Here is a 72,089-nt window from a genome sequence, read left to right as displayed (position 1 = left end):
ATTGAGGATTGAGAGGGTGAAGTTATATCTCAATGTAATTACACAGTATCAAAGAAATGCGGGAGCATAGAATTTCTTAATGGCTCTAATAATGCTATCTGAACAATAACATGTAAGTGAAATCGGTAATTTTTCCAAAGACACAACTGTGGTTCTGGATCATGTGAAGGTGTGGTGAGGAGAAAAACTTTACACAAAGCCAAGTTCATTAATCATGATGTTGGGACAAGGGCAGAGTTGTGCAGGAAATTTCATAAAACTATGGAGCAACTTATCTAAAAGTCCTTCAGATGAATTTTAGATGTAATGTGATATTGTGGAAAAAACACTGGCCCAAAACTGGAAGATGAACTCTTTCAGCTACTAATTAGCTAGATAGACCTGCAGTGTCTTTGGACCTCATTTTTTTCTTACCTGTGAAATAGGATTTAGAAATTCTACTTTCCATCCAAAAATAATGTCACTGTGTGAAATAATTATTGTCTCCTGGTTTCCTACATATAACTGGGAAGTATATTTGCCCATATTGAAAACTCTATTTGGGATATATTTTAGATTTTTCTTCCCTTAAAGATCCATTGTGACATATCATATAAAGTAAAACTGATCTTCAGCTCAATATAAAAATGTAAGATAAAACTATTTTCCACTCTTAGTGCTATGGGATAGGGGGAGACCATGCAGTGAACCAATGAATTTCTGACAAGATAGATGTGGTGTCATATCACTTACTGAAAACAATTATTCTTTGGTGCCACAATTTCTAAAGGCCAGAAAATTACTGAACAATTAAAATAGGAAGAAGGCACAGTTATAATATTCATGGCAATGAGGGGTAGTATTTTTTTCATAAAAGAAAATATCCAATAATTTTATCAAAACCACCATGAGTTCTGTTCATTTCAGGTCATGTATTGGTCGCCTTTTATACACCACACGACATGCCAGGCTTTGGAAACACAACAGTGATTTTACAGTCAAATAAAGAGGAAGACATCCAGTTACACAAGGTGCTTTGACTGTGTGTATTTATCTTTTCTCTCCATCAGAGCACCTCTAAAATGGACAAAGGAAATGTGATTGAAGGCAATAATGGATGACAGATTTGAATACATTTTACGGGAAGAAGTCAGATGGAGGAGGGGCACCTGCATGGCTCAGCTGGTTGAGCCTCCCCCTCTTGGTTTCAGCTCAGGTCAAGATTTCAGGCTCTGAGTTCCAGCCCCATCTCGGGCTCTGTGCTGAGCATGGAGTCGGCTTGAGATTCTCTCTCCCCCTCTCCATTGGCCCCTCCCCCCTCTAAAGTAAATAAAATAACTCTTTAAAAAAAAAGAAGTCAGACAGAGGAGATATAAGTGACTACATACAGAAGGCAAGCTGTAGGTGGCTGCAGAGGGCACACTAGTGAGAAGCAGCAATGTTCCAGATGTGACCCCAGGCATGGGGGAGGTCAGGGGTGACTTCCAAGGATAAAAACAGGAAGATTCAGATAAAGTCAACATAGTAGTGAGCCAAACTCCTCTAAGCGCAGAACCTGCTGAAATCCACAGGTAATACTTTGCATGCGTACAATTATACCACAGGGAGGGAAAGTATTATCCTTTGATTTCCCAAAAACAGGCTTCCCGGACTGACAGCACACATCTGATGACCTGAAGGTGAAGTGACCAGCCCACAAGGTTGATCACCATGCTGAGTTTCAATCAGCTTTCCAGGAGTCTTTTTCTTATATAGGCATAGACAGTCCCAGACCATCAGGCTTTTGAACAAGCTTCTATAATAAAAGAGAGAAGCGAGACCAAACAAATGAAAAAACCAAACAAGTTTTGTGAAAAAAAGATCGTTCAGGAAACAGACCAAAATCTTAAAAAAAAATTAATTAGTAACTTCAGATAAGCAAAGATATTATATCCCTGAAATCAGAGTAAAAAGGGGATAATTAGAGAACAAAAAGAGAAATATCAAAATTTTAAAGGATAAAAAATTTAGAAGAAGAATTCAAGAGTTTTAATATATTGGAAAGACAGAACTCAGGGAAGTGTATGGGAGTAAAATTTAACAGAGATAAATCCTCAACTACAAAAAAGAAATGCAGGAGAAACTATCTTCATTTTGTAAATGAAGAAATGTCAGCATATGCACATTTTTAAAATTTTTAAATAATATTTTATTTATTTATTTATTTATTTATTTGACACAGAGTGAGAGAGAGAGAGCGCACAAGTGGGGGCAATGGCAGGCAGGGGAGAAGCAGGCTCCCTGCTGAGCAAGGAGCCGGATGTGGGGCTCAATCCCAGGACCCTGAGATCATGACCTGAGCCAAAGGCAGATGCTTAATCGAAGCCACCCAGGCGCCCCAGCATATGCACATTATTTAGAACAAGCAAAAAAGCTGAATACGTTGCCTCTGGGTAACAAACCTCAAGATTAGGAAGAATGGAGAAGGAAACTACTATTAGTATTTTTATATATCAAACATTTAGTGCTTTAAAAACATACTTGCGTTATTTAACAAAATAAGCAAGCTTTTTAAAATGTATCAATATATTTAGCATAAATTGATTCAAAAATTGCAGAACATACATTGAAAAAAAAGAACAGAAGAGCATTCTAAGGATCTGGAAATTTCTGTAGTGGTAGAAGAACAATTATTGAAAAAAGAGAGTGAGAGTACAATTTATGTTCTAGTTTCTGTATTCCTCTGTTACGATGGAAGCAGGCATTCCTTCCATTTGCACCAACATTTAACTCTGATGTGAAATGTTCGCCACCCAAACTTCATCATTAATGTCTCTAACAGACAAAATGACATACCCCTTTCAGATTTCTTCTAGCTTCTGCACTATTACAGCCAACTGTCTACTGGACATCTTTGCTTGGATGTCACCAAGGAACCTCAGAATCATCATGTCCAAAACTGAACTCCTGATATTCACCGCCCCCATCCAAGTCTTCCTCAAACATTTGTCTTCCTAGTGGATGGCACCTCCCACCACACTGCGGAGCCAGCCAGAACCTGGAGGACTCTCTTGGTCAACTCATTCTCCCTTTCTCCCCATAACCTGTCACCAAGACCAGTTGATTTTCCCTTTAAATATCTCTTCAATGGATCTATCGTTCCTACGTATGCTAGCCCTGCCTTGTTTCAAGCATGGCCAAATACAAAAACTAAGTATTTTATTTAATGTAAAAACATTGACTAGAACAAGGGTAATGGAGAAGGAGGGTGATTAGTTCATTTGGAAGTTAGAAGAAACTTGGACTCATCATCGAGGAGAGGATACCACATTTTATACTAAGTCAGAAGCAAGTATGTGTTTTGGAAGCATTTCTTACATACATTCTTCAGATTGTCTTCAGGACCTTCTGCAATGTGTTTCCTCAACTACTGTTTCATGTTATTGAAATGTTTATAATATACTGGAAGTTACTGTACTAAAACAAGGGAGTCATATAATCAAATATATATTTTTGATGGTGATAGTGATGATGGAAAATAGAATAGAATACCAATTTCTGAAATGTTATATTTATTTAGCTCATAACTCTATAGGTAGAAGGAAATTAGCTTTCAAAAGTAAATCTTGTCATTCCCCAATTTTTTGAAGGTGGGAGACTCTCTCTGCAATAGAGAAATTCAATGCTCCCAGGCTGAATTGCCAGAATATCTCATTTTCATGGAAATTTTTAAGTCTCCAAAGAAAGGTTTCCAACATAGTCCAATCAGTACACTCTCAAGTAGTTCTACTTTCCCAAAATTAAAATATAGCAGAACAGAAGAACAAAAGTTCTTGAGAAGCTTGTCACTTTCACTGACTATCTTCTCTTGCATGCAATCTACTCCCCAAGAACTGAAAAGCAGAATTCATAGTAGTGGCAGGATGAAAAGACAGCTCAAAGGAGGGGGAAAAAATCAATGGGAAAAAAATCAATGTGAAAGTTGTAAAAGCTATACCAATTAGCTCTCTAATATATGGCCTTTTGAAGTGCCAAAGAGCATTTTTAAGTGCTACTTTTTATTTTTATTTGAATAGACTCACTGCTAATGGTACGGAAGCAATCATGTGAAACCAAAAAGACTAAACCCTAAAAAGAGCCTTCAGAAGCTAAAGGAGTATTTATAGTCTATACGATGGGTCCTTTATATTCACACCCAGTTTTTCTTGCTTCCTGTGAATTACCTTTCAATATATGTTGACATATGACTCTCAGAGTGTGTTTTAATCTTTTGAATAGGGCAAAAGAACAAAATAGATACCATAATTTGTAACTTTTCCTGATATGTTGGAATACATTCACATTCTCATACATTCACATTCTCTTACTCAAACATTATCACTAAGGCGTTTGAATTCCCAAAAAGAGTACCTTGGGTACATAGAAATAATAAGAATGGATACTTTCTCATTATCATTATTTAATCCCATTGGGTTCTCTGATTTCTGATGAAGACTATAATGAAAATATTGAAGAAGATAGTGTTCCTTACTCACTGTAAAGCACTTATTTCCCCAATTAAACCCTTACAAAGATGAGAATAAGATGAAAAAAAAAGAAAAGAAAAAATGTCCTTGGGATAATAAATCATGCTCAGTTTTTAAGTAACAACAGCATTTATTTATACAGTTCTTATCATAACCCAATACCGTTCTAAGTGTTTGTTAGCTCATCAGTTCCCCTAATCTTCACAACTACCCTGTGAAGCAGGAGTATCATTATGATCCCCATTTATGGATGAGAAAACAGAGCCACAGAGAGAGTAAATAATTTGCCCAGACAGAGTCACCTGAGTAAGTGACAGAGTGGTAATTACTCCCAAGATGCTTGGTGCTGTGCTCTTAAACACTTAAATGCTTTTCAGTAAAACATCCTTTGGTGGCTAAAAGTTGTAGGGCTTTATTTAGGGTAGAAGCATAAAACAGCAATGCTGACAGCAACTTGGTTCAAAAGTCTTTGGATTCTAGATCACTAAATTGGAAATAATAGAAATGATCAAAATCCAAAAATCCTCTGTGCTATTGATCCCTGTATCACAGAAGTGACAGGCAGAGAACAAGCATTAACTATCTGTTGCAGAATTAATTAAATAGGGAAGCCCTGCTAGCCTCTCATAAATATAATGAAGGATATCTTATCCAACTCTCTTCTACTGTGTCTGAGACTGAGTAGTAGTACAGCTTACCTAGAAGGAAATATACGTAATTATATATTTCATAAAGTGGTTAGACCTAGAGAAGACTGTTAGCTAACAGCCATGATTACCAATGGTAGCCTTATCTTTTTTTTTTCCTTAAAAGTGGATGTTCGCTATCTGTTTTAGAGATACTCTTTATAGTGTTAAGAAGATAAATTTTTCTTGTTTATTAAAGAATTTTATTATGAAAGGATGATTCCTTTTATCGTTACCTCTCAGCATTTATTGAAATAAATCACTTGACTCTAAATTTATCCTTGTTATGATAATAAAATAATAATTAATAGTAATGTATTTCTCAATGTTAAGTAATCCTTGCATTCTTAATAAACTCTCCTGTGTAAGGCTATCTTAGTCTGATGGATTCCATTTGCTAGTATTTTATTTAGGGTATCTGCATCTATGGTAATATTTTTCTTTGCTCAATAACAATATGAATAGCACCAGAATAATTTTTCTTTGACGACAGAACTTTTATCTAAGACAACCCTTGATTAGTGTGCTTTGGGAGTAGTTGTTTGATCGTCAGTCATAGTTATGGCTCTATTTCATTTCTTAATGTCCTTGAAAAAACAGTGGTAATTCATACTTTCATAAAATTTTTCTATTTTTTTCTGCATTTTGAGATATATAAGTGTTTTACAGCAGTGTTCCCTCCATTTAAAAAATCTTCCTCCAATTCCTTGAATATAATGCATTTTCTTTGACTTTACTTTGGCATTTCCTATCATGTACTTCCCTTTTTTAGACATGTTAGGGTTTTGGATTTTTTTTTTTAAAGACTTCATTTATTTGTCATTTTAGAGAGAGAGAGATAGAGAAGGTGAGCGTGGGGAGGGGTAGAGGAAAAGAGAGAATCCCAATAATGAATGTGGAGCCTGATGCAGGCCTCCAACTAACAACCCTGGGATCATGACCTGAGCCAAAATTAAGAATTGGACGCTTAACTGACTGAGCCATCCAGGTGTCCCTAGGGTTTGGGATATTTTAACGACCATTTTAGAGCACCAGCTCTTGTTTCATTTATCAATGTTACTTCTTAATTTTCCTTTCTAATTTCTGCTCATTATTATCCATATATTCTGCTTTCCTTTTTAAAAAAAATTTCTTAATTCTTAAATGCATTATTTAGTTTCATAAATCATTTCAATAATAGAAGCTTTTAAAGATTTAAATTTCCCTTTGAGGACAGCTAGATAATATCACAACTTCTGACATTTTATTATATTACATTATATTATATTATCTTACATTATATTACATTATATTATATTACATTTAACATTTTCTTAGTTTATGTTTATTTTGACAAAATAATTTTTAAAAGAGCATAATTAATTTTCTCAAGTGTTTAGATTTTAGAAGCGATCCTTTTGCTTTTAATTTCTACTATTGTTAAGTTGTGGTTAGAGAATGTGGCCTTTTAAATTTCTGTGTTAGAGAATGAGTTGAAGTTGTACTCTGCATACCTATTTGTATGTGTGGATGTATATAGTGTATCATCATAGATTTTTATAGGTTACCAACAAACAGTTCATATACTTCATTTTTATGATAAATATATATATACACACACATATATGTGTATTTATAATCACATATATGTGTATATATAATCATATATCATCTTGATGACATTATCTAGATCCTTTATACCTATTAACACTTTCTGAATATGAGAATACCTTAGGTGGTGGGTCCTCTTCTGTAGAAGACATATAAAATGTACATGTAAAATATTACATACAAATTAAAGAGTTCCTGGCCCCTCTGAAAGAAAACCATGGATTCCTTTATGTTCACTAACCATTATTAAGAACCTCTGCTCTGTAACTTAATTATTTACATGATATCTCCTTGAAGCAATAAAATGCAGAAAAAAATTTATTAAAATTTCCTATTATGATACAGAGTTATCAGACCCTTTTTGTACTTCTACTAATCGGGGCTTATATCCATGGATACCAGATTGGGCATTGCACAAAGACTGGTATATTGTGCCTTCTCTAGCATTAGAACCTGATATCAATATACAATACCCCTCTCATTCTGTTTAGAATTATCTTATATCCATTCATTTGTGTTAATTTTATTTTGCTCATTTTTTCTAATTTAATGAATTTAAATAGTGTTTTACTTGAGTTTGTTGGAAATTTTATGTATAATCATAGTGTGGAAATTTATCTGCTCATTTCCAATATGCAAGTCTGATTTCTGTATTTTTATCTCATTGCATTGAATTATGTTTATGTAATATTAAATAATGATAAAACTAGGTATCTCTTTAATTGTTCTGATTTTAATGGACTTATTATTTACTGTAAGTTTAATGGTAATTTGAAATAGGTTATTCTGCTAAAATTATTAGTATACATTTAGAGTAGTTAATTAGCTTCTCCTATCAATTTTTCTTTACTTTCCTCTCTCTCTCTCATTAATTCTCAACTCTGACTGCATTACTGTAGTTTGACTTTCAATTTATAGAAAAAGGAGCTCTTATCTTTCTCCCCCTCTGCCTCCTTTCCTCAAACATCCAACCACTACTGCTACCAACTGGAAACAAAACCAATTCAATGCACTTCCATTATCAGCAATTTCTGCTGCCCTCAATTCTACATGAATCATGGTACATCGATACATTACTCAGAAACAACACTGCAGTTGACATTATTGATATTACATATGAATGAGGGAGCGATTTGATTGAGAGCACGGGGTTGTGTTTGATAACCCACAAAACTCTTCCTGATGCAGCACATGAGAAAACAATAGAGTGTCTGGATAGTTCCCAAAGATCCTGAATAATTTTCCCTGCCTAGCAAAATAGCCTTTTGTTTACCCTGTTCTTAATAAACTCTTCTGTATGAAAGGCACATCGAGTTGGGGAACGCACAAAGCAGATAATGAAATCGCCAGGTGTTTGAGTTTGAAGGCTGTTCATTATGTTATTGCTTGTTTTGAATGTAGTCGTCTATGTTTTAAATGTTTATGATAAAATTATCATTTAGAAGACATAACTTTGAGAAAAACTAATTTCTTCAGGCATATATTGAGGTTGGCCTTATATTAACAATGTGGAATATGACCAGTGTTACTTTTAAGAGTATGGCTTACATCCTTTCCGGATAAAGGAATAACACCCAGCATGGCATTTGTTGTAAAAGGGTAATTATTAGGTTATAAGCTTTTTGTTGGTAAAGACTTAAGGAGTGTAATTTTTTTTTCATCATAATGCTTTTCATTTTGTAGAAAATCAATTTGTAATTACTGACTTATTTCTCCTCCTTTTGCTTAATAGTAATGTATTTTAGAGGCAATAACTTATTTTTAACCACTCTTTAGCTTATCTTTGGTGTTCTGGAATTTTTTGGTGTCCTTATACAGGTCAGCAATAAAATGTAAAGGAATATTGCCTTGTAAACTGAAATGCTTACAGAGTTAATGTTGAGTTCATTGTTATTTAGTTACTTGAAAGCATGTGGCCTATGATAACACCTTTTTATTTTTTGAATGACTGGTGTATTTGTCTCAGAGAACAAAATATCCTGAGAAGATTCCTGCACCACCTCCCCAATTGATTCCTTCTGAGATGGAAAGCCAAGGTTCCTTACAGAGTAGGCAAAAGAGCAGCCAACCCACTGAGCACTGAGGGTTTTAAAAGCAGGATGCAAACAGGTATTTGAGCTGCATTACTCTAAAATTTATAAGCTATGGGAAAGAATCGATGAGAATTTAGGGTTTTATTTTAAATTTTTTCCAGCTTAGGTTGTAATGGACTCTGAACATGTCCTATAATAGCTTGTCCTGCTGTTCCACAAGGTGTCTGAACATTGATATTATGGGTAAAAGGAATGTTTATAATGATATCACAGCATGTGAAGACACTCTATCCAAGTACATACAAGTGGGTCCAAGTTTTAAGAGTTAACATTTGAGGAAAATATTTCCCAATATTCTCCAATTGTCTATCACCCTCATAAATTCTGTCCCCTTTTGTATTTTTCAGGTTAGTCCCTTGCAATATGTAAAGGAAAAGAAGCAGGAATTGCAGAGATGAAGTTTATTTACTTTTAATATTGTCTTTAAGTAAGCTCTACATCCAATGTGGGGCTCGAACTCAAGACCCTGAGATCAAGAGTCACATGCTTTACCGACTAAGCCATCCAGGCACCCCCAGAGATGAAGTTTAAATCCAGGCCTGTTTGATGCTAAGCCTGTGATTTCTCTAATGCTTCATGCTATATAGAGAAATTATAACTATATTCCATTTATTAATCCGAACAGTGCTTTTTTTTTCTCCAGGAATTTTTATTTTTACTAGAGTCTTTTTTTTTTTAAACTGGGATTGATAAAAATATTTTCCCTCTCCTTTCTTTCTGCCACTGTCTAGACTCTGATGAACACAGGAATTAACATAAAGTTATCCACCAAGTGTCAGAAAAGAGTGTAAACAGCACAAAACTCTGAGTGCCTGCCAGTCAACTCTCAAGAGGCAGGTCTCCATTTGGCCATACTCCAGGTTATCTCTGGTGATTGTTTCCTCCATCCTCTGGTAGTAGCAGGTAATGAATGAACCAGTTTACCCCATTACTCTCTAGACAAGTATTGAAATATCAAAATTAAAGTCTTCATCAATACTATTTTTTCATAAAAATTAATCCTTACCATTATTATTACAACTATAATGCACTGAGTGCCTGTTGGAGGCCAACACTTCACAACACTCATAAAAATACAATCAGAAGTGTTTTTTTTTTTTAATCCCCAGTTTATGGATGAGGGACCTGAAGCCCAGAGAGGTCAAAGCACTGTGCCATCACATACCACCAGTTCATGTTTCAACATGAATTCAAATCCAGATCTGCCTGTTGTCACAACATACACACTTGTCGCTTTACCCTGCTGCCTCTCAACCAAATAAATAAAGAGCAGGCACGAGGCATTGGGGAGGAAGCTAAGAATTCACGCAACCATCTAATCATACAAATAATTGGCAGTTGCACTTCATGGTATCTCATATGTATAATCTCATTTAATTCACGAATTCTAGAAAAGCTGAGGCCAAGACTGTAAGGAGGGAGAATGCAGAAAGACAGAGTGAAAGGAAAGCGCCTGTTTTGTATGGAATCACTAAGGGAAAGAAAGGTCACATTGCCAGCTGGTGCTATGCTGTCTGTCATCAGGTTTTATAATACGGTGTAAACACTGGGGTCTGTGACACTGAACAAGGAGGGAATAGCTTATTACCTCCCAAAATAGCACAAATGCCAAGCAACTTTAACTGGCTTAGCCTCAGGAAATTTCTCCATTCTCCAAGAATGTAAGGTCACATTAAATTATTTAGAGACGTAAGGCTTGAGTGTATCAAAAAACCTCGGTGCATTATTTTGATGATGGTTGAGTGAGGACTTGCTGTGCTCTTGAGTTCAGATTTCCTAAAGAGGCCTAATATTAAATCAGTTGTTGAATTATGAAAAAATAAACACACATCTTATTAAAGGAAAACTGAACTATACATGTATTAGTGAAAAACCTACTTGGCATATTCCTCTGAATTTAAAATAAAGAAGCTGTCTCCCAGGCAAAGGTTGTCATTCCGTAGGGAAGACTTGAAATGAAATTATAAATCCCCAAACAGAGATTTTATTAGAGTGGAAAACCTGACAAAATCCTAACCACAGAAGCAGAATAGAAAAGGCTATGATGAACACCAGCTCTGTAAGATTCTTAAACAATTAGGACAACAGAGAGAAGAAAACATTAATTAATAATTTTATGTGTACTCATTGAGTTCTCACCAAAATGGTTATATTTTCCTTTTGTAAAATTAATTTTGATAATTCTCCTTGAGAAGCTGTTTGTTAAAAAAAGAAAAGAAAGAAAACTCTGAAGGAAGTTTCTAACTTGGGAAAACTTTTCTATCTTACATAATGCCTGTTTTTCAGAAAAGAAAAAAAAAAATCTCCCAAACTTGGACTTCAAAAAACCTGTGATACTTCCTTCAAAAAAGGGAGGAAGAGGTTGTTTATGCAATATCCACATCCTCACTTCTATTACCCATATGCCTCCTACCTAAGCTGATCGCAGTTCATTTGGTAGGGCAATGCTTGCTGTTCAATCTTCAACAGTGGGATCCTATGTTGGAATAAAGTTGTGTCTAGAGACCTGATATATAAATCAGGTGCAAGGTCAGCCAGGTAGTTGAGGACCGGAAGTTGTGCATAGGGAGCAAAGCCCACTTCAGATGGCTTCTCCTCCACACTCAGGAGTCACTAAGTCTCAAAGGAAACCATGAGAAGAATGCCCCCAACCATATTCTTAACCGATTTGACCTGTTCGGATTCTGTTCCACTCCCTTCTCTGTGGTTACATGCCTGTTCATGTTTCTAAACTCCTGCCACATGTTTATCTTCATGAATAATAACAGATAATCACCCTGATAAGCAAGAAGTCATTTTTTTCTATTGTAGGGTTAACTAGCAGTTTTAAATTCTTTTTTGATAAAAAATGGAATCATCATAGCAGGTGTTAATATTATGTATAAATACTGTAGTAAGAGGTTATATTTCAATACTGTATCAGTGGGGGTTCTCCAGAGGGGAAAAAAAATCAATGGGGTGTGTTTGTGTGTGTGAGAGAGAGATTTATTTTAAGGAATTGACTTGTGATTGTTAGGCTGGCAAGTCTGAACTCTGCAGGGCAGACCGGCAGGCTGGAGGGCTTGAGGTTTCAGTCTTGAGGCAGAATTTCCTCTTTTTGGGGAAATTTCAGTTTTGCCCTTAAAACATTCTACTGATTGGATGAGGTCTACCCGTATCATCGAGGGCAATCTTCTTTACTTGAAGTCAAATTATTGTAGATTTTAATAACATCTACAAAATACCTTGACAGCAACACCTAGATTAGCTTTGATGAAATAACTGCTCATAAATCTAACTCATAAATCTAACAATCAAAAATAAAATGTATAAAAATTTTTACTTGATATATACACACAAAATAAATGCTAAAAATAATAACCTAGTAATTTAAAGAAAGTGCAACACATTTAATATTTAAAAGTTACTGCACTTAATCTGAAGTTTTAAAACACACAAAAATATTATAATTGCCCTATCTGAGAGTTGATCTTTGTTTCATGAAAAATAATACAGGTGAAGAAAATTTTCTTTCATTTTAGGAGTTTGTCGATAGAATTGTTAAGGTGAGTTCAAAAGCATCTTCTAATTGGTGTCATATGAGCTCCTTTCCTGTTTTAAGAATAAAAAGATTTGTGTGCTTGTTCTAATTTGGTTTTACTAGTAAAATCAATATTACTTTTGCTACATTAGATTTTATATCAGTTTCTGTGTTCAGATCAGAGTATTACACAACAATCACATCTTCTCTTTGAGACTCCTCTGTTAAAGTATTTATAAAGAACTCTAGCTTTTAGTGGATAGTTCAACACTTAAAAACTTCAGAAAACATCACTGGATAATATTCAAATGATGTAATATTTGCTTCTTTTAGAAGGGCTAAGAACATATATCTCATTTCCATGTTTAAAGACTTCTTTTACTACTAACATGGATTATTTCTTAGAATACATCTCATAGGACTTATATATGTATGCAATTGTTCATATTTATTTTATCTGCAAAAATTTCACACTGTTCGCAACAAGGCCACATCACACAGATGGCAACAGCCACCAACAATACTAATTGATTAGATAGTGGCCACTTCTCTGTTCCTATTTCAGTTCCCAGATATAACAGCATTAACCTTTAGCTTTCCATGTGTATATGTCCTTCTCCTACTTTTGACATAAGTGGATTCTTTTGAAACTGGGAACATATTGACTGCTAAGCTTTCATTCTCATGAGAAAATTAAAATATATTTTCTCTTTTACCTGACTTGTCAACTTAAAAAAAAAAACTATATTTTTTTCTGTTCACTTAATTTTTGTTTTGACACTTTTTTTTCTCAACAATTTTATTTGAGAGAGAGAGCAAGAGAGAAAGCACACACACACACACACACACACACACACACACACACACACGGGGGAGGTGGGGGGGGCAGAGCAGGGAGGGAGACAGAGAAGCAAGCTCCCTGCTGAGCAAGGAAGCCTGAGGACAAGGGCTTGATCCCAGGACCCAAGATCATGACCTGAGCTGAAGGCAGAGACCTTAACCCACTGAGCCACCCAGGTGCCCCTCTTAAAAAAAAAAAACACACAAAAAAAACCCAAAAAAACTTGAGCCAATTTTGAGATTTCCCCACTCCCTTCTCTGGGATAAGGAGATCAGCATTAGCTCAAACAAGTAAACACATTCCTTATAGTAACAAAACAATCCTGATTCTTCCCTCCTGTCCCTGTATTATTGTCATTCATTTTACTTGTATGTAAGCAAATCTACAAGAGGGCACAAACGTTCGGTTCTAAAAGATAGAAGTACTGCGAATCTAATATATAGCATGGTGACTATTAAAAAAATAAGAAAAATAAAAGTTTTTAATTTACCTTCACTTATTTCTTCTTTGATGCTCTTCCTTTCCTTCTGTAGCTCCAAGTTGCTGACCTGTATTATTTTTCTTCTCTCTAAAGAATTTCTTTTCACATTTCAGGCAAAGCAGGTCTACCAGACACGAACGCTGGTTCACAAACTCGGGAGCTGCTTGGGTAAAATCTGAAACCGGCCTCCTACACCGAGGGCAGGCAGGGACCGAGGAAAGAGGCAGCTGCTCCAGACCCTTAGGCGGCAGGTTTTAGGAGCAGGGGAACTTCTTTATGAAGATTGTCTTGGCGGTGGCAAGACCTGTAGATCTCTGCACCCACTCGCCAGAGTCTTACGTGTTTGTAGAGAGGCCTTACTGGGGTTCCACCACGTATACTGCTCAGATGGCCTCAATAGCACTTGCGCGCTCAAGGCTGCATCTTCGAAGACAGTTGGCTGTGGGAATGGGAGGCAACTTGCTTGTTTCAAAGACTGAGAAGGTGCAGGAGTCAATAGCCTGGGGCCAACTGGCGGGTCAGCCCGAGGCCGCGTCCTCTCGATGACCTCCCCAAACACTCCAAACCTCAAGACCACCTCTTGTAATCTCACAGGCCTCGCTCTTCTTCTATGTGCACAGCAGGGTCCGCGAGGGGCTTCGCTAGCACGGCGGTGGCTCTTTGGCTGCACTGGAGGCAGATACCACAGCAAAGATGCAGGTACATGCAAGAGAAAACACAGATTAAGATAATGATTCCCAAAATAAGGAATTTTTTTTTTTTTCCCACCAAGAGCCCACGGATTCACTGAGTCCTCTAGGGTTGGATTACACAGAGAGTTCGTTTGTGTCCTCCTGCGATTTAGTAAAAAGAGTATACATGAGCAGACTCCTCCGGTATGAACACACAACGGTCTGTTTCAATAACAACACAGGTAACTGCTTGCAAGGCAGTAATAATGGCCAAGGCCATTCTGTTTTGGAGGACAGCTTTTCCAATGAGAGACTTTGCAGTGTTCATTAAGGGCAGGCATTGCCAGCTACCATTTAAGGCTCATTAGTGAATTGTGTAAGGGTTTCTATATGTGCTATCATAACCCTCAAACCAATGGAGGGGGGAAAATAGCAGCCAAATGATCATATCAGTAGAAACAGAACGTGCGCTCTCTCTTGAGGAAAGAGAGGTTAGGAATATATGTTATCGAGGGGCAGATTCTCCTGTGCCCAGGGAGAACCTAGGGTGCAGCACTCCAACCACCCAAGTGGAGCCAAGGCCAAAGATTGGGCCACATAGCCATCAGGTCCCATTCAGGGCCACCAAGGAAAACCTAAGGAGGAGTAATGGGTCATTGCCAAACCACTTGCTATCCTTTAATGTGACAGAAGGACTGCGTGGTTCCAGTGATCTCCATCCCATATTCCTGGTACAACTGGGTTGGTTCTGTTTAAAGTGACTTTTCTGTTCCCAGTGTAGGGGAGCCCTGGTGCTCAAACTGCCATAACCTGGGGTGAGCCACATGAACTTATCCCAAATCTGAGTGCAGCCACCCATGGTTCCAATGGTGGTAGTTTTAGGATCTTCCTGATCAGTGGTTGGATGGGCTGCCCGTGTAGTTCGCCACCATGCCCATTGTTATCGATCGTGTGTGTCACAGGCCAGTTTTCTGGACCAGTACTGGTAATATCAGATGAATGAAGAACACTAATTCTAGCTTGTTTCCCTTAATGTACTATTGTAGGCTTTCCACTCCCCTCCCTGAAGTGGTGATATCCACCATGGCAACCTGACAAAGCTAGAGAGGGGCAGCTGGCAACATATCCAACAGTTTGCCAGGCATACAAGGGGGCCCACTGTAGAAAGGTATTTTCATCAGGTGCCCACCCCGGGGCCAGACACCACAGGAGCAAAAGTCCAAAGTTGAAAAGAGAGATATTTAGTAGGAACTTGAATGGGAAGGTCTTCTCTTTCTGTAAGAATTGTATCTGTGGTCTGATCCTTAGATGTTAATGTGGCTGCAGCATTAGAAACTTCACCTGGTTGTGCGTCCATACATGTTAGCTGGGGGAGGCAGAACTGTCAGGCAGGAGGAGATATGGTGGGGATGGGATATACCCGATCGCGACTCTTGCACTCTCCCCTCTTGCAGTGGTGTGTGTTCCGTTCCAGGTATAGTGTGTTTTCAGAGGTCCAGCTTGAAGCAGGACAGTGGGATCCTAGTGGAGACTGAGTAGTTCTCCCCTCACCCAGGAGTTTAGAAGTAACCCACCCATCCCGGTGGGACATCCCATCACAAATTCCAGTAGATGACACCTTTTCCAGGCATGATGGGACATGGTGTTCTCAACAGCATAACATGTTGATCTGTAGTGAGAGGCCAATTTTTGTCTTCTGTGACTTCCATACCTTTAAGGTCTTGGGTGACTTGGCAGGGGTTCCCAATTTGCCATATGGGGCAATAGGCTCTACTGGCTGATCATTCAAATGTGCTGAAGCCTGGACAATAGTTTAGTCCACTTGGCTGAAGCGTTTTTACCTGTTTAGTAATTTAACGTGCTGCTTTAATACTTCATTTTTCCTTTCTACCAGCTCTGCTGCTTGTGGATTACAGGGGGGATGAAATCTCTGTTCAATAGCATGTTCTTTTCCCAGTCTTGCACATCATGACCTGTGAAATGTTATCCCCAATGACTGACTGTTCGACGAGGGTATCCATTCATGGTACTCAGTTTCTCTAATCCCTAATGGTGGCAGCCTGGTTTTCACCATGACGGGGGAAAGCTTGGGTGAGACCAGAAACAATGTCCACATAAACCAAGGCACATTTAGAACCCTCATTTGAAGGGAGGGGGCCAATATAATCAATTTGCCAATCTGTCACCAATTGGAAACTCCAGTGGACGGCCCCAGGCCCCTTTGGCAGTCGCCTTGGGTGTTGTTTAGAACACAGAGGACATGCTGTTACTGCGCTACCCAAGCCCTGTATTTCAAGGGTAATCTGGCATCCTGGGCAACACACCATCCTAATGATGTGGCCATTTTCCTTTACACCTAATCTGCCATATCTCCTGAAGGATCAGTTGCTAGGGCTCATACCTGAGCTAGGGCATTAACTTCTTGATTGCCAGGAACATTTGGTTTGTTCCACGGTCCATCACCACAACATCCTCCCCTTCACTCTCCTCACTTTTGCAGGGATTTTAACCTTTGACGTCTCAATCAGGCTTTGTCACAGCACCTGGACCTTAATCCCCTCAGGCTGCACCCTCTCAGCTTTGCTGAACTGCATGCTAGGGTCTACAAACTGCTTCTCCTGCTCTCCCACCTTGCCTGCCAGCCCTGAAGCCAGCAGAGTGGTGAACACTCCCCCTCCTCCTCTAACCTTGGCTCTTCTTCCACCTTTCTAACTCAAGCTTCAGCCTACCCAATCCTGGGGCAGCGGTTTGCTCTGTGTTCACCTCTCTCTTATGCACAAAGAAGAATTGGTGATTTTTCAGTCTGTTCCTGTTTTACTTGTTGCTAGGATGGAGTGAGAACTTCCAAGTTTCTCACCTGTGGTTTCTTCACTCTTTTTTGTTAGCATATTAGTTATCTGTTGCCATGTAACAAAATGGCCAAAAAAAGTACCACGTAACAAAGTGCCACATTGCCTGAAATAACGCATCAGGAATTTGGGAGCAATTGGATTGGTTGGTTCTGTCTCAAGAGCTTTCATACGAGTTGCAGTTACAATGTGAGTCAAGGCTGGAGCCATCCAAGGCTTGACTGGTGAAAAGTCCACTTTCAAGCATGCTCATGTGATTTCTGTCAGTCACGCTGTCAGCAGAGAGTTATGGGAAGAGGATGCCGTGGCAGGTAATGATTCTGGGTAAAGGCGAATGCAAGGCAGACCAGGATGCATAAGAATGATAGGCCTTGCTAAGGAGTTTGGTCATTGTCTTCCAGTGGAGAACAGTTGGAGGCTTTTAAGTAGCTTCGTTGCTTTATACTGTGAGATCAAAAGGTACTAAATAGGGGTGTGCCGGGGTGGCTCCGTCAGTTAAGAGTCCAACTCTTGATTTCGGCTCAGGTCCTGATCTCGGGGTTCATGAGATTGAGCCCCACGTTGGGCTCCTTGCTCAGCATGGAGTCTGCTTGGGATTATCTATCTCCCTCTTCTTCTGCCCCTACCCTTGTTCTCTCTCTAAAATAAATAAATGAAATCTTTTTAAAAAAGTTGTTAAATAGCAGGTATAGCAAAAGACTCCTTGGTCGGGGTTTATGTCAAGAGATACAGAAGGCTCAACAGAACTCACCTGCTCATCTGCCTTCAGATCTCAGGAAGCTCTGAGCCCCCACTAATTCTGTGACATTTTCTGGTCAGAATTAGCCTCTGAGGGGCGCCTGGGTGGCTCAGTCGTTAAGTGTCTGCCTTCGGCTCAGGGCGTGATCCCAAGTCCTGGGATTGAGCCCCACATCGGGCTCCTTGATCTGCTGGGAGCCTGCTTCTTCCTCTCCCACTCCCCCTGCTTGTGTTCCCTCTCTCGCTGGCTGTGTCTCTGTCAAATAAATAAATAAAATCTTAAAAAAAAAAAAAAAAAAAAGAATTAGCCTCTGAGTGAGCTTTGAAAACTAGAGGATGTATCCCGGGGCTGGGCTCTGCTGTGTACCAAGCATCCAAGCAGACCAGCCATTGCGCCCTTCTGCTTTGGATGTTTTCTGTAGCTCAGGCAATAGGAAAGCTAATACGTATCAAACACTTATCAGTGGCATGCCTGCTTTAAGTGCTTTATGTGAATTAATACCTTTAATCCTCATAAGAGCTCCTTGATAAGTTGCTATTATTACTCAAATTTTACAGATATGATAACTGAGACCGGGAGTGGTTAAGTGGTTCATGGTTACAGAGATAATAAAGGGTGGTGTTGAAATTCAAGCCTCGGAAGTTAAACTAAAGACTTGATCTCAATCCTCTCATTGATGCCACTTTCAGGGAAATTGCATAAATACTCAAGCTCCGTTGTGCTTAGATAAATGAAATCTCTGCTGCAGACAGCTCAAGGGAAGTAAGCATAAACAATCTAATCTAGAAGTTAAGATAAACCACGGTCTATTTTTTACTGTTTCTAAAGAACATTTTTCCTTGCATTCCACTGATGCCAATAGGATAAGAGAAATGGATTGTCGAAGTCCCATGTAAAGGTCAAGCATTATTGGTAAACGTTAATGTAATTCTTCATGTTAAGCACCCTGTTTTGTTCTTTCCACCTTCAGAATCACTGAACCCCTGAATGTGTCCCATTTCCAATTCTCAGTAAGATGATTTGCCTCTTTCTCCTCAAAGTCAAACCACACCGTAACACATGTGATTAGTCCACTACTTACTGAGACATGATCTGTATGTCAAAGTGAATTAGTTACACTTCTACATGGGTGTGGCTTAAAAGTGGAATTGACAATACAACTGATACTGACAATCAGGTTTCCTTTCTTTACACATATATTCTAGACCAATGGGCTGTGAAATATTAATCCAAATGTAACCCTGTGTTTATTCTTCTCAAAATGGGAAATTACCTAATTCACTTTATATACATATCCTCAATCTGTTAGTCTCTAAATTTGTAGCTCTTATTGTGGCTATTTCTGACCTACATCTATTTCTATTTAACAAGGGCCTTAGGTGGTAATTTTGATAATTCTCAGCTTGTTGTATGAAGAACAAACTTTGTCTTTAATTAGACTTGTACAGAGTATGCATCATAAAAAAGAAAAACTAAATCTTTTTTCCCTTTTACTAAATTAGGGGTAAGAACCCTTTCAAGCATATTATCTTGTATTTATACTGGTTTTAATAAGTTCGGAAGATTAAGGGCAATACTACTTGAACAAAGTTGGAAAGAATCGGATCCTTTTTTTTAGAATGTGTTACAAACAGTGCTCTTCATAGCTGCCAGGTATGACACAAATCACATTTTTCCACACTGTTTATTTTTAAATAAGAGGATTACATACATTGTCAATCTGCTGTAATCTCACTAAATTGCGTTTTAACCAAACTCTACAGAATACAATTAAGGAAGGTCTCTGAAAATGATGTAAGCACACACAGTGAGCAGCCATGTTTTCCGAGTCCTGCATGGACCCACCAGGGACGTGTCTAAGTAGATGACGCTTTCTGAGGCACTAATGGACCTTACTGTTAATGGTGACTCCTGTAGCTAGAACACAGAGGCCCTGGGAGTACCCTACATACTGTAGAAATTCTTTCTGCAAAATCCCTGGCGGGTGCTCATCCAGTCTTTCTTCCTTACTCAGAGCCTCTGCTCTTGTGTTTCTCTCTGCTTAGAATAACTAGGTTCTTAGACCTTCGCATGGGTAGAGCCTCAACTTTAAGTTGGCTCAAATAGTCCTTCCTCAGAAACTTTCCCTGGTAAATGAAAGAATGAAAGAAAATTCCAGCAGCTCTAGGGACAATGGCATACAATGCCATGGGTTAGGCATTCCATTGTTCGGAGCTCTAATGGTTGAAACATCTGTATTAATTTGCGAGGGCTGCTGTAGCGAACTGCCACAGGCTGGGTGGCTTAAACAAATGACATTTATTTTCTCACAGTTTTAGAGTCTAAAACTCTGAGACCAAGGTGTTGGCAGGTCTGGGCTCTCCTGAGGCATCTCTGCTTGACATACAGATGGCCACCTTCTGGCTGTGTCCTCACATAGTTTTTCCTCTGTGTGCACACATGTCCCTGGTGTCTCTCTCTCTGTCCACATCTCCTCTCCCTACAAGGACACCAGTCAGATTGGATTACAGCCCACCCTAGAGGCCTTGTCTTAACTTAATCGCCTCTTTAAAGGCCCTATCTCCAAATACAATCACCTCCTGTAGTCATGTGGGTTAAGCCTTCACCAAATGAATATGGAGGGGGCACAAACTGAATTCACAGCACCATTCTTTGCCCAAAGGATTCTTTCTGCTTTCTGGATACCCTCTTCTGTGTCATACTTGTCTTTGCAGCATTATCTTGTGCCCTTCATACACACTACTTAGCTAAACTTACTTGAAAATGCCTGCTCATTTACTGTAGCAGATGAGAGAATGTGGCTTTCAGATTTCCTACTCAGTAACCACAATTGACTAAAGGCCTCACTGGGGTGCTCTGAATCCTTTGCTGCACCTGCACCAAGGTGACCCTCCTGTTGGCTGCTCCCAGCCAATGACTCAGTGCAGCAAGTATACTAAGGCAGGTTTTTTCCTATGAGATACAGTGCTCTTCTGGCTGGAGACTTTGCTTGAGGATTCTCATCAGTCTCAGGAAAATGTCTTCAAACTGCTCTGCAAGCTAAGACTTTCTTTCTATCCCTCTCCATCACAGGGGTGAGATCTGCACTAGGCTGATGACTTCCCATCCTCCTCTGGCCCCTTCTCATTTTCCCTCACAGGCATTTCTCCCAATAATCTCTTGCACATCTAATCATCTTGAATCTTCTTGGAGGACCTGGACAAATTGTCTCCACATGTGTAAATGATAGAGGTCTTCTCTTTTCTGAGAATGTAACTTAAATTGAGAGAATGGATTCAAGAGTGGAAATTCTAGCAGGCAAGGGGAAATATATGTATTTTGGAGAGCCGAAATACCATTGAAATAATTCAACGCTTATAACAAGGACAACATGAATTTAGTTAAAGTGTTTCTCAGACTTCTAAATAAATCATTAGACATTTTAAAATATAAATTTATGCGACACGAAATTTTTATTCTGAACACAAGGATATCTTATTCCTCTTTATACTTAAACAAAATATATACTTTTTTTCCTACCAAAATTATCAACACCAAATCAATAGGGTCTGCAAGGATTAAGACCACACATTCAGGATAAAACCTTCCCATTTGAGCCTCCAGAATGTTATCCTCAAACCTATCCCCAGTCCCACAGCCCCCCATCCCTGCCTACTCTGAGACCAGTCAGAACTAATCTCATTAAGCCCATTACCTGTTTGGGTCAATCACCACAGGGAATCCCAGGCTTCCAGGTTTTCCCTCACTGCACACATTTTAATCACTATATATCTTTGCATATCCTTTATTATGTCTCTTTCTTCCATCTTCCCTAACTCCTAAAACCTCTCCAGTGAGCCCTCTGGAATTTATGGTCCATCATAAATAAAACTCCCTGCTCTCTTCTCTAAAAATTACCTTCCACCCACTCTCAATGAAACTTAATTCTCCCTTAAGGACATGGCTTCCTCTGCAGGTTCTCTGGCAGAAGCAGTTTTGTCTCCCTCAGCCCTGATCCCAGGGGGTTTGAATCTGGGTAAGTGTTCTCTTTGTCCTCATGGCCAATTATAGGCTGCAATCCCTCTATGGTCCTGAAACTCTGTGACGTTGATTATGAGGCCATTTGCTTTGGCCACATACCTCCTGTCCCTCACTAAATCTGCTCCAACCACAATGGTCTCCTTAATTTTCCTCGAACTCACTGGAAAACGCCATTCTTGGGGTCATAGTACTTCTTACTTCCTTCCCTACAACATGCTCTCAAATATTTGACTAAGTTCCCCTGTTTCTTCATTTTATTTAATTTTGGGGGGGTCAAATGTCAATGAAAGATATCCTGTCTACAATATTTAAAATGGCAACCGCCTTCTGCGACATTTCTTATAATCCATTGCTTATATTTTCTCCATGGCACCTGTTTTTATTCATATCCTCCATTAAGAACTTAAATTTCAAAAACACAGATTACGTTCTTTACCGATGAATAAGAGTCTACTATAGAATAGTTACTCAATAGACGTTTAATGGATGAATACAATAAATCGAATTTATGGAAATTATAATCTTTCTCCCCTCCGAAGAAGGATAAGTTAAATACTGTCTTAAGAAAAATCACATTGCTTTCTGTCTTATTCAACATCTTCCTATTGTTTTTTTCTTTCTGTTATGTGCCTAATGTTCTGCTAATAATGCAAACATGAATAAAGTCCGATTTCTTACCTTGATGGGTACCCTTTCTAGCTATAAGACATAAATATATACAGATTATTATGATAATAACAGGGATAAATATTTATGCATATTTAAGTTTTAATTTTCTCTGGCAACTAGGGACAAAACCAGAGACTGGGAAACCAATTAGAAATACGCACAATAGCCAAATGATAGACAGTGGAACCCCGTGTTAAACTTTTTTTTTTTTTTTTTTAAAAGATTTGATTTTATTTATTCGACAGAGATAGAGACAGCCAGCGAGAGAGGGAAACAAGCAGGGGGAGTGGGAGAGGAAGAAGCAGGCTCATAGCGGAGGAGCCTGATATGGGGCTCGATCCCAGAATGCCGGGATCACGCCCTGAGCCGAAGGCAGACGCTTAACCGCTGTGCCACCCAGGCGCCCCTAAACTTTTTACTTGGAATGGGAAAGGGCAGACACACGGAAAATATTTACTAGGCAAAATTCAGGAAAAATAATTTTGATTATATTTAAAAAGTGAGAAACTAACAAAAGACTGCATGATAAGGAGATGTTAGAGGAAGTCAATGGAGAAAGATTAGAAATTAACATTTCATCTGATGAATGTTGGTGCCTATGTGAGATACACAGAAGAATAGATCCTTAATATTGGTCTCAATATAAAGCTTGGTAGAGAAGTATGGGATGGAAAAATACATTTGGGAGTTCTCAATGCATCTGCAGTAGTTTAAGCCTTAGAAATAAATGAGATAGCTCAGGATAATATATAAAGTCAAAATAATCGAGGCGCAAAGAATTACACTGAGAACAAGAATTTGGAACACTTGTAGAAAGGGGAATGATTTTATAGAAAGGATAAAATGTCAGCGAGATCACTCCCCAAAAAGCATAGTTCCTACTGTGGTATGATGTAAAGTAAGAGATTAGAGAGTGTCAAGAATGAAAACATAAGCAGAATTCCCAAAAGCAGCAGAGAAGCTCAGTAAACTCAGAAAAGACAATTTTCATTGGATTCAAAATTAGGAGACCACCAATGACTACCAAAGCAGTTTCAGTGCACTGGAGAGAGAAGCAGGCAGCAGGCAGGGCCCCGAGAATGGAATGGGCTGTGAAACTGTGGTCTGTGTGGCAACAAAGCTTTCTTTAATTAATTGCAGATGAAAGTGAGCCATACATGGGGCAGTAGGTGGCTGGGAGATGACCGGGGAGGTTTAAGTACATTGGAGGCTAAGAGGAAGAAGCAGAAAGGAGAATGTTGAAGATGCAAGAGAGAGAGAGAACAATTGATGGCACAAGAAACGTTCTGGACACAGTGTTCAGGGGTGGGATAAAGAGCTGAATCAGAGGGGCAAGAGAGGCCAGAGGACTATGACGGTCTTAGGTGTGGATATAGATTGGCTTGCAGGAAGGGGACAGCCTTGCTGATGTAAAATGACATTGGTAGTTTCATTTTTTAATTAAATAAAGGAGGCACGTTTCTTGCTGACAATTTTAGGAAAAGAGTTTGAATATTAAGGAAGGCATCTGTGAAAGCTTGGCATATTCATAGAGGGGAATGGAAGAGAATGATAGTGTTTACAAGTCATTGGAACGAAGACACAAACTTCTTGGGGAAACAACCTGCATGGTTGGGTAATATCCTCCAAAAATCCTTATCCTTCCACAACCACAAATGATAAGGCAGGAGGTGACACTGACGCCGAGTTAAAGTTTTACTAGGAAAGTATGGTAAAACAAGGTAATTGAGAGACCAGATGGAAAAGAAGTAGATTTGATGGTTGCTCCTGTTTTCTAGGTGGGACTGGGAGGGAAGAGAGACCAGCCGGAGTTGATAGAAAAGGAAGAAAGGGATCAAGAATCTTTAACTTTCTTGCAACCAGAGTAGAAATGGTAGGTATGAAATCATGGGAGATTTGGGAGGAAGGGAATACAAGATTAGAGAGATGGTTCTTGGAGGAGAATCTCTCGGGAACGTTTGTTCCAGATGATTTCAATTCAAGACACTGTCTGATAAGAAAAGGGGTAAATTTTATGAGACTAAAGGATGTCCATGAATTTCAGAGTAGGTAGAGTTTTGGAATCCAAAGAAAACATATAAATATTGTAGTTTAATTTCTAGACAAGGGATCTGAGAAATAACTTGTTTGAGGGCACACAGCTAATTAGTGGAAGAATCTGGATCAGAGCAAGATCCTTCTGACAGAGTAGATTTTTTATTTGTTTATTTTAATATTGCTTCTTGTTATCTAATACTGGGGAGTATGGCGATACCTTCTGATTCTTCCCTGGAATTTCGGAATCAAGTGATTAAGTGATGGGATCTTTGTGAATAATAAGCATTTGGAAAAGTAAGCAATGGTAAGAAATGAAAATTTGCTTTTCTTTTGCTCATACATTCCACATTTTTTATTAATAAAAATTCTCTCTCTCCCTGTTTGCAGATACACCTTATAGAGGAAGAAAGTTGTAAGGCTGGTTAGAGATTTCGATGGAATTTATTATTGTCTTTTATTACTTTCAAATACTAGCTCAAGAGGAAATCTAATAAGTGCATTATTAAAAAAGAAAAACAACTTACATTTGCATATTGAATTGTGTACGTGTTTGTAGCATTGCTGCAAATATTTCCTCCAAATTTCCTATGTTGACTCAAAGTTATTCTAGAATTCCAGAGTTGGGGTGCTGATATGCTGATTACTTGCCTTCCCCAGAGTTGGGGTGCTGATATGCTGATTGCTTGCCTTCTGTAAAAAGAAAAGTCTACTTTGAAGGTGGTTTAAGAGGCGATGCTGTGCACAAATTTGCACACATTATTAACACTTTGGCAACAGGTGCCTTGCCTCGGTGGGAACATAGAACAGGTACCACAACTCGCTGAGCTGACTCCCACAATGGATTCTTAGTTAGCTTTCAAAAGATAAATAAAATTGCTTCTCACATCTTAAAGAAGGTAATGCGTAAGCACATGCCAAATGACTGTGACGAATTCCATAAAATCAGCTGTCACAAGGAGCAGTTCAACACACTTTGCCTCTTTGTAGGGAGGGAGGTACCCTTTTATAGTAATAGTATGAGTAATGTAATCTACTGAGTCAGTAATAAATTTTGGCTGATACAGTTAAACTCTAATCCTGTTAGATAACTATTATATATTAATTAGTTAAGTAGGTTTCAGCCCTAGTGTTTGAAAATACAATAGATGATAAACTTACATCATGGAACTAATGATAATACCTTGTGTTAAAAGCGTGAAGGAAATATATATATTTATTTATTTATTAGGTATTTGAGGCATATGAATTTAGAAAAGTATTTGAGGTAGGTGATGCTCAGCTTGATACAACTTAGAACTTGGAAAGTGTGTAGGGAGCATGGAGATGTGAAAGAGAGAAGTATGTTTGGGGAATAATAGCTAATTTTTAATTATTGGCACACAGGATGTGTATGAAGTAGGGATAGAGGCAAAGCTAAGGCTATGCTGGAGGTAGGCAGGGTCATGGTCCTAAAGCAATAGTTGATTAGGTATAGGGCCAGGACTGAAGCCAATCAAGGAGAAAATAAATTAGAAATATCATTATGCACAAAAGTTGAAATAAAACTTATAATTTGCCAATCATATTCTCTGTAAATACCATGGAAACTGCGGTGGAAGTATTAACCTTATATAATATGGTTAAATTATTGTCATTTTCCAACGAATGAAAATGCAAAGATTTATCTCAAGAGACACGCTTCTTGAAATGAAATTGTGTGGCTTATTCTCAGTCCTTAACCTATTTGATTATTTTTCAGTATTTTATACTATGAAATATTATCATCATTGAAAATCTTTCTGATTGGCCTATATCAAAATATACTATCTAATCATTTCTCCAGTGCCTTCCTCAAGCCTGCGCTTCTAGCTGAATCTAATATTACTCCTGCCCCTCCAGTAAGTAAATGTGTTAACTCTCCAATAACCTCACTGTGGGCTACCATGACTGCCCCTACACAGCACACACTTATCTTCACAGGAACAACTACTTCCCTCTCTGGCACTTGTCAAAACCTATTCGGGTCAAGCTCTGGGAAAATGCTACTCTTTACTCGAAGTTCTAATTAACCAGGAAGAATTAATCTTCCCTCTTGCTCCTACAGATGTGTATAACTCTTTATTCCAGGACTAGTATTGTGACCTTCTTTCTTAAATTATCTATTTGTCACCCAAACCTCCAATACAAGATGTTAAGTTATTGAGAGGTCAAGGCCCTGGCCACTGTTGTGTCCCCTAAGACACCTTTTTGTTCAGTTGCCAGGTTCTGCATCCCTCCTTCCCACGTATCTAGGGTGGCGAATCTCTGCTAGATATGCAATCTAATCCCAGTGCCCAGGACTAGTTCTGAACAACCAACTTTCAGGTATAATGTATTTAAGGCATGTACCCATCCATACTGGCCATTGATACATTCCGTTTTATGCTAAGACATGAACCTCTCTGCCAGTTACTCTGACTCAGCTACTCAGCTGATCCTTTCTCTATTCCTTTACCCTTGACTATTCTGTTAATCTTTATGGCAAGGAATAATATCTTCAAGTCCTTTGGTCTCCACCCAGGAGAATTTTTATATTTCCTGAATAGTGATTAATTTTTTAGTGTGTTATTACTGTGCCACGAAATTACCAATAATCTTTATAAGGATGTATTGTTTAAAGGGTGATTTTTTTTAATACAACACTCTTTTCTTGACATGAATGGGGCTTCATATGACATTTTTGCAAAAAACTGTCTGACCTGCCCAACAGCTTTTTTAAAAAAGCAGCAAATGTAGAGTTAAAATTTCAGAGTAGATACTCTCTCAATTCCCAAGACAACAACTTTAAAAGGGAAAACAACAGAGGCCAGTGAAGGAGGTTCTAAGACGCCTGTTTTGTGGCCCTCATGGAACTTTGCACTTCCTGAAATCTCTGGAGGAAGGAAAGTTATTTGTGTTAGCACCGCTGGGGTGAGACGGTCCCTGAGAGTAAGTTAGGGGACTGCTTTGGATGTTGCTTTTTGCTCTTTCCAGCCCCTATGAGATTTCTAGCACACTTGAAGCAATAAGGGAAGGAATCAATTCAACTTTTGTGCTTGTAGAGCAGATTCAGAGATAATACTTGTGTGAAATCACTTCGGTTTCGCATCGCTAGAATTTATGGTTGTACTCAATGCTGTTCTACTAGTTTGCCGGGGCTGTTATAACAAAGTACCACGGATGGGGTGGTTTAAACCAACAATCTGTTTCTTTAGACAGGGGTATGTGGACTGGCTTGGGTGGCAGCAAAGATCAGGGGAATGTCGGACTTCAGAGAGCTCAGCCTCATGTCTACCCACAGCCATCCACTCCAAGGCTCACAGACCCATCCCTTCCTACCGGTGCGCCCTTGCCTTCCCAGAGGAAAGGAGTCAGGGCAAGGATGGTCAAGCAGGCTGTGGGGTTATTAAAACATATTAGAGCTGGATTTGATGGGTTTGTGGAGTTGGCTGAAGACTGGACCGAAAAATGGCCCCTCTTCCTCATCTCTGCATCCCAACAATCCCAGGACCTCGGAAGTCATCCATTTTCCCACCTCAGGATCAGTGGCAGTTTCTTTTTTTTCGGGAAAGAACTTGTTATACTCTGTTATACCCTCCACTCAGGAAAATCCATTTCCTTTTATAAAGTGGACACAATCCTATGAGAATCCTTTACTGGGAATCAAAGTCAAGTACAGCTGGCAGAGCTGTGTGACTGGAGCACTCCTGGACAAAATCATGAAGGAAGGGGACAGCTATAAAACCACGCCTGTCTGTGGAGAGGTCACCTCAGGCACCACAGAACTTGGGTGAAAAACTGTGTATTCAGAACAATCCATCTTATAATTAGTTTTTGAGAATAAAGTAAGACGATACATACAATGTTCATGCAATGGGACAAAATCATTCTGATTTGCAATTAGAGCTACCCAAACCTGAACTTATTTAAAAATAGATGAGTCAATCTGCCGGTGACTCTGGGAGCGCAGGGCAATGGCAGGATTTGTGCTTGGATTGTTCTTTCAGTAGATCTGACCAAATGGCATTAATGTGATTTGAACTCTGAAGTTCCAGCCAGAACCTAAAAAGTCTTTTGCTCCATTCCCCTGCTACCTGGAAATCACCGAGTTGAAAATGCCTCCAGTTCTAATCCATTAAAGTTAACAACTTTCAGAGCCATTAGAGATAACAACTTCCTCTGTCACAGTTTCTCATAGGAACCCCCTGTGAAGGATTTATGCAGAAAGCGGATCAAAGGAAAATAAACAAATTCAAATTTTGTGACACAGTGACAGGAGAGATGAGGGGCACGCGCTGCTCTGACAGGAGTCTGACCATGTCGTCTTTTACTTCAGGATGGAAATCCGTGCCTGAGAGTGGCGAGCCAGGCTCAAAGATGCACACCTTTCTTCCCTTCGTGTCCACAAACAACTGCAAGATGGGAAGAGAGCCTTTCATGGGGGAGGCTGCAGTCCTTTGCTGGAAACTCATTCCTTCAGAGAGGTAATGTCCCCTGGACTCCCCCCCCCCAGGTCTGCCTCTTGGGAGAGGGTGCTCCCCCAGCTCCTCCTTTAGAGGTTCTTTGGGATGGGGCTGTCTCTTGCTGGAATTTGCTTGTTCCAAGGCTTTATTATTTTTATTCTTTTCCATTTTCCAGTGGTCAGAGAGCACAGCTTCTGCCTCAGAGAATGTGCCCTCCTCTCATCCTACCACAACCGCTGCTTTCTTATCCTTGACCCAATTCTGTATCTTTCAACAAGAAACCGAAATCCATAGTATTGTGAAAAAGAGAGCCTTCCTTAGGCGCTCCTTTAAATCTGCAAACATTCAACATGTTTTTCTTTATACTGTTGTAGAATTTTTTTTTAACAATTCCATAGGAAAATGACATTTTAGTAAAGGAGCCTGTTTTCATTCTACCTCAGAAACAGTATCCGATATTGGACTGTGGAAACAGAATAGTTCATAGACACCGAATCAGGCTTGGCTGAGTTCAAATCCTAGAGAATCTAGGACTTCATAGCTCTGTGACTTTGGACAAATGGCCAAGATGTCTGTGCCCCAGCGTCCCTGTCTCTAGGGCGAGGATGGGGATATTACCTACCTCATAGGTAGCAAGTGTGAAGCTCTTAGCCTGACACAACGTAAAACATTTGCTATCTCTAGTCTGATGCTTAAAGCATTAATTAATCCACAGATTCCAAGCTAAATCGTATTCATGTCGGTGAGACTAAAGAAAGAATGCTTGGGTCTCTCCTTCGGCTCACGGAGCGGTGACAGATGTGGTAGGGACAGCAGCAGCCCACCTAGTAATCGTATTCACAGCCTGTCTGAGATAGTCTGAGAGTCACGTTGGAATGGCAGAAACCAGAGTTAAGGGAATAATAATGGCGAAGGGAAGAGAGTTGAACATGTGAGATTATTTCCTGTCAGAAAAAAGGCATATTTCTGAGTATCTAAAGAGGAAGAGGACAAGTGAACACGGGAACCAGATCTGGCAGCCTTACTGAATACAAAGCAGGGCATAAATAGCAGATGAGAAAATGTGTTTTCCTGACAATAAATAAATAAATAAATAAATAAATAAATAAGCAAGCTTGCCTGCCAAAGCCATGCCTCCTAGAGTTCTAACGTGGTGGCTTTGGGTGCTGGTTCTGGGAACAGCACCAATTAGGTCACTGGAGAAGTCCCCTCACCTTTTTCCCTCCAGATAAGCACACAGGCTATGCTGTTTTCACACTTTTTTTTTTTTAAAGATTTTATTTATTTATTCAACAGAGACAGAGACAGCCAGCGAGAGAGGGAACACAAGCAGGGGGAGTGGGAGAGGAAGAAGCAGGCTCATAGCAGAGGAGCCTGATGTGGGGCTCGATCCCATAACGCCAGGATCACGCCCTGAGCCGAAGGCAGATGCTTAACCGCTGTGCCACCCAGGCACCCCTGTTCTCACACTTCTAACATAGGAGTAACTGGATGAGTAATTTTGTGTGTGTAACAATCATTTTAAGATTTTATTTTGAAATACTTTAGGCTTACTAGAGAGTTGCCATTTTCATATATCATTCATCCAGCTTCTCCTAATCTGAGCATCTTATATTGCTACAGTGCAATTACTGAGACCGGGAAATCAATACTAATGCAATGCTATTAACTAATCTACAGGGTTGAGTTGAATTTTGTCAATTTTCCCACAATTAGTACAGCAAACTCCAGGAAAATTTAGCTGATTTTTGTCTAGAATTTTTGGTGATAGGGAGAGGAATCATGAGTTCTCCGAATTCGTGGTTCCATTTTGTCTTTTTTTTTTTTTTTAAGAGAGAGAGAGAGAACAGGAGTAGGGAGAGGGGCAGAGGGAGAGAGAATTCCAAGCAGACTCTCTGCTGAGTGTGGAGCCCCATGCAAGGCTCAATCTCAGGACCCTGAGATCACGACCTCAGCCAAAATCAAAAGTCAGACGCTGAACCGACTGAGCCACCCAGGCACCCCCCATTTTGTCTTTAGGACCCTAACTTTGCACTATCCAATTTGAAAAAGGGGGCTTCTTCCATTCTGCCGGCTTTGTCTCCCCCAGAACCAAATGTTCTGAACACAGCCCCTTCCAAACACGTGTACTTTCCAATGACTTCCTTTCCTTTGTCTATATTTGATGTCATTTGGTTTTGTGTTTTTGGATTTGAAGGGATTTAGTATTTCTTTCTTTCTTTAAAAAAATTTTTTTATTAAGTAGGCTCCAACACCTAGCATGGGGCCCAATGTGGGGGCTTGAACTCAGGACCCTGAGATCAAGACCTGAGCCAAGATCAAGAGTCCGATGCTTAATCGACTGAACCAACCAGGTGCCCTGGATTTAGTGTATATATATATATTAAAGATTTTATTTATTTACTTGACAGAGAGACAGCCAGCTAGAGAGGGAACATAAGCAGGGGGAGTAGGAGAGGAAGAAGCAGGCTCCCAGCGGAGGATCCCGATATGGGGCTCGATCCCAGAACCCCGGGATCACGCTCTGAGCTGAAGGCAGATGCCTAACGACTGTGCTACCCAGGCGCCCCGGGATTTAGTATATTTCTGGCAGTGATTTGAGATCATCCCTTGACCCCATCTGTATTTTCCCTCTTCACTCTTCCATCATTTTTTTTTCTCTCCATTTGCTTTTGTTCATGTCAGAGCCTGGCGGTGAGGTAGGGATGCGTGTGAGAAAGAGATAGCATGTGCCGGGATTAGGGATTTTTCTTTATACACAGTTATTTAAAATCTGGGTATTCTCTATCTTAAGTTATGCTGAAGGCCTGGTTTTGTGTCAATAAACTCTTCCTTTCTTATTACTTTTATTATTTTCCACGTACCCAGAAATTCTCGGGGTTTTTTGTTTTATGGATGATAAAGACACAGGTGGTAACTGGACAGTATCCTGAGGGGTCTCATGATCTAGTCTCCTATCATCAGGGAATGTTTGCCCCCTACAGGAGCTACGTCATGTGGACTTAAGGAAAGAAGATTCTGTTAAAGATAAGGCTTACAAAGAATCCCCACATTCTCGAAAATCTCATACGGCAAGAACCTTATTACATTGTTGTTTCCTCATGTAGGTTCAGGAATTTCAAGACGATATTAAAAAATGTGGGCAAACATAGTAAGCAGCATGTTATGGTTGAAAGTTAATTTCTAATGAAACAAAAGGATAACTTTTTTTTTTGTTAAATTATAGGGAAAGGAAAAGAATCTTATTCTTTGTCAGAACTGCAAAGATGTGATCATTTTAACAAGCGAAATTTTCTTTTGGATTTTTCATTACTTACTAGTTAAATTTTCATCTAAGTATTCCTTAACATAGAGGATGCTTAGTGTTACAGATGGAATGTTTGTGTTCCCCCAAAATGCATATGTTGAAATCTTAACCCACAGTGTGATGTGGGGCCTTTCGGAGAAAGGTGGAGCCTTCATAATGAGATTAGTGCCCTTATAAAAGAGACCTAAAGGTGGAGCCTTCATAAATGAGATTAGTGCCCTTATAAAAGAGACCCCCAGAGAGCTCTCTTTCCTCCTCCTCCGTGAAAGGATACAAGCCAGCAGCCTGCAGACCAGAGGAAAGCCTCAATAGAACCCTGTCCTCAGATTTCCAGCCTCCAGAAGTGTGAGAAATCAGTTTCTGCTTATAAGCCACCCAGTAACTTGTTATAGCGGCCTGCACTAAGACACTTAGCTTGTTACACATAGGAAAACAGAGTTAAAAGTCAAAGTTTCAAGGTCTTTGTTCATATATACCACATATCTACAGTTTCTTGTCAGATTATTTTTAATGTTAACTGCAGTGACCAACGTGATTTATGACCTCACTTTTTTTGCTAATAGTTCAAGTAGTGTGTTAGGGGAACTCATTCGTAAGTGGGCTGTATACAACCCTTAACTGTGGTTGATTTCGGTCATCAGCTCAATGGGTGGTATGGCTGATCTCTAGCACCATTAATTTTCAAATCATGTCTATTGCACCATAAGGATGATAAAAGTGTAAGGAACTTGAAGTCACACTGCACATGACTTCAGGGTCATAAACATGTCATGTTGACAACACTACAGTCTGCCAAGCGTTCTGATGCTAGCAGAGATCTTAAATCCTTCACTGCCAACAATTTCACATGACACAGGATGGAAAGGATCCCAAGATCTTACATTAAGCCCACTCTTAAACATCTTGATCTTAACCACTTTACAGATGTCTTTTTTGTTCCTAGCGTTACCAACTTTGTCTTTTCAAATAAAAGCTTCTCCCATTTATGTGCTCCTTATGACTTTAACTCTCGCCTTTTAAACCACTGGAAAGAGGTTCTCAATAAATCACCGCTTGTCTTTTAAGTTATATCAATATTTAAAGAAGCAAATTTCTTTTAGCTCTTTTGACTGAAAATGGAATTATATCAATTGTTGGCCTATGAACCATTTCCTTATAAATTTAGGGAGTTTTGATGTAAGGAGGAAGTGAAGGTTCAGAATTTCAAAAGTTCTCTTTATGATTTAGCTTCTTTCCTCCAGATCCTTGATTTTCAGTGTTTTATACAACAATGCTTTTGGTGGTTGTCTTTACTCTACTCATCACTGTGGCTCCCTTCTTAATCTTGGATTCACATTTTCAGTTTTATTTTTTCTGATCTTATGCCCTATTGAGTATTCAGCTTGTTTCTTGTTATTGCTTTGCCAGAATCCATATCCTTGTTTTGAGATGAAGTTTTAACCAAGAGTTTCGTATGGTCTGGAAAACAGTATTGACTCTTCTAATTTTTTCATTTATTATGACAACTTTATTAATCAAACAGGATGTGACATCCACTGTGATAGAAACTGAGAATGCAGTCCCGCCTGCCCTGAAGAAATTCAATCTAGTGGAGTAGATAAAAGAACTAGGATACACTCTGGAGAGTGTTAAGATTGAGGTGTGGACAAGGTGAAGTGCCACCACAGAGAAGGCACAGAAAAAGGCACTGGAATCGGGAGCAATCAGAAAGCTTTACAAAGGAGCTGGCTTTTGATCTGAGTCATGAAAAATTAATAGGAGTTTAATAAGCTCTCTCTCCCTGTCTCCTAACTCTTACTTTCAACAAAAGCTTTGATTTTAAAAACATAATTTTTATCCTTTATGTCTTTCTCCTGTTAGCATCCTATTTCACTTTTTTCTCATCAGGACTCACCTTCTTGAAAAAATAGTCTGCTCTATTTTCTTAACAACCAAGCACTCATCCATCAGAGCTATCCAGATTGTGCTCTAGCCATGGACAAAAACTCTCCGTCAATTCTCATAGATGATGTCCTAATTGCCAAATTCAATACCAACGTTTCTTTCCTATTTGACCTTTCTGTATCATTTGGTACAAGTTACCACCTCCTTCTTGAAACTATGATCTATTTACTTTCTTGCTATCACTTTCTCTAATGTTCTTCACTTCTGGATGGTCATGCGAAAGTTTTCCTTAGGTAATTTCTCTTCCACCTTGTACTACTTAAAGAATCCTACAGGATACAGAGCTCTAGGGTTCCCTTGACTAATTAGATACTTTATTTAAGAACAGCCAAATGCATGATCCAGAACTATCTAGAGCTGAGGGCTGGACCTGCGTTTCTCTGGAGCAGATGCCCTGGTATAATGGTATCTGCGGGGATACCATTATTCTGACATCAGTTGATGCATATGCAGTGTCTGTACGGGGTCTACTCTATGTAAGATTCTAAGGACAAAGGAGGTGTGTACATGACTAGTTAACAAATTATATGCGAATATCAAATGGGCTTATATTTGTTTTCCTTCTTCTATTAATATTCTTGGCTGCTTACTTGTTTGGCAGAGATAATTTTGGCTTATATATTTACCCTTGCTTTTATTAAACCCATTGGCTTTATGGTTCTTTTCTGTTTGCAATATTTCCAGCAGCAACTGACTCAACTCCTATACAATCCTCAGTCATGTATTATTCACTCCTTCTATGTCATTAAGAATAATGTTGAATTGGAAAAGGATGATGATCCATCCTAATAGTACCTCATTAGACACTCCTCTCCAACTGTATGGTGAGCTATTTATTCAGTGCCCGTGACCAGCATCCTTTTACCTACATTTCATCAATAACAACTTTAACCAGGCTGTCATTATTTACCAATTTCCCAAATTTCTTTTCTTCATTTTTCTCTTTAAAAAATAGAGCCATATAAAACCCATTATCAATGGCTCATTGATTTTTATGTCCCTCCCTATTTGTTAGCAGGCTTTTATTTTCTCTGCCCTCTTTTTTTTTTTTTTTTCACTCTCAATATTTAAAAACTCTACTCACTAACTCAGTCTGTGTGTTTTCCTCTGTCAGTCTTCCCCACTGGAAGTTTCCTTTTTCAGATTCTGTTCATCGGTTCTTAACAGACTTTTGTTTTTTCATATATCTTATATTATAAGTTCCATACTAGACAGTAAGCTGTTGGAGAGAAAGGAAAAGATGACGTGTGTGCTTTTAAAGTGAGCGCTTCACAAATGACGTCTTTTCTAGGTGATAATGAGTGAGAATCACAAATATGTTTTATGAAATGATTCTCTCATGTTCAGCTTTTGGCAGCTCTTATTTTCAGAAATAGTAGCAAGCTCCTAAGACACAGAAGGGGTTGGAGGAGCTGAGGATCTTTATCTGCAGGAGCCACATTTTAAGGATTTCGCTTTGGCTGTGCCTCTTGCTGTTGGAACAAAGATCATAGGTATTGATCATCACATCCCCAAGTGCTGGAGAAAACGTTCTCCATAAAATCAACGCCATCTGCTGAGCTTCCTATCTTTCACGATTTTCATATTTTGTTTCATATTGTGTATTTAAATATTTTAATTACTAGTACCTTTTAGTTTTCATTTGTGTAGGAGTTTTTTTTTTTTTTAAAGATTTTATTTATTTATTCGACAGAGATAGAGACAGCCAGTGAGAGAGGGAACACAAGCAGGGGGAGTGGGAGAGGAAGAAGCAGGCTCATAGCAGAGGAGCCTGATGTGGGGCTCGATCCCATAACGCCGGGATCACGCCCTGAGCTGAAGGCAGACGCTTAACCGCTGTGCCACCCAGGCGCCCCTGTGTAGGAGTTTTTAAAGTGAAGGGCACTAGTACACACATGAAATACAACAGTAATTACAGGGAATTACGTGGAAGGATGTTGTGGAAATTATCTGGATTCTTCAACCAATTACTGCATGCCTCTCACTCTGCAGAGAAAAAAATTTAATTAAACCTTTCTTACAATACAACAATATGAAGGGGAGAACCCAGTCTTATAGCTCTATAAAGATTATACTCAGAAATTTAGATTTTCAATTAAATGACAGTGTTCTTACATTTGATTTGTGTCTCCTAAATCGGAGATACTTTTAAATTTCTTCTTTTTTTTTTCTTATACTCCTAACTGTTATATAAGCCTTATTTATTATAATATTACCTGATTTTTCTATATTAAAAAGCTGAAAATAATCATGGGTTAATATTATTAACTGCTTTTTCTTTTCCTTTGAGCATTTCCTTTATGGTTCTCAATATTTGCTTATTCCATTTATTCTGCTATTCTTCCATGGCACGTGAGAGCTTCCCATCTTACAGACAGCCTCATTAAGAAAGGTTTTCCTGAGGCACGTGTGTGGCGCAGTCGTTAAGCGTCTGCCTTCGGCTCAGGGCGTGATCCTGGCGTTCTGGGATCGAGCCCCAAGTCAGGCTCCTCCACTGGGAGCCTGCTTCTTCCTCTCCCACTCCCCCTGCTTGTGTTCCCTCTCTCATTGGCTGTCTCTCTCTCTGTCAAATAAATAAATAAAGTAAAAAAAAAAAAAAAAAAAAAAAAGGTTTTCCTAAGAGGGAAGTGCGAGCATATACAGGAAATTTAGAAAATTAAGTCAAATCCAGTCTTAATAATATTACTCCTATATACATCATCCCTACCACCTCCAATTTTGACTTTTCTTTCCCTTTCTTTTTTCATTTTGGGAATAGATTTCTTCTGAAACTATCTTTCAACTTTTTTGATTCTTATCACCTTCAAAACCTAATGAGGAGTAACTGATACTGAAATTTCTATCCCACAGTAACAACCAGAAAGCAGAATGAAATCTATAAATAATTGTTTACAGATACTGAATGACAGAACAGGGCTGTGACTCTGAGGGTGGGAAACAAAGTGAGTCCTCTGATTGGCTCTGGCTTTCTCTGTGAATCTGCTTTCTGGGCTCTAGTACATGGAGGAACTCAAGTAGATCACTGAAATATTGGTACCTTAAAGAGGCAGAGATCAGACACTGGGGAGACCGAAGTGGCAGGTAACTGTGGGGCACAGTAGCATAGAGAATGGAGCTGTGCATGTAGAGGAGGAGATCAATGAATATTTATTGGGATCATCTGGAGTCTTTGCTGAATACTAAGCTGTGCAAATACTGGTTCTAGAAGATTCTATTAAACTTGACTCTATTCTAGAAGCAAGCTAGGTTTAGGAGAACTGGCATGGAGCAGTTATCAGGAAGCTGTAAGATAAACTGTTCCCAGATCTCAAAAGGGCTTAGAGACATTCAAGTGCCAACAAAGCAATAATGGAGACACTCTGTTAAACACTGGCATTAAGTAGAGAGACCAGAGTGGACACACTTTACTGGAAAGGATAAAACAGCCCTGGAATAAAGACTACTGTAGATAAGTCCTGGCAAAATCTAAAATCAATAAGCTGATCAACAAATAAACTCAACTGCCTGATAAAAGACAACTCTATTCTACCTTTTTAAATAGAATGCAAAACTCAGACTCTTGATAATGTAACTATTATATTGTTCAACATCCTATAAAAATTGCTAGATATGTGAGGAAACAGTGAAATCTTGGCATAATTTAGACAAAAATTATAAAGAAATTCAGAACTGACAAAGTAGTGGAATTGGCGAAGATAAAACTTTAAAACAGTATAAGAGATCATTGAACATGATGATATTGACATAGAAACTATCCAAACTGAGAGAAAAAAAAAAGGCTGAAATGTATAAATAGAAACTCTAGAGGTGTGATCATATCAAGGGAGATAGAATGTGAATCCCAGAAAGCAGGATGCCCAGAAATAAAATGGAATATATAAGGGTTATATTTTTTAAAATTTGATAAAAAATTTTAACTTTTATATCTAAGAGAGTCAACAAATCACATGCATAGTGTCAATGTTACATTATAAGAAGAGCATATAGGATGGAACCTATATTTGTATGGCCGTTCTTGGAAAATACCATCTGTAAGCACAAGGTCAGTGTACAAAAATCAAATGTACTTCTCTATACCAGCAATGAAGATTTGGAAAATGGATGATTAAAAAATACCACTTATAATATCTTAAAAATAACATGAAATGATTAGAGGTAAGTTAAAACTACATGTAGAAGACTTGTAAAATGAAAACTACACAATATTGTTGACATAAATAAAAGAGGACCTAAGTAAATGGAGAGATATACCCTATTCTTGGATTGAAAGTGTCAATGTTGTTAAGATGAGTTTTCTCCAAAAAGATCAACTGACCCAAGGGGATTCCATTCAAAATGCTAGCAGGCTTTCAAAATTAAATTTATTTATTTAGGAAGGGAGTAGAAAATGACAAGCTGATTCTAAAATTTATACAGTATTGCAAAATATCTGTAATACTTAAAAGTAGGTTACAGAAATAAAACTCATCCACTATAAGACCTAATGGAGGAAAGGTCAGCATTGATATATTAAAATATTTAATTCACATTTTCAGAAACCTGAAGAAAGAATGGTAATAAAACTTTCTACATGCTTACAGATTATTTTTAAATTTTTTACTACTGGAGAATGTTTTCTATATTAATAATTCCCATTGTATATTTTTGGAGTATAAACATCTGTAATGAATGTTTGTATGCAGATATACGATCTGTTAGTGGGAATATAAACTCTTAATATTCCCAATTTGCCCATTTTAAGTATTACAGATGGTGCTATATATAAAGTTATTACCTTATGCCCAACAAATATGAAATTAATATTTTTGTTTTAATAAAAAATAAATTGCATCTAGGCAAATTATTCCTTCACTTCTTATAGAAACTAAATTCTCAGGACCAAATATTATTTACGAAGAATCATAAGCTAAGCTACCACCAGTTTACAATTGGATATTGGTCAAGAAATGTCTTTTGCTGGCTTACTTTTGATTCATAGGAGAGACTTGCATTTGCAGTGTTAGATGCTTGGAGGAGACAGAAATGTAAATATTGACCTAAAATGTTAACAAGATAATGACCAGGAATTTTTCTAAAATGTTTCTAGGAAATTATGGATACATGGTGAACAATGATATATAGACATCACTTCACAGCCTCAAAACCAGCAGACTAGAAATATAAATCCCCTGATACTACCTGCCTACCTACCCTTGAACAAGTAAAATTGTTTTATTTGAATTTATAAAAACATTTTGGGTTTCTGTGAGTCTCTCCTGTATTTGACCTATATGATATAATGTTTTCCCCAGTAGCAGTTTTTCCCTTTGACTGGAAACAAAACGAATTAATCATTTGGGATGCCCTGCTGTAAAAATCTATATTTATTTCTGGTGATTAGGAGTAGAGAAAATACCATGGCTTGAAGTCTGTATTTCTTTGAACTGATATCTAAAAATTAGGTAGAGTCTCTGAATTAGCTCAGACATATTCTTTACTGTGATGATCCACTATATTATTTCATATGCTTACACATATTTTAGAGTATATCAATCTTTAAAACTTATGTGTATCATTTTATTGCAGTTCAGAATTGGCCTTGTTTCTTAGATTTTAGCTTTTGAATTTTCTAAATTTGTGAGTTTAATCTTTTTTTAAATTAAGCGTTAACATGTTTTGCCTCTTTTATTTTTTTTTTTTTAAAGATTTTATTTATTTATTTGACAGAGAGAAAGAGACAGGCAGCGAGAGAGGGAACACAAGTAGGGGGAGTGGGAGAGGAAGAAACAGGCTTCCCAGCATAGGAGCCTGATGCGGGGCTTGATCCCAGAATGCGGGGATCACACCGTGAGCCGAAGGCAGACGCTTAAGGACTGAGCCACCCAGGCGCCCCTGTGAGTTTAATCTTAACCCCCATCATTTATAATTATACATATTTCCATTGAATTTATTAAATATTTGTAATTGAAGAGATGAAACATTTGAAAATTGTCTTCTTTTAAGGTAGTGCTTTCAAAGACCATTCCACTAACATTATAAATAACACTAGCAAATAAAGCCTGCCTATAGGAACAATAATTAGCTTTCCTTTGTGATGGGATAGAATCAGAACTCTACCGAAATTCATTATACGGATCAAATAGTATCTACTAGACACTATTCTACATTTTGTGAAATTATTTTGCTAATATTGTGAAGTTTAGTAGCATTATATTTTAAAAACCAAGAAAAAGCAGAATAGCTGTTCAGGGTATTAAATTGTAGCTTAAGCTTCCCCTTCCCCTAATAGTGCTCAATAAAATTTTACCTAATAACTTCAATTTGACCTAATAATTCTAAAAGGAGGCAAGCCAGGCAATCACCAAGTAATGGTAACATAAAAATATAATATCTATCTATCAATCTATACATATATAGATATGTTTATATATGTTTTATAATATATATACCATAAAACATATTTTGAAGTTCATCTAATAAATATTTGCTGAATACCTATGTACCAGGAATTTATGAAATACATATCTTAAAAACTATTTATTATTAATTTGTAAATCATATTTTAATTACACATAATTTTCAAAAAATTAAAAGTATATAAAATATTTTAGTATCTTTTCTCTTCTTGTGTCTTTTGAAGCCACTCTCCGAAGGAACCAGTCATAAAAACTTGGTATATATCCTTCTAAACTCTTTCTGTGATTTTACTATCACATAAATAATATTTGTATTCATTCACATTTATACTAGATTTTATATACATCTGCATGTATAAATGAAATCATTAAATAATGTTTTATTTTGTTTAGTTTTCCTGAGAGTTGCTTTTTTTCCTACTTAAAATAAGCCCTTAATACTTAAATACTTAAAAGTGTTTCCATGTCAGTACATAGAGTCTATCAGTATTTTTAACTTTTTTTTTAAATCTCCTTTATAACTCTTAGTGTGAGTATATCCGAATGTTCCCAATTTTTCACTATCAGGTACGATACTGAAATATATGTGCTCATGATTTGGTTACTGTAATTCTCCCTCCACTGATTCCTGGGGTTTGACCAATGTGATTGGCAGGACACACAAACTCCTCTGGAGGAAAACTCGGAGAACACAACACATTTCTCACAAATAGAGTCTGAGTACTGCAAATCCACATGAGATCAGGCAAGCTAGTTCTAAAACCATCATTCACCAGAATACAGCTAACAGTGAGTACTGCTTTCTTTGATTCTAATTTACCCAGGGAATTTGACCCAGATCATCATCCAAAGTAAGTTAGTTTCTGCATCCTGGTTCCTCTGTATTTTCTATGTGGTTTTCATGTTGTACTTACAACAGTATTTCCTCCTCTTTTTCTAAGACAATTCTTTTCTTCTTTCACCTAAACTATTGCATTGTTGGGGGGGGTCCTATGTCTCCTTTATCATAGTTTCCCAAATACTTAGAATAGTGCCTGTGAGCAGTGATCCAGAAGCATTTCTGAATGATTACCTGTTACATATAACATATCAGTTGTTTAATATATTTCTGTGAAAAGGAAGGTAGTACAACTTTAATGTCATGCAAAGCCATAATAATTTAGTTCATCAACATGGGAGCTATCCTATCATCCATTTAGAAAGTTGGTTTCCACTCATTGCTTTACTTTTTCATAGGAAAATAAAAGGCTACTTACTTTTTGTGAAACAAATTATCTTTAAAAGAGAAAGAAGGAGCTGTTTTATAATTTTTTTGATGTTGGTGGATTTAGATATTTAGATACCCTTGATCTAGTAAGATTCTGACTTCCTGCATTCAAACTTCAGCTCCACTCTTTCTAAGCTGCCACCTTAGTTTCTCTGAGGCTCAATTTTCTCCTCTTTAAAATGAATATAAATATGCTTTCCTATAATGAGTATTGTGTGGATTAAATGAGATAGAGCCCAAGTCGTATGTCAAGTGCCAGTCTCTGACAATAAGAGTGCAATATTAATACTAGTAATACACTAATTAATAACAGCATATGGAGTACTGAATAATAACAATGATTAGTAAAAATAAGAATAGGCGTAATAATACTTACTGAGTATTTACTATGTGCCAGGAACTGTTTTTGGTTCTTCATATACATTAACTCATTCTGTCTTCATTACAACACTTTAAGATGGGCACTGTTGTGTCCCTATTGTATAGATGAGAGAACTAGGGCTCAGAGATAAATAATGGACCAAGATTATGTGGTTAAATAGAGAAACCAGGCTTCAAATTCAGGAATCAGCTGCTGGTGGTACTGGAGATGATAAATAAAGAAATAATGACTGCTATCTCTATGTGAGTACTTCCAACTATTGTCCTTTAAGTTCAAAGGCGAGTGAGTTAGAATGCTTCTAGTTTTGAGAATTATGCTAAATGTAATAGTAAGTTCATAATTCTCAGAGGGTATAAAGTTATTGATCCTTTATTTGCTTCTATTAGTTGCTAAATTTTCATCTTGCTGTCAGATTAAGCTATGTCATAAAGAAACACATAAAACTTGAGTAAATTAAATATATTAATTGACTATGTAAAACCATGTTAGTAACCTACATTTGTATACTAATGCAGTAAAATTTCCTTCCATCAAATTTCTACTTTTTCTCTTGTCTTGTCCTTTATGTTTGTTATCTGGATATTGATACAAACAAAAACACTGAACTTCTACTTATAGTATCATGCATGTGGTTAATTATTCCTCACACTGTTTAACATAGTGTCAGATTAGCTCTAAATTTTTAAAAATTAAGGAGAAAATAAAAACAGGATTATGTAATTAGTATTTTTCCTTTATATGTCTTGGTCTGATTAAAAAATTCAGATTTCATAGATGGACGTGGAAGAAAATATAAGAAATACCTCCTTGTATTTAAATATCAAGTTTTAATCTTAAAAGAAAGAAAATTATAGCTACTTAATTATCTCCATAAAATATTAGAAGTTAGGTTAAGCTGATGATTACATTAAAGAAATCAGATAAATCCTGCTCCACCCAGACCCACAGTACTGCTGAGAGTGTTTACAGCCATAGCCATGAACAGAGTTAATACTAACATGGTTATTTTCATTATTTACTGGGAAATTCAACATTATTTGTGTGGAATGTGGGATATTCAGTAGACGGTTTTATGGAGAGATTATAGTATTCAGTTTGCTAGTTGTAAGTAAGCAAAGGGACAGATTATTGTCATCCTTATGGAATTAAATTCTATTTGGGAAGATATAGTTTATACCTATGGATGGCTTGGAAAACATTTAAAGGAACATATAATGTATGGACATAAGACTGTAGAAAAAGTAGATATTGCGAGTATGAGAAAGATAGAAATTAAAGATGTGGTTTGAACTGCATAGAGGGAATAAAGAGTAGAAGTTTGTGTAACAGTCTCTTCCAAGCCATGCTTTGAAAGGGTTGATGTTATAATCAGAAGTCTAAAGGAAGATCATTTAAATTCCATTCTCTACATTCTCCACAGGTCTACCACTTCTTTTGATGTCAATGTAAGAAAACTGCCTTTACCTACTTCTTTGCAGGAAAAATAAAATCAAAGCCGATAAAGAAAAAGATCCCCTGAACTTTCTCTCAACATCCCTGCAAACTTAAATGAATGCATAATGCATAATGATTCCCAGCTTCCACTTCAAGGAAGGAACTGATGTTCAAGCTGCAGGGTGTGCTGTGACAGTCTGCCCCTGAAATCCCTTCAGGGTCGGTCTCAGCTGTAGAGAGACTCCCTGTCAAGTTCCCACCTTTACCAAGACACCAAACCCAGGGACTGATCATAGTAGAACTGTATAGACCTTGGACAAACTGAAGGGCCATTCTAGCTCCAGGGCTCCCTATGGGATGAGCCAAGGCTGTCATTAAAACTGCCATATAGCGTTCTTTCTTTTTCTTTCTAATAATGGTCCCTTCAACACTTTTCCAAAGCTAGATCCTATTAGTGCCTAATTAGCACCCTGCACACATCATTTAACATGGTCAGCCATGCCTTTTGAAATGGTCTGTCAATTTGTCTTTGAAGTCAATATATTCCTTTACAGTCTTTCTTTACAGTCTCTTTACAGTCTCATCTCCTTCACCTAACTTTTTCTTTTCTTCTTTCTTTCTTTTCTTTCTTTCCTCTCTTTCCTTCCTTCCTCCCTCCCTCCTTCTTTTCTTTCTTTCCTTCTTCCTCCCTCCCTCTTTCTTTCTTTTTCTTTCTTTCTTTCTTTCTTTCTTTCTTTCTTTCTTTCTTTCTTTCTTTCTTTCAAAAGAGAGAGGGAGGGCAATTTGGGAAGGGAGAGAGATTCGGAGAGCAGAGGTAAAGAGAGACTCTTAATAGGCTTCACGCCCAGCATGGAGCCCAATGTGGGGCTTGAACTCACCACTCTGGGATTATGACCTCAGCCAAAATCAAGAGTCGGATGCTTAACCACCCAGGTGCCCCTTCCTTCACCTAACTCTTAAATGTTGCTCTATCTTAGGATTCATCCTAGATCCTCATGTACACATGATCTCCCTAGACATGAATGAATAAATCTCATTCATTTTCATGGTTTCAATTACCATCCACATGTTTAAAAGTCACAAAACTACACCTTCAAGCCAACATTTTTCTCCTGTAATCAACATCAACAAATGGAACTCCTTATTGGCTTAAAATTGGAATGCCCACAGTGGTCTAAAACTCTCATTTATGCCCCCAACATTCAGGGATTCAGTGAATCACTAAGTCTTGTTGCATCTACTTCAAAAACACTTCTGTATTCTAACATCCTTCTTTCTTTTTCTTTTTTTGGTGGGGCCGGGGGCTTGTGAGGACCCTCATCTTTATTAACTCTAGTTCAGGCTATCACTCTTTACCCTTCTGTATTCTCTTCATTTTCGTTCATCTCTTCACCTTCCCATTGATTTAGAGCTGGGGCCAGAAAACTTTCTTTGTAAAGGACCAGACAGTAACTATTTTAGGTTTTGTGACTCAGACGGTCACTGTTGCAACTTCTCAATTCAGCCACATGAATTTAGACGCCACATGAGTGACATGAAAGCACGCACAGGCAAAATGAAAATGAATGGTCATGCATGTATCTCAATAAAACTTTATTTAAAGAAGTAAAACAGGGTAAAGGCCAGATTTCCTTTGTTTGCCAATGCCTGAGCTAAGTCACTATTTTTCCCAAAACTTTTTCCTAACTTCCACTCTTTCTTTAGATCTCAACTTAGATATTACCTGCCTCTGTTCCTTTGCATGTGTTTCCAACACTTTATTTTCCCTATTACATTTTATTTTAGTTATGTATGTAATTGCATGTTACCCCATTAGCTTACAAACTGCAGTAGAGTAGCAACCAAACCTATCTTGATAGTATTTGTATCCCTAGGATTTGTACAGTGTTTGGCCCAAGGTAGGCCTAATAAGTATATCTGGATGAATGAAAGCATACTCAAAAGTATGGATTTGGGAATAAGCTAGATGTATTTAGGGGAAACCAGAATTGCTTAAAGGCAAAACAGGCTATGGGTATGGGTAGCAATCTGATGTGAGATACGATTATACTTTCTTAGAAGATGCATAGAATCAGTAAATTATCTTGAAAACATTCTAAGGTTTGAAACAGCCTTAGGAATTATATATTGCAGCAGTGAGCTGGACTAAATTTTATTTTGCTTCCATATGATTCAAAGGTATAATGCACTTCCATCAATACGGCATGCCTAATGAATTTTCAGTGTAGGTTGGAGGGGTTCTGGTGAACGTAAAGGAAATTGGTCCCAGGACCTGACTGCCTGTCCAATTTGGACTCAATCTAATTGTCCTTTCTCATGCATATTTTCTCAAAGCCAAATGCCTCATTTCAATTACTTCCACAGGCTTTTTTATTTTTTCCCCCTGCCTCTGAATCTTTTCATCTGCTATTACTTCTGCCCTAAGCAACCATCCCTCTGTTTTTCATTTGGCTTCTTTCTTCTCAGCCTTCAAGTTTCAGAGGGGATTCTTTGGGTTAACTGCCTACATGCTGATCATCCTACCCTTGTAGTCTCTTTTCACTGTATCAGATTGCTTTTTAGAACCAATCACCAGCTATTGGAAATTGGCAGTGTTACTGGAAACGCATTGTGCCCCAGATTCTCTGTGAGGAGAAGATAATGATAGCACTTACCACACTGGTTTATGCGAGAATTGAATAAATTAAAGTCTTGAAATCTTTCTGGAAAATAATATAGGTTGGCTGTGTAAAATAAAGATGATTCATTTAAATATTAATTATAGGATTATTAATGGTGATTGTATTACTACTTACTAATTAACCATTATTAACTATTGTTTATTAATTATCTCCCTCACTAGACTGTATAATCAATTAGAAAAGGGCCATATGTGATTTTGTTCTAAATTATATACCCAGTGCCTATGGCTGTGACTGGCACTGCAGTTACTGTTGAATGAATGAGACAGTGCTGGCAGCCTTCTCTCCACTGCCCATGGTTAAAATCCTTGAGCTAACCGGTGTCCAAAGCTAGACCAAGAAGCAGAGGTCTACAGAGGAATATACCTTGCTCAGGTCACCTAATCAGCAGGTTTAAAGTAGGGAATTAAGCTGGAGAAATTTATCTTGTCCAGGCCTGCCTATGCCAGATTTTATTTCACCAACTGCTAAATATTTACAAGATTTTGAATGCCACACAGGACTTCCCATCTCTTCACCAGTTTCCACTGGTAAAGCAGTTGTGTATGGGAAGTTTTCAATTCAAATACTGTCTCACTCCAAAGTTTGTTCCTATGTCCAAGTTTATGAGTATAAGGAGGCATTAGATAAGCAAGTTATTTGCTTCTACTGGAGGTTGGTTGTCACTAGTTCCCTCTCGTGTACATGTCTGTGTGTCTAAGTATTTCAGAAATAGAAGCTTTTGTACTTAAAATTAAAAGTGAGGAAGAAACCAATGGCAGCCAGTCAGGCAAAGTGGGAGCTACATCGTTCACATAAAACGAATAAAAGCATTTCTAGTACTAGAGGATGAATATTCCAAACTACATAGCTTACACTTGAACAATAAATATACATTTAAAATATTTGACTGATGTTAAAACAGGTACTTAATTCCTGAGAAAACTGTTTTGAAACTATTGCATAGATACCAGAGGAAAAGCAGCTTATCTATTTTGGAAAATAAGACTGTTACATTTACTTTCAAGTATGCTGGTAAACAAACATTCAAGGTTACACCTTACAATGTATTTTTACGGTAACAATATTTCCCATTAAGCACAACACAATAAATCCTTTTAAGTCTTTTTTGGATGTATTTTTCTCTGAGCTGTATTTAGCCTTGAACAAGGCATCCTGATGAAAAAATTTCCTAGAAACCAATGTTGAAAAACAAGAACTTATGAAATCCCATTTTATCTACAAAGAGACAGCAATGAAAAGAAAAAAAAAACAACTTATTACAACAAATGAAAAATTGTAACTCCTTTGCTACTAAAAATTCCTTTTATTGTATTAACACACTGTCAGAACACATAAACCTATTTTGTATAGCAATCAATTCTAAAACAATTACAAAGCTTGCAACACAGCTCTGGAAAAGATCTTTGAGTTGTCCTGGCTGAAAAAATTCTCTGAAAATAATAGAACTATAATTTTGAAGGAAGGGGCCTAGGAATTGTTTTTCCTAGGGAAAAATATTAAAAAAAATAAACATTTAGGTTTTTTTAAATCAAACTAGGAAACACTGATACACATAAAAATAGAAATCATCATTAATATTTGGTATCCATGGGTCATTTTTGTGTGCATTTGGTATATAACCATTCGTTCTTTTTATTCTGTATTTCTTTTCATTTGAAAGGGATGCTACTAACTGTAATGGGGTACTATTTTGAGCAAGTATGACTGTTTTTCTTTTCTTCCCCACCACAGAGCTAGGTGAATGTTATCCCCATAGAGAAACTCTTTTGCCAATATGGTACCTAAAACAGTAGAGTAGCAATAACTGAAAGACAGATAGGTAAAACCCCTATGTTTCTCAGTTGTACACATAATTTGTAATGTGTAAAAAAGTTACCATGAATATCTCTAGAAGAGCACAGAAGTACATGACATTAAATTTGCATATCTAGATAAACCAAGGATTAGGAACAGAAGTGTGTTCTGCAGGACTAGAAGCCCTGTTCCGAGGCATCGGTAGAACTACGTGAAAAGCAAAAAAGCAGAAGCAATGAGCTACCTACTAGAATGGAGGACAGCACTCAGACCAATGACCCTCCCTAGAGTGACTCAGACACTTAAGCTCTTGTGGAAATTCAGATTAATCCTGGGGAGAAGAGGAGGTGAAGAAACTTGAAATGACAATAATAATCGTAAAGAGACTGAGACTGCATTCAGGGGGGCTCAGTTTCCACGAATTGGAAAGCTTAACTTTTTGGCAACAATTCACAGAGGTGATTTTAGTTGACTTATAGCTAAAGAAATCTCACCGCATATCCAAGATGCATATTTTAACCTGTTAACAAATACATTCATAAATGTAACAGTTTCTCAAATGCTAATACATTTTATTTTAATATTTATTTATTTATTAATTTATTATTATTTTATTTTATTTTTTTAGTAATCTCTACCCCCAGTGTGGTGCTAGAACTCAAAACCCCAAGATCAAGAGTCGCACGTTCTACCAACTGAGCCAGCCAGGCACCCCTCAAATGTCAATATATTTTAAACATTTTTCCATAGTAGTATCTCTACCAAATAATTTAAATTTAACACCCATATAATTTTTCATTGTATGAGTTTATTGTAATATATTTAACAAATTCTTTTTTTGGATATGCCTTGTTTCCCACATCTTTATATAGTTGCACATAAATTATTTTCATCTTTTCCTTTAAATTAAAAGTCTAACTCTTTAATTGCTAGATCACATGATAGCTACCTTTTGAATTTTTTTATGTGGAAAATCAAATATTTCTCTAGAAATATTATACCAATACACATGGCTGAACAGTATCCATAATGGATCTTTTCACTGTTACGTGGGGAGCAAGGAATAGGAAAAAATTTGGAAATTTGATAAACATTTAATATTAACTCAGGTTTTTAGAGACACTTTTTTACAAGTAGATTTAAATGTTTGTCTTTAGGTAACTGGCTGTTTATTTTTCATTTACTTATTTTTCAAATGATACTTATTTATCTGATTGTTTTTATATACAATATTAATGTTGATTCTGCCTATATTAAAATATTTCCAGTTGATCTCTTCATTTTTAATTAATTTTTTGGAATAAATTTAGTTTCTCATAACATTAAGTAACATAGTAAATAGTGTTCCTGTATACCCTCAGCCTAATTTCCCCCAATGTTAACATCTTACATAACCATGGTGCATTCGAAAAAACTAAGAATTTCAGTCTGGTATAATATATTAACTAAACTGTAGATTTCATTTAGACTTCACCAGTTTTCCCACTAATGTCCTTTTTCTGTTCCAGAATCTAATCCTGGATACCCCATTTCATTTTGTAATCCTGAGTTTTTAGTTTACTTCAGCCTGTGACAATTTCTCTGTCTAGTTTTTCATTACTGAAACTTTTGAAGACTACTAGTCAGGTATTTTGTAGAAAGGTCTTCAATTTGTGTTTGCCTCATGTTTTCTCATGATTACACTAAGATTATTATGGGTGTGGGGGAAGAATACCACAAAGGTGAGGTGTACTTCTACCATGGTTAGTGTTATATGTCAACTTGGCTGGGCTATATTACCCAGTTTTTTAATCAAACACTAATTTAGGTGGTGTTGTGAAGGCATTTTATAGATATGATTAATATCTACAATGAAGGGACAGTAAGAAGATTATTCTAAAAAATGTGGGTGGATGTCATCCAACCACTTAAAAGCTTTAAGAACAAAGACAACTTTCCTGGAAAAGAAGGAATTCTGCCTTAAGGGTGCAGAATCAAATCCTGTCTGAGTTTCCAGCCTGAGTTTCCATTGCCCTACAAGATTTAGATTGCCAGTCCCAACAATCACCTGAGCCAATTCCTTTAAATAAATCTATATCTCTATATCACCATATCTATCTACTGTCCATGTGTCTATTTACTTTCCAACCCACCTCTCTTATCTACTACTGTTACTATTTTCTGGAGAATACTGACTGATACATCTTCTCATTGCTTGATAACAGGAGATAAATAGAATGAACATGACTCATGATGGGAGAGGTTAACCTTGATCACTTGGTATGGTTGATACCTGCCAGGTTCCCTTTCTGTAAAGCTTCTATTTTTCCCTTATGATCCTCTACATTTTACAAAGAGTTGTTAATTCCAACGGATAGTCAAGTAGATTGGAATTAAGTTCTACTTCTTTGGAAGGGCAACTGTCTACATGTATTATTTGGAATTCTTCACTAAGGAAGACTTATTCCTTCTTCCCCATTTCTTTATTCATTTGACCTTTTATTTATCTCAATATCGATGAATATATACTTATTTTGTATTTTAGGTTGTAATACAATATTATCATTTATTTTATTGCTCAAAATTTTCCAGGTGTGGCCATTGGGAATTCTTTTAATTGGCTCCTGTATCCTTTTTACACACCCCCAGCTTCGTTTTGCTTTCTTTGAACGTCCTTTCTGGCACTTCAAGATCTCCCAAATCATCTTGCCCTATTTTCCAAGCCCCAAGAATCAGTCATTTTTCCCAAAGGACCTTGGTTAAACTTACTGGAGAACTGTATTTGGAAAACAAGAGCTGAGTTCTCAGTGTGCTCACTGATATGTCATTGTTTGTAGGCCCTGTCAATAGACGAGCTAAGAAATATATGTGTGTACACAAAGCTATGCATATGCACATATCTGAAGTGACTCCTCTGCTAATCCAGTATCACAGGACATTATAGACCTCCTCTTGTGCTTATTTTTAACTTTTTAATTTGACAATGAGGAAACTGGTTACCATTAACTATAATTTATTTACTTGCTTGCTTAACTGTAGAATACATGTAAAGTAGTTTCAGAATTGGTAACCCAGGGGCGCCTGGGTGGCTCAGTCATGAAGTGTCTGGTCATGATCGCAGGGTCATGGGATCGAGACCCGCATCAGGCTCCCCGCTCAGCGGGAGCCTGCTTCTCCCTCTTCCTCTGCCTGCTGTTGCCCCTGCTTGTACACACTCTCTCTCTGTGTCCAGTAAATTAATAAAATCTAAAAAAAAAAAAAAAAAGAATTGGTAACCTATACTCTTCTGGGAAATCAATTTAATAACTAGAGTACAATCTTTATATATGGTTCTTTTAGTCTGTAGTTTTAACAATATTCAGTAGAAACATTGTTTCCAAAGCTACTCAGGTCAGTTCCTTTTTACCTTCACTTTCATCAATGAAGTCATACTATAATTTAATTTGCTGTTTCTTCTATTAAAGGTGGGGACAATGCTATTTGCAACTCAGCACATCATTAAATTGATTCTAGAAGTCTGGAATTGTTGATAAAGGCTTCAAGGAATTCAATGGGAAATATTTTTAACAAATTGCACAAGATCAACTGGATATCATATACTTTTAAAAATTGACCATTAATTCATACCATACTCAAATATTAACTTAAAATGGATTGTAGATCTAAATATTTAGTCAGAAATCATAAATTTTTTAGAATAAAATCATTAAAAATTTGGGGTAGGCAATGTTTTCTCAGATAGAACACAAATAATGGAAACCATAACATATATCTTTAGAACTAGGTACATAATCACATACCTATGTCTATAAATTTGACTTCATGAAAATGAAATCTTTTCTTTCTGAAAGACACTATTATGAAAATAAAAAGGCAATAATTAGATTGGGAAGAGAGGACTTATAAGACATTTATCAAAGACACTGTATACAGAATGTATAGAAATCTCTTACAATTCAATATCAAGACCACAAACCATGATTTTAAAACACTGATAAACCTGGGCACCTGGGTGGCTTAGTAGGTTAAGCTGGCAGTTTCAGCTCAGGTCATGATCTCATAGGTCCTGAGATCCAGCCACTTGAGTCGGCTTAGGATTCTCTCCCTCTTCCCCTCCCCCACTTGTATGCGCTCACTCTTTATTTAAAATAAATAAATAAATAAATCTTTTAAAAAAACATTGATTAAGACCTCAGACACTTCAGAAAATATGCAAATGTTCAATAAATACATGAAAAAACACAGTATTATTACTTATGAGAGAAACTGCCAAATTAAAATCTCAATGACATAGCCCCACAGACCAAATACAGTTATTAAAATTAACATGAAAAATGCTTACCATAATTTTTGTTCTCGAGGATGTGGACCAACTTGAACTCTCATATACTATTGGTGGAAATGTTTAAGTGGTACCACCATGTTGGAAAATACTTGGTAGTTTTTTACAAAGTGAAGCATACACATACTGTGACTCTTCGGTACTTATTCAAGGAAAAAAATGTAGAAAGATGTTTACATCAACATTATACCACCTTCATTTCCAGTAGTCCAAAGCTGGAAACCAAGTGTTCATCCTCAGATGAATCGATAAACTTAAAAGTAGTAAAAGTACTTAAAAGTAAACACACACTTAAAAGTAAATACAAAAACGCAGGGGTGGGGGTGTGTACATGGCAAACCATTGGTAAATACAGATGCATCTCAAAACGTTTATTCTGATTGAGAGAAGCCAGGAAAAAAAAAAAAAGACTGTAGAACATGATTCCATTTGCAGATAATTCCTGGAAATGCAAACTAATCTGTAGTGACAGAAAGCATATCAGTGATTGCCTGGGGATGTATTAGTATAAGTGGTATAAAGAATACAAAGAAATTTCTGAAGGTGACAGAAATGTTTTCTTTCTTCAATGTGGTGATAGTTTCATATAGGACCCACATACATTCTGACAATTTTTTTTAATACTTCAAATATACTTTATTAAACCTGTTTTTAAGAATGTACCAAGTCGAGTAGGAGGAGGGTACCGAGAGGTGTGTGTGTGTGTGGGGGGGGGGTCTGATGACTCTAAGATCCCAGCATTCCCTTCGTGCTGTCACCAAGATGGCGACGCCCATGTCACCGCTTTTTCCAGGCAGGCCGGTGGGCTGGCACCTCAGGGCCATCAGAAGTCTTGCCCTTGAGGCTGCCTGACGCCACTCAGGCGCTCACGGTTGCTGGCGGCGCAGAAAACTCAAGAATTCAAGGAGTTCTTACCTGAGAAGGGAATGAAAAGACAGTTTCCGGAGCTCTTCCACGGTGGCAGGGCAGGCAACTCCTCAGACCATCTACAGCGGCTTCACCAACGGCCGTCTCACTTCAGGTGGGGCATCTGCCGGCGCTGCTCGGCCTGTTTCCCTTCCAGGGAGCCTGCCACAAAGTGATCGCACTGGCGGGAGGCGTCACGGTGCTCCTGGGACCTGAGCTGCAGCCTAAGGAGCCTGAGATGTGAGCCGCGTCAGCAAGGGCTGAAAACCCCGGTGGCGGCTAACGCCCAGCCGCCCTTCACAGATGGGCAGACCTGGGGCTGCCTCACGGTGCTGCACAACACGGCCCGGGTCGAGAAGCCGCTGCTGGTGGACTTCCGGCGGCAGTGCGCAGCCGCTTTCCCACGGCATGCTGCTGAGGGGGCTCTGCCTCCAGACTGGCTCAAGAGCCCCGGGGGCGTGGTGTGGCCTACTTCTTACTCTTGAGGCTCCAGGCCCTTCACCTCTACTGCCTGATCTGGATGTCAGGTCCAGCAGGGTGGATCCGATTAGCTGGGCGCGTCGTATCCGGATACGAGTTCATCCACAAGTTGACCGGAAAGACATGTTCCACGAATTACAACTGGAGCAAATCTGGTGAAGTATGCTGGCAGTGGTGTTTGGCTGCGTAGACCTAAGATATTTCCATTTGAATTCTGTCAGTTCTTTGTCGGGCCGCAGGATGATTTGGTGGAAAGGTACCGGAAGCTCTCCACCTCCCTTTCCCTTCCAGAGATTGACCACATAATGGAGTTACAGGTCGAGAGAGAGGAAAGCGGGGTTCCCAGAAACGACTTGCTGCAAAAGTTAATAGAACTTACTCACGGACAAGAAGGACTGGATTCTGCTAAAAGGTGTGCAGAAGCCTGTTGCCTTAGTAGCATAGATGCACTGGAGGTCATGTGTGATCAAGAGTTAAAATGGCTGTTTAAAGATTTATTTTCTGAATTAGTTCTTGACCCTGGAACAAGCATCCTGAATACAGGCCGCAAAGCAAATGCCATTCTAGGGTATTGGATGATAACACGGGCGGAGTCAGTATAAAGCACAGACAGGCAACAAATCCTGAGAGCGTTTTATTTGTTGGGCGACATATTCTTAAGAATGACTTGCGTTAATTAAAATGGGAAAAAGAAATTGCTACACCATAAAATGGTTTCAGCTGTGATGAAAAATCCTGATTGTTCAAACAAACCTATCCATCATTCATTCTCAAGTTATACGGAAGTTATGGCTCCGGAACTTAACACCATGGATTGCCCGCATCAGAGCAACAGGGAATGGAGCGTAATCTAGGCCTCCAGGGTGAGTAATTTCATTATTTATGTAGCTTGGTTAATAAGTAGGGTGTTTGTGTCATGAGGGGATATTTTATTTTCTGATCTGCAAACGTTAAGGACCACCATAGAAAACCATGATTTCTTGGGTTAATCTCTTTTAAAAATAGTACTTCATGAAGAAACTAAATGCTGTCTTTCGTATCTTACCTTTCTTGTTCTCATTTTTGGTGATGAGGAAGAACAATGAAGAAGAGCTGTGTGAGGAATTATGGATATTTTTATATCAGGTACTACACATAGCTCACTGATCTCACCAGTGTTGTACTGTTCTAAAACCAGCAGCGCCTCTAGTGTCCACATTACATTAGAGATATGAAATCTGGGGGCGGCTGGGTGACTCAATCCGGTAAGTGTCTGCCTTTGGCCCAGGTCATGATCCTGGGATCCTGAGATGGAACTTCACCTTGGGCTCCCTGCTCGGCAGGGAGTCTGCTTATCCCACTGCCCCCTCCCCCTCGTGTTCTCTCTCTGAAATAAATAAATAAAGTCTTAAGTAAAATAGAAATATGAAATCTGGTGTCGGAAACTTGTAAATCTCTAGTTTTTGCATTGTTTAGGAAGTGAAGGTAGTTCTCCTGAAAAAGAGGAAAAGTATTAGGTAAAGCCAAGTTGACATTAGAAATTACAGTAGACAATGTATCATTTCAAAGAAAACAAAAAAAGTCAATACTTGACTTTCCAGAAAGTTTCTAATTCAGTTTTCCAGTCCCTTGCCTATGTTCTCGTATAATTAAATTTAATACAGCCTTAAAAGAAAGTACCAAATGGACATTACTGAACTGCAAAATCCATCTGATGAAATTCAACAGTTGCTTGGATATAACAGGTTAAAGAATCCAAAAACTTGAAGGCAAATGTAAATAGGTTATTCAAGTTAAAGCATGTAAAGAAGACCAAAAAGACAATAGTTTCAGCTGTGGGAAAGTATTAAGGTAGGTAATGTGCATGTCATTGGACGAGTATTAGAACTAATATGTTGCCTGCCTAGAGTGCTTTATTTACTACCACATCTAATGTCTCGCTCAATATGCAACTCCAGGGTTTAACTACCCGCAATGATTTTCTGACCCCCACTCCTTCCATAGATATCAATGCCTAGTCATTCCTTTGCATTTCTTAATTTTACAGTATTATACTTTTATTTTTGTACCTTTAACAACTCATTAAATGCTTTATTTATATTTGTCTGTCTCTGCCACTGTAAAACTGAGACAGGGACGATGTCTTATTTATATTTATTTATATAGTATCTAGTAATGTGACTACACATGGTTATTCTTTAATAATTATTCATCAAGTGAGAGAAAGAATACTAAAAAAAGAAATCTGAAAAGATAAAACACAAGGAAGAAAAATACCTAAAACTCATTACTATGAAACCTCAATGGATATGAGAAACTACTCTGTGAAAGAGAAACAGGGCAAATTATTACGCTTGATAAATAATTGATAAATGAATAAATAATTATAAATAATTCCGATTCCCTTAAAATTGATTTAGGGTAGCATGGAAAACAGACCACATTTTGAGCTGATAGAGAGCATGGCTTGTGAATCAAAACAAATGAGTTGCCTCGTATTTGTGTAACACATGTCTTTCATTGACGTTCATCTCCTTTTTCCTGTCTGATAAGAAGCTAAATTGGTTAGCATAGGTCTTTCATTTATTCTGTTAACTTCAATCTATTTTGGGGTTAAAGTGTTTCTTCTCATTTTAAAATAATTGAAAAGCAATTGTCTCTAGTATGCAACAAGATAGCTGTCTCACACTGGTTCCTTGCTGACCTGCCGAGGACATAGTAGTTCTCTGCAGAGGGGTCTTCAACTGGGACATAAAAGTCTCATGAATGTGAAATGGTCTTCTGAGAGTTTCTTTTTTTGGTGAGGGACATGGTTTAAATGACTTCTCTACTCGGGGAATTTCCATATCACGTCCTTATAAAAAGTTTCATTACAAATGTGAGACCAGAATTTTTTTGTAAACTCCCATCTCTTTATTTTGAGCATTGCTTCCTGAGTCAGGTAAACCCCTACCTTACACTTTGATCATACATGAATATCATGCATGCATATACAATTAAGAACAGAGGGGACATAAAAAGGCCCATTGGTTGGGATGCTAAGTATCAGGTAGAGTGGACTGCATGCCATTTTATGTCTTTCCATTTATAGGACTGTATGATGCTCAGGAATCAGCAGGATCTCAATGAAACAACAGGCAATGTTATCAAATAATAATGCTGATAGAACAATCAAATATTTAGAGAGTACTACTATCTAGCATAGAGTGGCTGGAATCTTTAAATTTTTTCTTAAATTTTAGCAAAATGTATGCCTATAACACTTTTTTTTCTCAGCATGGTTGTGGCATACATGCTTACTCTCCAGAGTTTCCATGGAGACTTGGCACTATGGTTTGTTTTTGCTTTGTTCCCCTACTTAAATTTTTCCTTTTAGTAATTTTAGTTCTCCCAGTGAAAAAAATTTGTTAATGATCTTCAAAAGTGTAATCCTTGGATTTGGAGAAGTTGTCTCCTTTCTTGTCATTGTCATTTGCTGAAGTACTTCGAATACATCAGTCACCTTATTTATTACATGGACATTGCATGAAAGAATATATTTTATTAAATATTCAAGAGTTCTGGGTATTTATTTACACTATGTTGCTTAGAATTGTAAAGTCTAAAAGCTTTACAATTTATCTAATCCTCTAATTTTATGTATTAGGGGACTGAGCAGTAGAGAATTGAAATGATGTGTGTTAGAGCATATTCCAGTTTGCAGAAGTCCCAGGAGTAGCCAATTCCTTTGTCGGTCTCTCCTGCCATGTCAGATATATTTGGTTTGTCCCTGTAGCCTTTTGGAGATTGGAGAAGACACTGCCTCTGTTTCCCCATTCACAGAATTGTTCAAATGAAATAGAAAGCTTCTTGACCGTGGGTGAACTCAGGCATCTCTGTTGGTGAGAAATCTGCTTTTGCGAACTGTGAATCACTGTGCGGCAGCTGCTTGCAGGGAGAACACCTGGCTCTGTGTCTGGTGTCTGTGCTTTGGCACCTTTCACCACCTCCGGTTGTAGTTAAAGCAACAGTTTTTGATTTTTAGAGGACACCAAAGTTCTATACAGTAACTTATTTTTCTCTTGGAGAGAAGTCCCCTTTTGGAGTCCCTGGGCTTTAATAACACGTAAGGACCCATTTTTAGGTTCTCTTTTGTCAAGTTGTGACTGGACTCCAAAACGTTACTTACTCTTTCCTGGGGTAAGCCCATCACTGTGGGGAAGACATATGTGATTCATTTTTATCTCACATTGGAAGTATACACTTGCCAATAGGCAACTCTTACAATCTCATAACTGCAAGTTTCCAAACAACCTTACTATGACGTATGCTATTTTGCTGTTGGACACCGTGCATTATCATCATAATCATTGGTGCTGTAAAGACAAGCACATTAAGTATAATATAGAACAAATAGAGTACAAAGTTTTTGCCTTCTGGGAACTTGAATTTTAATGAATGCTATTATTTAACTGAAAACGTATTATGCCAGAAGGTATTCCAACTTACTGTGAAATAAGTTGATGAAAATGTTATTTTTCATAACAAATGGAGGAAAATTGAACAAGCAAAGGGGACTGAGCAAATTTCATTAGAAGGTGCAGTATATCTCGTTCAGAGTTTAGTTTATGGGTTCCTTTCATGTATCCTTAAAGCAGAGATTCATAAAATGTAACCATTTCTTTAAATGAGATGACAAATGTAAAAATTTCCTTTATTCATCATTTCTTACTCTAAACTTATCCACACTCATCATTATTTTCAAATAGCACAGTGGTAGATACTCAATAAAACAACTCATATATATGTTTAGAGGATTTTGAAGCCAGCTTGTGGTTTGAATATGTTATATTTGATGGTACTTGTTTAACGAATGAATGGGTTCCCCAGTCCTGTCCTGTCAATCATCTCTCTTCTAATGAAATCCTCAAGGGAACTGTATAAAAGGGATAAGAGTGAGTGAGAATCAGCATGTCATTTTATTGCCAGCTGGGTAGATACCAAATTCTAGTGAGCAGCTTGAGGCACACGCTTTATGTTGGAGGCCTTCAGGGGCCATTATTTCCCTTAAGGTTTAAATCTCAATTTTGAGAAAGTACAATCCTCTGGTTGCCTGCATAATCTTGGAACCTGAAGGAATTGCCAGCATATGTAAGTGTTCAAATGGCAAAAAATATAGCCAAAAATGTCTGTCTTAGGATGGTAGGCTTGGGTCAGTTTATCTCTCAATTTCTTGTAGGAGAGGAAGGAAAGAGAACATGACTTTTTATGTTAAGTCCTTCTTGGGTCTTCTCATCATACAGAGGCAAACAGTAGGTGGTCGTTCTTGGAAGGAGGCCAGTAAATTCAGATGGTTTCTACACATGGGTGTATATGCCCTCAAATATTATGGTACAGTCTGAAACAATAGTTTAATGCTTTATTCACTGTGAGAGATTGGAAGAGAGGAGTGGGGAGTCTCAGAGGCAGGCGAGACCTCTTTCTGGAATGGAGAGCCTCCCCGTTCCTCCTGCAGAAACAAACACTGACTACCAGATTAGACTGGTATTCAACTTTCTTATTCCTTCTGTAGAATCACAGAAATATAGTCAAGTCTTGGCATTTTGTATAGTGCACTTTGCTCGTTAATGGGAGATAGCTTCTGGAGACTTTTAAATTGCACAAGTACTTGAATGTTTGTATTCTTAATGAATTTTCTGAGGACTAACAGTTTTCTATTCTCTCTTTTGCAGTTTACTTTTCATTTCTTTCAATTCTCTGTTACTTCTCTATGTCACTAACAAACTTAAATATCTGGAAGAAGCCAAAATTGACCTCAAGCCAATAATACAAATGCTCATGAAAAATAGAACTTGCCTCTGCTATAAAATAGACGAGACTCTCAGATCTTTACTTACATTGTCTTATCTCAGTTTGCAAAGAAGTCTAACAATCAAGATTATACAAGATACCAGACTGTAAGTAATTAGAAAGAACAAATTGAGAAGAGGTTACTTGCATGCTGTTCATTGAGAATAGCAGTGAATAGCTTAATAGCCAGAAGATAAGCCTATAAAAAGGAAATATAAGAATCTTATAAAGCATAGGATCCAAGTCAGTTCCTGTAGGAATAAGCCAAGTTATAGGACAATTGACCCTGCATTATTAGGGAGAGTTTGATATATTCAATATTGTCTATTTTATAGATTTCTTAATCTCTATTTAAAATATATAAAAATATAAAATACAAATAATTATTTCATTTTATCCCTGTCTCACTACACACAAAACATAAATCACCTTTATGTAGAACCATATACAAAGTTGAACGAATAAAAATCATTAATACGTTACATGTTTATTTCATCATGTAAGTTTTAGTTGTTTTTAGGAAGTGTAGAGAATTCATTTTATCATCCTAGATATATGAGAAGTTGCATGTAAGAATAGAAAAGCGGGACTTCAGAAGAACAGTAGTTAAACAAGGGCCTGAAATCTAATGAGACTGTGTTCAAGCCCTTGCTTTGATATTTGACTCTCATGCATTCCAGTTTCTTCCCCTGCTATCATCATTGTAGGGATTTAATGCTTATTCCCATCATACAGACTTATTCTGATCATTAAATGATAATAAGTAGAGGCTATTTGGGCTGTCTATTGAGTAATGTAGAATAGAGGAATAATAGATAATGGGTACAGCTTATTCAATTTATCTCTAACATAGGCCTTAAGAATTAAGCACTTAGAATCAGTCTCCTAAAAATAAACTTACATATTTGAGTGAATAAATGTGAATAAATGCAGGACATAGAGAAACTATGTCTCTAGTGCCTGCAACTCTTGAACCCATAGTAGGCATCATAGTATCATGGCCCCAGCACTGTCCTTCAAGATGGAGGTGGCTGGTGGTAGATGCCAATTGCTTGACTCCTCTTAGAAAAATGGCTTAAAAAACACTTATTTTCCAAGTTAGTCACTTATCTCAGGGGAGTTGGGTCGAACCACAAAGCACCATCCAAGCAGAGAGTATGTGCGCCAGGGCACAAATCCTGGTACAGATCATGACCAAATCCTTTTCTCTTAGTGCTTTTCTACGAAGTGAGAGGGAAAAGTGGGGCCACCTTCATCCAAGGCTGTGACATCATATGTGATGTCTCTAAGTCTGGGTCACTGAAACCAAAGCATTTTTCTCTGTTCAACTGCTTTGCTTAATGTAACGGTATTAGCAATACCAGGAATTACATTATTGCTGTAAGTAATTTCTCACCAGTGTTGTCAATGTTCATTTTTTGTTTTTGTTTTTTTAACTCAGAGTTCTTTTTTTTATTATTATGTTATGTTGGTCACCATACAGTATATCATTAGTTTTTGATGTAGTGTTCAATGATTCGTTATTTGCATGTAACACCCAGTGCTCATTAAAATACATATAAAAACACTCTGGCACTTGTTCTGTTTTTCATATATATATTGAAGTGTGAAAATGGCAGAATTTTCCAAATTTACCAAAGTTCAAATGTAAATAGTAGACCCTTTCTGTTTGAATATTAATTGCATACTATTGTCCTGGATTTTTTTTTTAAGATTATTTATTTTATAGAGTGCATGTAAGCACAGGGAGGGACAGAGGGCGAGAGAGAGAGGGCGAGCTTTAAGCAGACTCCACTCTGAGTGCAGAGCCTGATGGAACTCCATGTCATGATCCTGAGATCATGACCTGAGCTGAAATCAAGAGTCAGACGCTCAACAAACTGAGCCACCCAGGCGCACCAAGACCCAGGTTTTTTGTTTTTTGTTTTTTTTAGTGGAATCATTGGTTCAGAGAATTTCAGTCACGTATTAATGTATTGTTTTAAAATCCTGGATATGTTTACAGAATAGTTAACACCCTCAAATAACTGTCAGTGTGTGTGTTTAACTTTTCATCAAACACTGTTGTCAAAGTGACAGTTTTTTATCTGGAGTTAAGATGTTCCGTTGTTAAACACCTTTACCTCTATAGTGGGGCAAGGAGAGCTGATAAATTCAATCATGCTCTTCCTGGTTGCTGAATATCAAAGTAAAGAAGCTAATTAAGTCACCTAAGGATACATGTGTGAAAGCAAGGGAACCCACAGGCTCTAGGGTAAACATGTTGCGAATTTCAGAAAAGATCTGGCTTCACAGGAGTGCCAAAGTGCACATTAGGATAAGTGCAGTTGAAATATTAAGCATAAGTTTACACTGGCACTGCACGTGGGATTGAAATTTGTGCTTCTTAAATCTATAGGGATGCAACAGTGAAGGAAGGGCACTTTTGAACTTCAAGAACAAGAGATTCTCAGTATTACTCCTTTCTCTAAAGACTCATCTTTACACATCTGAAATCCAGAGATATTGCTTGTTTACATTTTGGCAAATACAGTTCTATTTCAGTGCTTTTTTATATATATCATTTATATTTTAAAAATTGATGTTTTTAGGAATAGGTAAATATATTATAATTTTTACTATATATTATATTATTTTTTAAAAAATGTTAAGTATTTTCAAAATTCTTAAAAACTATAATTCTACTATGTTTGGATATTTAATTTGTTTTCACTGGTTTGCTGTTATAAACATGAACGTCTCTGTGCACACATTTATGTACATAATATTGCTAGAATTAAAATTAATGGGTCAAAGGATATTGATCTAGTTTTTTTTAGTACATATTGAACTTTTTCTCTGAATAGTTTATATCTATTTATGTTTTGCTGGACAGAAATGCTTTATCACATCCTTAGGTTCACTGGGTATTATTAACATTTTTCTTAGACTTTTAGAAAAATCTTGGGATTTGCTTTCTAAATTAAGCAAGATATACAAGGCATCATTCAGTATAAAATAATGTGGCACCACGTAGAAGCTAGCCTTCTGGTTCTTGTATGGTTTACTGTTCTACCACCAGCAATGAATGGTGGAAAATCACAGTCCTTTTAGACCCATGCCAACACAGAGAACTGACTGTAAGTTAGTATCTACTGAAGAATAAAAGGAGAGTCACAAGAAACCCTTTCCTCCTTACACATGAAATGAGAAAGACTTTTCATGGAAATACTTTATTACATCATTAAGTAGCTATTGATAAGTTTCCAAATGATATAATAACTTTCTTGTGTCATTCAGATCATAATGGTACATCATTAATAAGAGTCAACCTTTGGTCTAAAGTGATCATTACTTGTAGTGAAGAAAAGTTTCAACTTTCTGATTATTGTTTTAAGACTTCAGGGTGAATCAACATTAGATAAACAGGTAATTTGAAGCCCTATGCTTTTTAAAGTTTGCTTTATGGTTGTGTTTTTGTTTTTTGTTTTTGTTTTTGTTTTTTTTTTTTGGTTTTTGTTTTTTAAATGCAGGAAGCCTGGTATTTCACCTAGCACTTTAATCTTACTATGTGTAACCACCTAACTCTAATTTATGTTTGCTATCATTTCAGACAGGACCAGTCCTGTCCAAAAACAACTTTAAAATATGAATTTGTAGGTCTACTGTGCTGAAGCTGCATTAAGTAAATGTAATAATTCCATTCCAAATGATGAAAATTGATGATGACATGTTACTTTTAATAAACAGAGTCTGCAGTTGATATAGGAGTGCCTTAGATCAAAATCAAGATATATTAAGGACAAAAGAATAAAATCAAAGAAAGAATTATAGTAAACCCAAGGAAAACTATTCATGAATTAACCTCAGGGTTTAGGATAGCCATGAGCAAGAGTCCTGGTGGCAGGATTCACACCTGTATTTAGATGCTAGTGCCATATATCCTCAAGGAGTGTTATTGTAGCTGTGAGCAAGTGTAAAAATATTGTCCATAAAAATATGTTGTGGACTGAGGGCAGGCTTTGGGATATAAGAGGCCTTGCTTGGCTCCTGGGAGGCAGTCAAACTTGAGTACTAAGTATGACCTTCTCCACTTATTGTCCTGGGCTAAGAGACAAACCGAGTTCAACTGAGTGGCCTTGCTTTATTTTGGGAACATAAATGAGGAATTAATTAGTTCCATGGGGGAATACTGTGTAATTATTCTCCTTGTGGACTTGTTCTCTTTAACTCTTGTGTTATTCATCTATTTTGGTTTGTTTTCTTTTCAATATTTGTTGCCTTGAAATATATACTTAGGGTACACAAAATACAAATGTAAAGCTAAATGGTTGACAGCACAACAAACACCAGGGTTAACCATCATCAAAGTCAAAAACAGACTTGAAACAATCCTCACACCCTCAAAACTGTTAGTGCTCCATTCTAGACAGTTCTCATTCCCTTTCCAGAGAATGCACACTCTATCCTGATTTTATGGTTTTTTCTATTTCCATGATTTTTTTTAAAAATAGTCTTTATTTTTTAGAGTAGTTTTAGGTTCACACGAAAAGGGAACCAAGGCACAGTCATTTCCCACATACCCCGATTTCATTCATGCATAGTTACTCCCGTTATCAACAACCCCCACCAAAGTGATATATTTGTTACAACTGATGAACCTACATTGACACATCATTATTACCTGAAGTCCATAGCTTATATTAGGGTTTGCTCTTGGTGTTTTATACCCTATGGATTTGGAAAATGTATGATGACATGTATTATTCACCATTATAGTTTTATGTAGAATGGTTTTCTTGTCCTAAAATTTCTCTGTGCTCTACCTATTCATCCCTCCCACCCTCCTAAACTCCAGCAACTACTGATCTTTTTCCTATATCCACACTTTAACCTTTTCTAGAAAGTCATGTAGTTGGAATCGTAAAATACATTGACTTTTCAGATTGGCTTCTTCACTTAGTGATATGCATTGAAATTTCTTCCTGTCCTTGATAGCTCATTTTAGTACATAACATTACATTGCCTGGATAGACTGCAATTTATTTGTCCATTCACCTATTGGAAGTACATTTTGGTTTCTTTCAGGTTATGGAAATTATGAATAAAGCTGCTATAAACGTTAGTATGCAGGTTTTTATGTAGATACAAGTTTTCAACTTCTCTCACCAAGGAGTACGATTGCCGGATCACATAGTTAGTGTATATTTAGTTTTATAAGTTGCTGCTAAATTATCTTCCAGAGTGTCTGTACTGTCTTACATTATCGCTGACGATAAATGAGAATCTCTGTTGCTCTAAATCCTTTCCAGTATTTGGTGTCATCTGTTGTCAGTGTTCTGGATTTTGGCCATTCTAATTGATGTGAAGTAATGTTTCATTGTTGTATTAATTTGCAATTCATTAATGATATGATGTGGACCATTTCTTCATATGCTTATTTACCATCTGTATATCTTCTTTGGTGAGGTGTCTATTAAGGTTTTGGGCCCATTTTCTTAATCGAGTTGTTTATTTTCTTAGTTTTGAGTTTTAACAGTTCTTAAACATTAAAAGTTCTTATATATTAGTTCTTACATATTTAAGAGTTTTGATAATAGTCCTTTATGAGATTTTTTTGCAAGTATTCTCTACAAGTCTATGGTTGTATTTTCATTTTCTTGACAGTATGTTTTACGAAACAGAAATGTTTCATTTTAATAAAGTCAATTAATTTAATTGATAAATTCAATTAATTTAGTAAAGTCAAGCTTATCGATTATTTCTTTCATGGATTGTGCCTTTGGTGTTTCTCTAAAAAGGCATTGCTCTACCCAAGAATATTTGGATTTCCTCCTATGTTATCTTCTTGGAGTTCTGTAGCTTTGCATTTTACTTTTACGTTTGTAATCCATTTTGAATTAATTTTTGTGAAGGGTGTTAAGCTCTGTGTCTAGATTCATTTTTTTTCATTTTTTTTTTTGCATATTCCACATAGCAGCATTTGTTTAAAAGACATTTTTGCCCCAGTGTATTGCCTTTGCTCCTTTTCCAAAGATCAAAGGAATGTTACTTATATGGTTCTATTTCTGGGTTTTTTATTCTCTTCCATTGATCTGTTTATCTATTCTTTCATCCATATCAAACTGCCTTGATTATTGTAGCTTTATAGTAAGTCTTGATTCAGGTAGTGCCAGTCCTCTAACTTTTTTCTTCTTCAATATTGTGTTCACTATTCTGGGTCTTTTGCTTCTTCATATAAACTTTAGAATCAGTTTGCTAATATCCATACAATCACATGTTGGGGTTTTGATTGGGATTGCATTGAAGCGGTAGTTCAAGTTAGGAAGAAATAACATCTTGACAATATTGAGACTTCTTATCCAAGAATATGGGATATTTTTCTATTTACTAGGTCTTTGATTTTGTTCATCGGAGTTTTGTAGTTTTCCTCATATGGCTCTTGTGCATATTTTGTTAGATTTACAACTAAGTATTCTGGTTTGGGGGTGCTAATGTAAATGGTATTGTGTTTTTAATTTCAAATTCCATTTGTTCATTGCTGGTAAATAGGAATTAGATTGATTTTTATATTTTAGTCTTGCATCTTGGTAATATTGCTATAATTGCTTATTAGTTCTGGGAGTTATTTATGTTGATTCTTTTGAATTTTCTGCGTAAACAATCACATCATCTGTAACAAAAATTGTTTTATTTCTTCCTTTCCAGTCAGTCTGTTTTTATTTCCTTTTGTTATTGTAATAGCTAGTTCTTCTAGTATAGTTTTAAAAAGGAGTGGTTTCAAGGGGACAGCCTTGCTTTGTTCTGGATCTTAGTGAGAAAGCTTCTAGTTTCTGTCTGAGTTGAGTATGATGTTAGCCGTGTAGGTTTTGTAGATATTCTTTATTAGTTTGAGGAAGTTCCCCTCTATTGTTCATTTATCAAGATTTTTTATTATAAATGGGTGTTGGATTTTTGTCAGATGCCTTTTCTGCATCTTTTGATATGACCATGTGATTTTTCTTTTTAGCCTGTTGTTATGATAGATTATATTAATTGGTTTTCAAATGTTAACCAGTCTTGCATACCTGGATCAATCCCAGTTGGTGTCGTATATAATTCATACTTTTCATTACTGCATTCAATTTTGTAATATTTTGTTAAGAATTTTTGCATCTATGTTCATGGGAAATATTGATATGTAGCTTTCTTTTCTTGTAATGTCTTTGTCTGATTTTGTATTAGAGAAGTGCTGGCCTAATAGAATGAATTAGGAATCATTCCTACTGCTTCTGTCTTCTGAAAGAGATTGGAAAGAATTGATATAATTCATTTCTTAAGTGTTTGGTAGAATTCACCAGTGAACCCATCTGGACTTGGTGTTTTCTGTTTTGGAAGATAAGTAATTATTGTATCAATTTCTTTAGTAGGTAGTGAGCTACTCATATTGTCTATTTCTTATGCGAGTTTTAGCAGATCTTGTCTTTTAAGGAATTGGCCCATTTCATCTAGATTATCAAATTTGTGGCCACAGAATTTTTCATAGTTTTCCCATATTATCCTTTTAAAATCCTTGGAATTTGTATTTTTGTTCCCTTCATTTCTGATGTTTCGTAGTTTGTGTCTTCTCTCTTTTTTTTTCTCAGCCTGACATTACACTTACAATATTATCCATGTTTTCAAAGAAACAACCTTGGTTTTACTGACTTCTCTAGTGGTCCTGTTTTTAATTTCATTGATTTCTGCTGTAATTCTTATTTTTCTTTCTCTGCTTTTTTTTGAAATTTATTTTATCTTTCTCTCCCTACTTTTCTTTTCGAGTTTCCTAAGGTGGAAGCTTAGATTATTGATTTTAGATCTTTCTTTTTTTTTTAGTATGTGCATTCAATGATACAAATTTCCCTCTAAGCACTATTTTCAGTAAATCCCACAACTTTGGTCAAGTTGTGTTTTCATTTTCATTTAGTTCAAAGAGCATCTAATTTCTCTTGAGATTTCTTCTTGCCCCATGTGTTATTTTTTTAAGTGTGTTGTTTAGTATCCCAAGTGTTTCTGAATTTTAAGGTATCTTTCTGTTATTGATATCTAGTTTAATTCCAACCAGAAACAGACATTTTATGATGTCTATATTTTTCAGCTTCTTAAGATATCTTTTATGGCCCCGTAAGTGGCTATCTTGGTGAAATCCAAAATATGTATACCAATTGCATTCCCACCAGCACTGTATGAGAATGTTGATCCATATCCTTATCATCTGTGGGTTTTAGTTTTATTCTGGTGTATGCTTAAAGGAATGTTACTGTGGCCTTAATTGGCTGTCTTAGGTTGAGTTTCTTCTTGAAAGCAGAGCCTTAGAAAAGACCTTATATGCAGGATGCCATCCAAGGAAGTAGGAAAGAAGGACCTTAGGGACTGACTGAAAAATGAAAACCCAATATAAATGTGTGTTAGAGAGGTCACCACTATGGGCAACTAGGGTTTGTTCCCTTTTAGGACCTAATGAAGAATGTACAGAATATCATTCAGAATCCTCTGCTCAAAGATCAACTAAGAAGATAATTATTTATTGACTATAGTCCTCCTTTGTAAGGGATTACTCAAGCTTTCTTGCACTTCCACACTTGCCCAGTAGGCTTTTACTGGTGTTCTTAACGTTGGAGAAACCCTGAAGCAGGCAGAAATACATGAGACACTCTTAAGGCAAGATGCTGTCTGAGCAAGACTGAAAGACATGGCTGAAATTAGAGATAAAACAGAGGGGATATAGGGAGGTGTGCAGTGGCTTCTAAGGGAAGTTCAATGGTAACTAATGGAGCAAAGCACGTTTTGTGCTTATTGACCATTTGGACTTTTATAAAGTGATACTTGAAGCTTCTTGAACATTGTTTTATGATATCATCTCTGTGTGTTTTAGTTTTCATTTGTAGAAATGTTTTATATAACATAGTTATGATTACTTTATCACTTACATGTGCTGTAAATATCATTTCATCCTTTCACCTTGCCTTTCTACTTTCTTAATCATGGGTTTGCTGAACAGGAGATCCTATTTTAGTGTAGTCTAATTTTTCAAGCTTTGTATTTGTAATTAGTATTTTCATGCCTTACTTAAGGAATCTTTTCCTATAAAAGGTTTATAGAGATATCTTATATTATTATTAAAAGGTTTTTGCTTGGAACACCTGAGTGACTCAGTGAGTTAAGCATACAACTCTTGATTTTGGCTCAGGTCGTAGATCTCAGGGTCCTGGGAGCAAGCCGCCCCACGTAGGGCTCTGTGCTCAGGGCAGTCTGGTTATCCCTCTCCATCTGCTTCTCTCTCTCTCCCCATGCCCCACTCATTATCTCTCCCTGTCTCCCTCTTTCACATATACATAAATGAATAAATAAAATCTTTAAAAAAAAGAAGGATTTTGCTTGTCTTTTATGGTAAACTCTACAATCCATGTGTATTGATTTTTATATATGATGCATTATATCATATGTTAATGTATATAATATATATATTACATATGTAATACATTTATGTTTTGTGCCCAGCCTCCTCCTTTCTCTTTCTACAGGGATCTCTTGTACATCCCACCCTCACATAAATGGTAACCTTGCAATTAGTGATTTTCTTTTCTTTTTTAAAAAATATTTTATTTATTTATTTGAAAGAGAGAGAGAGAGCACATGACCAGGGAGGAGAGGGAGAAGCAGGCTGCCCACTGAGCAGGGAGCCCAATGCAGGGTTCGATGCCGGGCTTGATGTGGCGCTTGATCCTGGGACTCCAGGCTTGATCCTGGGACTCCAGGGTCATGACCTGAGCCAAAGGCAGACGCTTAAACAACTGAGCCATCCAGGCGCCCCAATTAATGATCTTCTTACAAGACCCAGGTTCCCTTGCCAAAATTGTTTGCATCAGTTATGGAGGCTTGTTCTAAATTACCTGTTCTTTCTCTGGCAGTGGATGCTCCAAAGTGGAAAGATTGGATTCTACCTCTATGTTAAAGAAACAATGAGGAGACTCTCGAGACCAAGAGAAAAAGGGTTGAGGTGGGGAGAGAAAGTACTGAAAACATTCTAGTACTGAGTTTCTCATATTTTCAAGGTAACCATCCTGCCTTTCTTCAGATTTTATTCCTCAATTTATAAATCAGTGAGTCTTCCTTTTTGCCTAAGCTGGAGTTAGATGTCTCTCGCAAGAGCAAAAATCTTTGTCTCTCTATTTCTGTAGACTAGATTACTAGAAGTACTAGAAGTAAACACATTGCTCATAACACATTCATATTTTATATTTCTACTTTATTGCCAGTTGCCTTCCAGAATGGGTTTAAATAATCGAATTTCAATCAATTATGTATGAGTAACTTTTTTCTTTACACAATTTTATACCACACACATTATTAGCTTTTTCTCTTTTACTTTTTCTAAATCTGTTAGTCCCCCTAATTTCCATGATTGTTGCAACATTAGCCGTTGGTTCAATAAAGGGAGGAAGGAGCAGATGAGTCTTGTAGAAAAAGAGAAACAAGTGCCTAAAATTCAAGAACCACAAGATTAGGGAAGGGTTTTTTTTGTTGTTGTTGTTCCAGAATTGTTTTAATTTTCTTCTCTACCTTCAACACTGATGTTTGACAATCTTAGGCCTAAAAATAAATGGAGAAGAATGATTAGAACTGGCTGGAGATTCACCATTATAAATGTGTCTGTATTCAGTGCCCCTGGCAGCATAACTGGACAAGCATAAGAGCCATTATATTCCCTTATGTTACCAAGACACAGCTACTTTTTGGAAGTAATACATGAATTTTGAAATTGAATGATTCTTATTATCTCAAATAAATATTTTATTTTATTTTTTTCTCACAAAGATATTTTAAAATAAATAGCTCTTGTCTTCCATCTGGTATATCTCCTCTGTTCAAAACTATAATTTGGGAAGGACCTGAAATATGATTTACATGTCTAATTTTAATAAATGAACAGAATGTAGAGGAATGAGCTGGCCTCATGATAGCCTCTAATAACAAAAACATCTTCAACAATAACAAGCATTAACTGAGTGCCTACATGTTTATGTGGGACACACATTTTACATTTGATAATTGTATTACCTTCCACAATAGCACTAGGAAGTGTTATTAATTAATTAATTATTTTTTTTTACAAAATACCCTTTTTTAATTTTTTTTATTTTATTTTTTATTTATTTTATTTTTTAAAGATTTTATTTATTTATTTGACAGAGATAGAGACAGCCAGCGAGAGAGGGAACACAAGCAGGGGGAGTGGGAGAGGAAGAAGCAGGCTCATAGCGGAGGAGCCTGATGTGGGACTCGATCCCATAACACCGGGATCATGCCCTGAGCCGAAGGCAGACGCTTAGCCGCTGTGCCACCCAGGCGCCCCTGCAAAATACCCTTTTTTTTTTAAAAAGAGTTCTAGACAAACTCCATAGAGATAGGTATTAACTTTTTTAACTGTTCCACTGGTAGCTTCCATGAGTTGACCTGACATTATTATAGAGAATCAGAGGAAATTGTACTCTTGTTTGAAGATGGAAGAATGGAGAGGTAAGCTCCTATATGAGGTTTGAAGATGACCACTGTATTATGACCTGGAAATGTCATAGGAAGTATGAAGCCTATAAGCAAAATATTTTAGGGTAGAGAAAAGGTCTGGGCAAGTGACTTAGTCAATGCAGAAGAGAGACATCTGATAAATGAGGTAGAAAAGAAAAATTATTTTTCACTGTGATATGCAATAGGTAGTATAATTCTAAATTGAGGACCATAGGTTTTCTTTTTTGTATAAGTTGGATTTCTTTGTTCCTACATTGATTCATCTTTAAAATCAAGATGGCAATATATTGATTTAACTAATGGGGAAACACATAAAAATATATACATATAATTTAGTCATTGATAAATACAAGGCAATGTAGAACTAATAAAATAATGTTCAATAGTTAATTAGAAGATGTTTCGTGATTTGGTATTCTGGAGCTATGGATAATTAAGTATTTCTGACAAGCAGATCATCTGAACAAAGGATCCAGTGGCTGTTAATTGAATTATGTCTATGTGTTTGTTACTTCCTTTTGTTTGCTTGCATCAATTTAAGTTCACAGTAATAGATACATTAAAACTGCTCACCACCCTATGTCTGCTGGTTAAAGGATTAATTAAATCAGGTTGAATGCAATTCAATTAATACTTTTTATCTGGCTGCTGTTTGTTTGCTTCTAGATATTTTCGCTAGTGTCTGTAATGAAATCAGATAC

At 37.2% G+C, this 72,089-nt stretch overlaps 1 pseudogene; it reads left to right on the top strand.

Moving 5' to 3' along the window:
• The first annotated feature begins 14,237 nt into the window (after nt 1-14,237).
• LOC103676156 lies at nt 14,238-54,780 on the top strand (annotated as a pseudogene).
• The last annotated feature ends 17,309 nt before the right edge of the window (nt 54,781-72,089 follow it).

The sequence above is a fragment of the Ursus maritimus genome, unplaced genomic scaffold, assembly GCF_017311325.1.
Source record: "Ursus maritimus isolate PB19 unplaced genomic scaffold, ASM1731132v1 scaffold_18, whole genome shotgun sequence".
NCBI classification, from domain to species: Eukaryota; Metazoa; Chordata; class Mammalia; order Carnivora; family Ursidae; genus Ursus; species Ursus maritimus.
This window is presented reverse-complemented; position numbering and strand designations above follow the sequence as displayed.